The sequence below is a fragment of the Pollicipes pollicipes genome, unplaced genomic scaffold (assembly GCF_011947565.3).
Source record: "Pollicipes pollicipes isolate AB1234 unplaced genomic scaffold, Ppol_2.1 Scaffold_4002;HRSCAF=4701_pilon_pilon_pilon, whole genome shotgun sequence".
In the NCBI taxonomy this organism is placed as follows: Eukaryota; Metazoa; Arthropoda; class Thecostraca; order Pollicipedomorpha; family Pollicipedidae; genus Pollicipes; species Pollicipes pollicipes.
Window position 1 is genome coordinate 7,570,779 of NW_023596420.1, and position 71,247 is coordinate 7,642,025.

Genomic DNA, 71,247 nt, shown 5'->3' on the forward strand with positions numbered 1-71,247 from the left:
GGCGCGGGACACTGACGCTATCGGCGCGGGATGCTGATGCGCGATGCACACGATGAGTGATGCATTGTTCCTGGACCGTGGTCCACAGCCTCGGTAAACCGGCACACTGCCCTATGACACCAATGCACAGTCACGAGGCGCCGGAGCATGTGGATAACACGACCCTCCGTTTCCGCTGCTCACAGCTGATGGGAATAAGACACGCCGGACCGTGAACTAGCCGGAATTAGGGACAGAAAACCACTAACTAGGTACAGCAGACGCCGTGCCATCGCTTGCAGAGTGTCGGAATATGGAGATCCTGGCCAGAGCGAAAGATCGGATGGGAAACTCGAAAAAGGTGTGAGGACCATAACGCACCGTGGAAGATAAATGGGCAATCGCATGCCATCAAACCATAGAATAGGATCACCAGCGGACATTATCACTACTGTTTACTCCCAACCGTGAACAGCCAGAAAGCGCTTCTATCTTACTCGCCCCGTGCTCCGTTTCCCCGTTTCGGCGCCGTCTGCCACTCGCCCCCCCCCCCCTGCCCGTCCCCGCAGCGTCGGCCACAAGTGGCGCCAGAAGGGTTGGCCGCCGCTGCCGCGGCCGCGGCCGCCCGGCGCCGCACAAGTGTCGCAAACGATGCCATTTGCATTGGCCGTCCCAGGTGGACGGGATGGGCGGCGGCGGCGGCCGGCGGACGGGCGGCGGCCGCTAACAGCGCTATCATGCAAATTGACAAGTGTGGTGCGCGTCGGAGGCCGCCACGGTGCCGGCTCGCTGGCCGCAGCGGACGGCATATTGCATTCGAAAAGGATTGCAGCGAAGGGCGCCTCTGGAGCGGCGAACGAAGAGAGGGGTGCCTCTTGAGCGGCGGCGAGCGGAGAGAGGCGCAACCGGGCGAGGACGGTTGTGATGCGGCGCTGCTCTAGCGCACACGTGCTGACGATGATCGCCGAACAAGCTGTGCCGGGGCGCGCATTTGGATGTGATTTATACAAATAGGGCGTGCATCACCCTTTTCAGCTCGCAACGGATGGCAATAACAGTGGCGAAAACTTGGGAGGGGGGGGGAGGGAGGGGAGGAAGCCAATGTTATTACGTGCAAGTCCTAAGCCATTGTTATGACATCATCCTGTCTAAAATTCGCTATGAACACGAGGCTGAAGTCAGAGCCTCGCCATCCAACGGTGCAAATGAGAGCATGAGCTGGTGGCCCCTCGCCGCCACGAAAAACGAGGCGGTTTTCGAGGCCCTATCTCAGAGCACCACTCCATCATCAGGCAGTTATAAATGATCTGCAGATCTAACCAGCCAGCTACACAAAAAGGGTAGCGCTATGATAATTATGAAAGCTAACGATTACCGGGAACAAAGATCCACAAGGAAGGGTAGCGGGTGATTAGCTTAATTGTACCGTCAAAACTTCAAAGGCTGGATTTGGAAGCTTCATAGGTCATGGTCAGATATTTAAAGATCCGACAAGAATTTCAGGGAGGGTTAACAATACAAAAGGATTGGTAGGCCAATACCTTGTTTCAAGTCGGCGAAGAACGCATGACAGGGAGCAGATGTCATTGGGTGGAAACGAACGGACAATGCCAGAGCAAAATACTCTTCAAGTGATATGAAAATTGTTCGAGGTTAGATCACTCTGTATGACTTCGATCTCCGATCCTTTCGACACTCTAATCACTTCGACTAGTATGTTCGTAAGGCGGCCGGCGGTCCTGATTGTCACTTTTCTGAATATGGTTTGGTTTGGCGTGGTCTCGACTATATCCCTTTCATCCAATAACGACAATGTCAGGGCTACGGGACGAGGAAGAGATAACCAGCGGGGAAATACCATGGCCGTCGCGAAATGCCTCCGCTATACCACCCGGCATAGAGACCCTGCTTCGGGGTTTGTGCCAGCGTTCGGGCCTGGGCAAGCTAATGGATGACGGCCGCGACATGCCCAGTGAGACGGGATGTCCCGATGGTTGAAGATTAAGTGCTGGATAAGGATAGCATGCCGCATGGTGCACACAACTGTTGGGTGTAACAGTATCTCTAGTGCCTTGGTGCTTGCGAATGGATGCATATGTGAGAGTTCAGGAAGTTCAGCCGTGCCAGACCAAGTGGACGCCGCCGCGCCTTGCACCAACAAGTAGTCCGCGATGGTGACCTAATGGTGGTTTCATTAAACAGGCCCAACTGTTTCCGGATGTCTCAGCCAGCCGCTAATGCCACCTGTTGGCGGAATCAGCAACCAAGCCGCTGAGCCTCTCGGGCACGCCGGCACAGCATATCTCAAGCCTTTCAGGCGGCTGCTTCGGCAAGATTTGACACGGCAAGAGAACCGGTGGCATTTAAAATATTACATTGCTTCGAGCAACATCTGTGCAAAGTCGGAGTAGTTGGTATTTTATTTACCGTAGTTACGTAATAAGTAATAGCATGACTGCCAAACTAGATTATTCACGTTTACTCCACCACACCACAAATTTTCGCCACACCATGTATGCACATTTTATCAAAGGAGACACTTTGTTTAAAGGACTTTGATTTGACAGGGCCAGGGAGCAGGGACAGCACGAGGAACAGCGTCGAAAAATTTGACTTGCTCTGAACACAGTTCTGACAAAAATGGCACACCCACCACCGCCAGAGCCGTGCATATTCAGGGTTTTTCACAATCCGACCTTCGACAGGGCAAGAGACGTTGGCGCGAGTATCTAATGAATTACCTCAGGTCTCCGGGTGTGGGGCAGCACATTTCTCCCACCGTCACGACCACATTTCCATAAGCGTGCCGTACCTGGGAGATAGTGGTCGTACGTTCATAGGAATCATTAAAATGGAATCAGTTAATGATGAATGACTGACCCTGCCCAGTCGGCCCTGATGGTCACACAGGGTCAGCGCAGGTCATCAATCACAAACTAAATCGATATCCAGCTGTTTGGTAAAACGTCGAGACCTTGGTTCCTCCCATCCACGCGTCCAGCCCCGCGGCCAGCGGGTGGGGCCGCCGGACCCACCAGCGCGGCGCCTGTTCCACGTCCGCCGGCGCGTCCGGGGGGGGGGGGGGCGGGCCAGAGTTGCCGGCGCCGCAGGCCGGGTCAGACAGGTCAGGCGTCCCCAGCGTTCCCAGTGGTCGCATCAGCCTCGGCATCTGCAACGGCCTTCGCGGTCCAGCAGCCCAGTGGTCCCAGCGGTCCCGGCGGTCTCGTGGTCCGGGCGCCCCAGCCGCCCCAGCAGCCCGGCGGTCCCAGCGGCCCTAGCGGTCCGGTGGTCCGGGCGCCCCAGCCGCCCCAGCAGCCCGGCGGTCCCAGCGGTCCCAGCGGTCCGGTGGTCCGGGTGCCCCAGCCGCCCCAGTGGCCCTGCGACACTGTCATGCCGCTCGGCCAGCGTGAGCTGGCTTCTTACGGAGGCCGGGGCTACGGCGTAACCCACCGGTTGACCTCAGGCTGACGCCGCACGTGGGTATGGCGGTGGAAGGGGTGCAGGACGCACCTGAGTGCGGCACTGGGAGGGTGCAGGGCACGCGGTTGTCATGCTGGCGGGGCTGAGGGCAAATGGTGTGATTGCGGCGGCGGCGCGCACGCGACATCACTGCGGGCGCTGTGACGTGCACGCGACGGCCGGAACTACCGCGGGTAGGTCGATCGGACCATGCCACCGTTACCAGAGGAGCAGCGGATAACTCCATGGAACTTTATCGGTCTTACTTACTGGAGACACATAGGGGAGGAAGAGGGAGAGGAGAGAGAGAGAGAGAGAGAGAGAGAGAGAGAGAGAGAGAGAGAGAGAGAGAGAAGAGAGAGAGAGAGAGAGAGAGAGATAGAGAGAGAGAGAGAGAGGGAGAGAGAGAGAGAGAGGAGGAGAGAGAGAGAGAGGGGGGGGGGCACTGGCGGCTTCGTGTGGCTGAGCGCCGCGCGCCGACTGATGCCGGCGGCCGCCACGCACTTGGTCGTGGAACCAGGTCACAGTGCGATAGGCCGGCGGCGATGACGCGTCGAGCTCGGCCGGAAATCAGGCCATTAGGCGAGTGTGAAGTCGGGCCCGGTCACTTCCGACGCGTGGACTGGCGCCGGAACCGGCGCCATTAGAGCGCCAATATCCACTGACCACCGGCGGATGGGACGCTCAGTGGCGGAGTCAGGACGACCGGCGAGGGGGCGCCGATGACCGCTGACCACCGGCTGATGGGACGCTCAGTGGCGGAGTCAGGACGGCCGAGGGGCGGGGGCGAAGTCCTCTGACATGTCAGATGTGGTGACCTGGTGGACTGGTGGATGATGGTGAATGGTGGACTCCGGGTTGCTGGTGGGAGGCAACGATATCCGTTGCCTCATCAAATATGACGACCCCAGCAGAGGCATGACAGCGTCGGAAGAACACCTTTACTGCCCGAGCCGCCTCATAGCTGATAACACCCAATGATATTTTCTGGTCATGTACTGATCACTCGCTCTCCCTTCACGGCTCTTTTTGGTGCGGTTCCTCGCCTGACTCGGTTCAGCGCCGCCGCTCTCTCCGCGGGCTGGCGCCGTGGATTTATCCGTTTACGCCGCGGTCGCGCTGTGACGTGGCCCGACACGGTCATTGGGCGGGTGGACAATGCGTTTGAAGTGTAAAATTGCCTGCGTTCCGCCCGTTGATGCGCCATCCATCACCGGCCACGGCAGCAGAAGTTCACACGTGTCTGCGCTCGGCGCTGCGCCGGCGCCGCGCGCCAATTTCGCCTCAGCGGACTGTGAGGCTGCTGGCCGTGTCAGGTGTCAGGTGGCGCACAGGTGGCGGGTCAGGTCAGGGTCAGGTCGGGTGGTGCTACTTCTCAATCGCCCACTCCGCGTCCGCTCATCCGCACTGGGCAAAAGTCGTGCTAGATCCATCTCAAAACTGTGGTGGCGCTGGGTCCGTCTCGTCTGATTGAAAAACTACATCCCGAGATTCTTCGCCAATATGTTGCTCAAGATCCACGGCGTTCACAACACGCATGCTGAAAACAATGTCATTGGCGGTGCTTACCGGATTCGGTAGTGTTGGCACAGGCATCCACCAGGCGGCACTTGATCTTCGCCTCCTCCTCCTCCGTCCGCTTCGGCCGGTCGCCGTCCTCTCTCCTGCCGTCTGAGGACGTGCTCGACACCGACGGCGTCGGCGAGAGCCCGTTCAAATGTAGCTTCTCACGGTCGCCGATAGATGTCGCTATTCGGCGGGGAGCATTGCCGCTAGGCCGCCGGCGGCCGTTAAGGCCTGGTCCGTCGCGGTCGGGCCGGGCCCCCGGCGGCGTGTCGCGGCCGCCCTGATCGCCGGTGGCGGGCGGCGGCGGCGCGCACTGCAGCACCCGCTGGTGGATGAACCGGATCACGTCCGCCAGGTCGAAGTCGCGCTGACAGATGCGGCAGGTCATCGCGTCGCCCACCGGGTCGGCGTCTGCCGGAGAGAGGCGCCGGTGAGGCCGGGTGAAGGCTGCGGGTCGGTGGTGGCCGGACGGCGCGGCCCGACGCGGCCACCACCCCTGACCTCTCCCACACCAACTGGGTCAATTTGGCCGCGCGTTCCCCGGCCGGCTGTGCCGATCCCGCGCATTGCAACAGTCGGCGGCTGGGGTGGCCTGGTCGCCCGGCTGCTTGTACTGCGCTGGAGGGGCAGTACAAGCGCTTGTTCACAGAGGGACATCCCGACTTGGGAGCGCACGGATGCTGCGGCATGTGCTGTTCATAATACGGTTCCTGCACAAAGCAGCCGCAGTGTGTAGCGAATAAGAGTAACACAGACTCACGACCGATTGCCAGCAGTGTCTGAAGCCAAGATGATCACTAGTTAAGAAGCGAGGGACCTTTATCGACACTCAAATCACCGTCGCACTGACTTAAATCAATCGCTGAACGATTTTACAAGGACTTCCTCGAGAACACTGCCCGGAGCACCAGTGATGCCAGCAGGTCGACAACCGTTGTGATGGGCGGTCACATCATCGCGGGTGACGTCTGAAGCCTGTTTGACGTTCTGCTAACTGGTGCACTGACACTAATTCATGCACGATTACATAAGCCCTAATAATGTCTGACAACGAGCTCGACGCGGTGGACAGCTCCCTCGCCATCTCCCGCGCCACCCCGTGATTAAACACAAAAACTAATTTACATCTTAATCTAGAAATAAAATCTTGATTCAGGCCGTCACGCCAGCCGACCGCAGTAACATCAATAGCGGACCCGCTGACTTCCTGCCGGTCCGGCCGGCGCGGCGCGCGCGCGCCACAACCGCCGCCGGCGGCCAAAGTGGCGCATCCCATCTGCCGCCGCCGGCGGAGCTGGGCGTCACGGCTCCATCATCGGGACGGAGTGACGTTAATTAACCGAAAGCATCAGATCAGCCCCGATCACGCTCTCCGCGCCGGAGTGATACGGCCGACGCCCGCGCCAGGCCGGCCGCCCTGCCGCTGGCGTCCACCGAAGGCGCGATCTTTACCAGCGGATCAATGAGACGTGGGCCTGTTCTCCACCTAGCCGGCACGACACACGATATCTCCGCCACGTGACCACCGCCTCTGCTCGAGCCCGGCGCGCCGGGACCGCCGCCGGCCCATAATAATGCGCCACGAATGCAGGCGGACCGAAATGACGCGCCGCCGCTGCTGCCGGGTCAGAATACCGAATAACGCCGGGTGCTGGCGGCTCGCGGGTCAGCCAGCGGCATCACAACTGTCAACGCGCGGGTCAGAGCGCGGTGCCGGCGCCGCCACGAGGCGAGCGCGTCGGCGGCACAAACGACGCGTGCCGGGATGTGCCGCGACCGCCGCAGCGCAGAGAAGCGCGCCACGTCGGCCGCCCGCGCGGACCCCGGCCGCCGGTGGACCGGCGCCTAATTGCGTCCCATCGCGGCGATCGGGGGCGCGCAGGCATCGCGTGCCGCTGTGTCGATACGGGCGACACGTCCGCCGGGCCTGCCGGGGCACGCGGCGCGCGACCGGCCGGCGCGAGGCGAATCGATGTAGCGCATGCGGTCCGCGCGTCGCGCCCCGGGCCACGCTCCGCACACGAGCCGAGTGGCTTGAGGCCGCTCCCCGGCTCCGGCGGCCCCGGAGCCGCCTCCCACGGACCCGGTGCGGGGTCGTGTTCTCCACCCGCGTGGGCGGCGTCGGGTCCGGAGTTTCGAGTGACTTTCGCACGGGTCTGTAGGCGGGCCTCGCTGTGGAGCAGCTAGAGCAACGTCCCTTTCCCTCCGCCATCAGCCACCCGCACGGCAGAATCTCCCGGAGCCGACTCCTGCAGCGACGCTTCGCGGAGCCGGCTCCTGCCAGCGGCGCGACGGAGCGTGTCACGCAGACGGCCGCCAGATGACCCGCGCTTGCCGCGCAGACGGATGGCCCGGGCGTCTTTGATCTCGGACATCAGCACAAATCATCGGCCGCCGCCGTTGGCCATTTGCCGGCAGTCGCGGCCGTCCCACAAAAATAGCCGGCCGCGAGGCGAGCGGTCGGCGCGGAGCCGGCAGGCGGGGCGTCGGCGGCGACGTTGGTCACCTGTCACCGTCGGACTCGACGCCCCATTGGCGCCGTTATGGTGGGATGGCCGCAGCAGCGGCAGAGAGAGTCGCAGCCGGCCGCTGCTGGGAGAAATGAATAAGATGAAGGAAGTCACTTTGGCGAGGAGAAAATAAGAAGCGCGTTGCTCGGTCTAATTAGCGCATCTTCTGCAAGCCGGATTTAATAGCTTTTCGTCTTCCTTAACAGCTGCCCAGAAAAGAAAGAAGATGCCCGAATTCCCGTAGCCCCCAAATCAGCTAGCAAACAGCAAGTCCAACCATGCAGGTTTGGTTTGACCTACTGGGCTGTGTTTGTTTTCTCATACTGCTGGCTCATTCGCTTCGTATGAATCGTCCCGCATGGAATGCTCATTTCAGTCATGAAATTTTTCTGCTAGCTCCGGCCGCTCAAGCGTGACATTATTTTAATAGATTTGAGTGTCACGTGTTAACAAGCCTTTGATAAGCCAGTTTAAAAAACATTCCGTACAATGAATAACATGACTCATGTGTCGTTGATGAGGAAGCCGGCCAGCTACTGATACCAACTTCAGTTTGTTATTCCATTCCCTGCGGGAGGAATTTAGAATGTAACTAAAACCAACGAAAACATGGTCTTTTGACAGATTGATGAACGAAAAGGCCTAACGTATGATAAGTGTACGAGACCAAAATAATCCCAGCAGTTAAGTGGAGAATAGGTCAGCTTTTCTCCCAATGCAATCACCAAACTTGCCGGCTAAATCTGGACGCCGGAACGCAGGACCACAACCTGCCCAAAAACCCCACCCTCTGGACCACATCGAAAACCGTCAGCGTCAGTGACCAGACGGCGTAAATCGAGACAGCCTCCGGCTCCGGCAGCCCGCTGATCGTCCAGCGGGGCCGGGTCCGACCAGGGCATAGGTCACGGCAGCACCAGGGACCGGTAGGCGGTCGTGACCGGGCGAAACTGGCGGGCCCTGAACGCAGGCGCGCGCCGGCCAGTCGTGAAGCGATTAAGCGCGAACGGGGCTGCTGCTCGAAGGCCGCGTGCACATCCCCTGTGGTCGTGCGCAGGGAACCACTGAAAGCCGGACACGCACCGGACATAGACAGGCAGTTACCACCGGCCTGGCGCAACTCATGCACCGGTGGCGCGAAACAGACGTGTGGCCAGCGCGCACGACGAGCCGCATCAAATAATATGGCAGCCCGGTGAGGGCTAAGTAGATTGACTAATCCTGAAAATGGCAGCACGGCATGATACGGCAAAACTGACCAGCAACCATGAGAGTGACAACTAGTGATATGACAATGAAAAGGAGGTGGATACACACAGGTTGCACCTTTCAGTGAACGTGTCAGGTGGATCCAAAAGCGTGCGGTTTTTTTACTGTTGTTTTTCAAAATAGTTTAGTTCACATCGGTTGAAACGAACAATCCTCCTCGGGTCTCCAAATTAGTGGATAAGCCATGCACGTAGCGGCTTGTCGTTCTTTACGTCAAGAACAAAGCATTGAGCTCATCGCCCAGCTAGCCACGCCAATTGCAGATACGGTGTCAAACAACGAAACGTTAGCCACCAGGTGGCGAGCGTCTCGTCCGATTCAGCGCCACCGCTGAAGCGACGACAGGGAGGCGCCTCATGTCCCGCCGTTTCATCCCGCGCGCGGGCCGACCCAGCGGGCAGCAGGAACGGGCCCGGCCCCTCCCTGGGCCAGGTGGTCCGACACTCGCCAGAGTCGCGCGGGCCAGCCCGGGGCACGCAGCAGCCGTGCCAACACTGCGGGGACGCGCATTGTCTACCAGCAGGCCTTTGCTCGTTTTTGCGTAAAATAATCCCGATCCCATTGAAGCCGACAGTGCTCGGCTTTTTGGTGCGACTGACAAAGGTCGATGTCCGCAGAGGAGGAGGGGGCTGGGTCCCAGCCGCCTTCGGACCAGCACGCACTTCCAACGGTCATACGACCCTTAACCGGAGGAAAATCTGGGTCGCCAGCCCCATGAAGCCGCCCCAGAGGCGGGTGTACTGCCAGTGAACGTCCAATGCGGACAGCCGCTGTGACGTCAGCAGGGGACGGGCAGGGGGGAGGGGAGCTGGTGACGGCGGGTGGCGAGCCGTCAGCGCGCCACTGCGCTATGTTTACCATCCTGGGAAGCCCCCTCTCCCTCCGGTCCGCCACTGCCTCACCTCCGTCTGCTGTCAATGGCCCCGAATTTTACAACACACGCGCCACACGCACGCCAAAGCAGTGTGACGTTATTTTTGCCCACCCGCGACCACCAGTTACACAGAAAAGCCAGTGGTAATCCGTGTGTATCTCTCTCGTCAGCCATCCGTTTCGCGCCCCTAACAATGGGCCAGCTGCCGGTCGCCGGCGCGGGGCAATAACACGACTCACCAACATCGCACCGAGCTGATGCGTTTTTGATTCGTTTTCATCCGACCCCAGGCAGTGGGGCGCGCCATTTTGGAGAGCGGGTGCACGCGCTTTCGGCCTGATGGTCGCCAAGTGTCCCGGTGCAGCCCGCATTGGGTTACCAGTCAACCAAGCATGCAGCCGCTGTCCCCATGGAAACCATGCGAAAGATCTTGTGATCAGCTGTTCCAGCAGCAGAATTACCAGGACTCTTGGTAAATGACTGGCTTCGCACCTCGGGCACTCCTGAACATGGAGAAATGTGAGGATACAGACCAACAGCTTTCCAAGGCTTCCCCAAACGCAAGAAATAGGGACGAACTAAGCATTCGTGCGCTCGAAAGACCTCTGGCATCTCTTCGCCCCTGCCCTAAAAAGTCCGCCAAATCTCCCTGCTGCTACGATACCCTACCGGTCCCACATTCAAGCACGACACAGATGCGATCCAGCGTTTATCATGTCCAGTCGACGGCCAGTTCTCACCGCCACGGTCGCCACGGCGTCCCGCCATAGTGGTTTCCGCTGCGAGAGCCCGCATCCTGCAGTCCGTGAGTGGTTAAGCTCGCTCAACTCCGACAGCCCTTATCTCACGGCTGCGAGCCGCCGAGCCGCTCGGTGAAAATCAATTCGTCTGCGAGAGCGGTCATTCATTTCCGAGAATGACAAATCGGCGTGCTGCGAACGGCGGGGTCGTGCGGCGCCGCCGGCGGCCGCGCGCGGTGGACCGACCGGCGCTGACCGCGGGTCAACAGGTCAAGGCGGCCGCGCGCGCACGCCTGTGCGCTGCCCGGCCAGGTGATAAATGGCCGTATATTTACGGGAAGCGGCGCCGCGCGGGCGCCTCTGGCTCTGGTCAGCTGAGGGCGGCTGGCTCTGGCTCTGGTCAGATTCAGACTCCACGGCTCGTTACTGAGAGGCTGGGAGAGTAGTCGGCAGTTGGACTGCTCTGGCATTGGCAGAGGTCAGGCCAGCTCTGGCTCTGGTCAGCAGAGTCCAGCCGGTCCTGGCTTTGGTTGATGTGTATGCTTTTTAAAATGATCGCTAGATAACTAGCCACACGCAAGGTACATTACCAGAATAAGCAGCCTCTTGACCCACATAGCAAATAAGCGACGAGTACGTGGCCGTCACCGGCTCTGGGCAGCAGAAGCCCAGGCGGGCTATGACTGGTCAGCAGGAGTCCAGTTGTCAAAGTCCAGTCGGTTGTGGGTCTAGTCACAGACGGGAAAAGGCGGGGTGGGGGAGTGGGGGGGAGTTCATTCAGTGTCGTCTGTTCCGGCATGGCTTTTGGAATGGGGAATCCAGCCTCATGGCATAAACCATCTGTAACGGAAATTCCACCGGCTCTGAGAAAAGGTGTCACACAACACAAATTAGTGAAATCCAGCATCCTGACGGTAATTTTAATCGTGTTTGCTCTTTTCTTAAGACTAATGTTCAATGAAATATGGCGATTGCAAAAACTAGGTCGGATAAGCCAATCGGCAGCGTTTGATACAGACCAAACTACAAGTACGAAGGAGGTAACGGCTCGTTAACAATGGCGTTAGAATGCACCATCCCAACTCCAAAAAGCCATGCACACAGGCAAAACCACCACTTGACTTCTTGATTCCGCTCATGAGGAGATCATTGCCTGCGAGCAGCCAGCTTAGCCCGGCTGCTCGGGTCACACCGGGCAGGCCCTCCGCTCCTGGCCGACGGCCGCCGACGGACAACCGACCGGACGCAGCGACAACCCGAGAACACGCGTCGAGCTCTGCCGATGGCAGGCCGCACGAGGCTCAGGCGTGCCCCACATTCCAGCGCGCGAGCGCGTCACCGGCGCGTCAGCCTGCAACACCGATGGCCCGGGCAGCGACACTCAGTCTCGACTCGCCAGCCAGACGCCACTCGCGAAGCGCCTCGAAGCTCGCGCCGGACCGTCGGCGGCGCCTCCACGCCGGGGCGGTCAGCGCGGCCAGCACGCTTCATTCACAATTACGCGATTGCCCGATAATGGCAAGGCAGCGGCCGGGGTGTCAGGCGCAAGACAACGAGCGGCGTGATTAGTGGGACGGAGGCGCCGACCGGGCCGCGGCCCGCCATTCCCCGACGTGACCCGGGCCGTCGGCGTCGACGCCACCTGACCCTGTCGGTCGGCGCCGGCGGCGCGCGCGTCGACGACGCGGGACGCCAGGCGGGGCGACGGCGGAGCGGTCAGCCGGGTGATGCGGTTCGCGTGTTTGACGAAGATCGACGACGTCCGGGTGTTACGACGCCGACGACGGGTCGACTGAGCGTCAGTGATGAGGTCAGGTCTGACGTCCTCATCCCGCAAATACCGAATCAGCAGGCTTAATTGAACACGCTTGTAAGACTAGCGCCGCTTCGCCACCAACGAAAGCGCTAGGAGTTCATTGAATGGAAAGCGCTTACCCGGTATTATTTCAGTGTGACGCCGGCCCCCCTCTGCACTGACCGCAGTCCACCTGTGGCGTACACCAGCCACCTGTGCCGCTTCCTGCGCCGGTCGCGTCCACCTGTGTGCGTCCTCCCCTGGCCGTGGCTCCCCCAGCACTGACCAACCTGTGCTGCCGATAGGCGCGGGCCACTTCATACTGACCACCTGTGTCGCCGCCTGACCCGCCGCGCCCTTCACATTGGCCCAACCTGTTGGCGCCGGGCTGTCAGGGCTGGAGGGGCACCGGCCCGCCGGAACAATGACGGGGGTCCCGCTAGCGAGCGCCGCGGGCAGCGTGGGCAAGCGGGCAGCATAACAGGACACCGGGAGCGCCTCCCACCGGCCGCAGACGGTCGGCAGCCGCCCCGCGCCGCAAAAAGGCGACAGCAAACAACTGAGCGTGCCGGCGCCGCGGCCGGCCGGTCCGAAGGACGGGAAGCCTCGGCCGCCTGACCTTCGGTTGAACCCTCCCGAGCGGCCAGCGCTGGGCGCGGGTATCGCGCGGGGGGGCAGGGCGGGCCCGCGGGCGCGCGCACAAGCGCCGAAAAACGCCCAGAACGCTGGAAGGAAACGCCGTTCGCAGCGGCCCGCCCGGCGGGGGTCCGGCGGGCGGAGGCGGTCTGTACGCGCCGCAGCGCCGGCCGGCCGGCGCGGTGGCGGCGGCGCGGCCGCCTTGTGGCGGCGCCGGCGCCACGGTCGCCTCATCAGGGACGCGGGCGGCGGCGGTCGCCGGTCCATAGCGCGGTGATGGAACGGCGGCCGCGCCGCGCGCAGTAGGTGTATCCAATCGGCGCGGTATGGCAGATATGTTAAATGCCGCCGCGGCCGGTGTCCAGATAAAATCGGATGATGGAGCGGTGCCGGCCGGCGGCCGGGTCATTTGCGGCCAGTTGGTGTGGCTAATGTCGGCGGCGCTCCGTCAGGATCGGTCCGGGATGAAAGCGGCTCGTGGCTTGCCCAGGCCTTTCAGATGACTTTGGTGGGACGTCTGTGCGTTAAGCGACACGACGCTAGAATGCAGTTTTGGAGCCGACTTTGGGCTAACCGTGTGAGCGAGTAAATATTTCGGTGAGGTTATTGACCAGTCAGTTTACAAGCTTGTAATATTTAATACAATTACGTCACTGAAAATGACAGTTTCCGTCAAAACGTGACACCCAGCTGGAAACTGACATCTAATCACGGCAGTCCCCCATGTCTGTCCGGTTTGCTGGCATCTGTGGTGTTTTGGAACATGATTATGTCACTGGGCGTCATACCAAAGCCGCTTGAAATGTGTGACACAAAATAACTACGCCAGCGCCTGCAGTTACGTGACAATTTCCGAAATTAAACAATATCGGTGAAAATTGTGCCCCTGCCTGCACGTAGCGGGTGATAAAGGACTTCTCTTTCTCCCATTTCCCACAACAACTTGTGTTGTTGATGGAAATGCAATGGCTTATGAAAAATGCCCCTGTTCAGCATCGATGCTTGCGGAGACAACGCATCGGTACATCCCTCACAACATGTGCAACTTCCTTCTGTTACCAAAAACTGACAAACGAACCGCACAAACAAAGAATCTGTCCTAATTGACTCTGGTTTTGGGGACCGAGAGGTGTTCCAAAACAACCAAAGTTTCGTACGAATCGGAAAATCGTGCTGAGAGCAAATGCCACTGCATCCAGGAGCTGGAGACGGAGCCCGCCCGGTGGCACGAGACCGCCTCATCGGCGGGTCTCCACCGACGCAGACCGGCGTGAGCTGAGCTCACCCCCGGCGCGGTCCCGGACCACCGCCGTCCCTTAAGTCACGTGACGCGCGCGCCGCGCGCCGCCGTCGCGTCATTGATCAAAACTGCCCGTCCGACGGCGAGGGGCCCGGCCGCGCCACAATGGCCGGTAATTATGATATGACCACTTGGGCCGCAGCTGGCCGTCGCTCCCCGCCCGGCCGCGCGCGCGGTCGGCCCAAATAAAACACGGTCGGCAGCTGGGCCGCCTGTTTTGGTCGGCGACGGCGCGCCTCGGACGCTGCCCCCCCCCCCCCCCCTGATCCGCATTCAAATTTGCTCCGTTGTCCGCCGGTCATTTGATATTTTCACATCTGTAAACGCGGCGCCTGACAGCGGACCGGGCTGGGGGGGGGGGGGAGGGGCGATAGGGCAGTCCGTCCGCCAGTTTACAGCCTTGTCGGGCGCGCACAGCGCACATGCCGAGCATGTCTATGTGATTCCCACGCGGAAATTTATGCCGGCGCGGCGCGGCGAGCCTGCAGTAACTCATACCAGCGCGATCGCTTTCAAATCGTCAATGCGCGCGCTACGGGCATCAGCGCAGTGCGGTGGCGACGCGCGCCCCGGCCGCGCCACAAAAGCGCGCGACGCCGCCGCGCTGGCGCGACGCGAGCCAGGTGCGTGGTTTTTACCGGCCGCTCCTCCCCCCGCCTAATCCGGCGGGCTTTTTACTCAGCGGGCATTGAGGGCACCGTTCCCCATGCATCATCGCTGACCATCGGGGGCCAGGGTGCCGGCGCCAGCGGCCGCGATTTTTTGCACGGGATCGCCGTGGAGATAAGACGCCTCACAAAGCGGTGAATGACGCCGGCCGGGCGCGCCAGCCGCCGCGCTCCGGCCGGACCCCCGGTCGGCGCCGAGCCGCCAGAATGCGGCGCTAATTCTCATTGAATCGCCGCCTGTCCGGACGCCTGTCGGCTGCCTGTCCGGATGCTGTCCGGTCGGCGACCGGCGCTGGCCGCGCCTGCTCGAATCACTCTGGCGCCACCAGCGTAATTGGGACGAATAAAAAGGCGGCACGGCTCGCTGGACCGTACGTCCCGGTGCCATGGGAGCGAGGACGGGAGAGCCGCACGGCCTCAGCCGGGGCGGCGCTAGACCAGCCTACTGTGTCCCGGTGCCATGGGAGCGAGGATGGGAGAGCCGCACGGCACCAGCCGGTGCGGCGCTGGACCAGCCCGCGGTGTCCTGGTGCCATGGGAGCGAGGACGGAAGAGCCATACAGCACCGTGGCCGGGGCGGCGCTGGACCAGCCCGGTATGTGCCGGTGCCATGAGAGCGAGGATGGGAGAGCTATACAGCACCGTGGCCAGGGCGGCGCTGAACCAGCCCGTGTGCCGGCGCCATGGGAGCGAGGACGGGAGAGCCAGATAGCACCGGCCGGGGCGGCGCTGGACCAGCCCGCGGTGTCCCGGTGCCATGGGAGCGAGGACGGGAGAGCCAGATAGCACCGGCCGGAGCGGCGCTGGACCAGCCAGTTGCTGCCCGTCACAGGCAGCAGCTGGTCGGGCAGTGGCTCCGTACATTAGGGGACTGTCCCAATGAGTTCGAGCTTTTACGCTTTAACGTCAGCGTTTTAGTTTGACTTTTAAAGTTCTAACGAACTTAAAGCTAGGCTGACCTCTGGCACATTTGAACTGGGGCATGCAAAGTCGTTGCTGCAATATACAGTCGCAAGCAATCGTTAATGCACAGTTCCAAGTCGAAAGAATTGCGACGAAACGAAGACGGTACAAGAAATCCTGTCAGGTTTTCAAATATGTCTTCGGTCGAAACTTTCCCGGGACTTATCAATATCCCGACGCGTTCATAATCCGGCTATGGGGCCTGAGCTGATATCACGCAGAATCCGCATTCTCCGCCATCGTACGGCACACAGACTGCATCAGTCCCCCAACGAGATCCCAGGCAGCGAAAGGCAGGTCATTTCGCTTTCCGCTCCCATCATTCTGCTCATCTGACTCCAAATCCATCGAGTTTACATTCGGCTTCGCCAGAGCCTTTCGCCCTTAAGCATCGCCTCCAGCGCACGTCTGGAAGTGATTCGCACGGATGGGCCGTCGCCTGTTAGCGCTGGTGACGTCAGAACACAAATTCGGCGCGCGAGTGGCGCGCGACGCGCCGTCCGTCTTGGCGCCGCGCTCTGGTCAGGGTCTATTGTTCACGGCCGACTCCATTCGCCAGTAATTGATTGCCCTCCTTTCAAAGACGGACAGACGACGAATGAATTGTTGGCCAGTGCCCAGTCGCGGACACTGAACAGACGCCGACGAGACCATAACGTGTCCGATTGTCGGCCAATAGAGACGAACCGCGGGCGCCTGCGCCTCCGCAGCAGCCGACCATTTTCGGCATGATTTATTTTCAAGTGCTCCCAGCGTGCTCTGAGAGGACGCGGGATGAGCGCAGTCGGGCAGAAGTTCAGCTGCTTCTTGGGGTGGGTGCATTCCTTCCTAGGGGCACATTCCGCCATTTACACCGTGTCTTTTCATCCAACGCCTGCTGCAGACGCGTCGGGGGAAAATTCCCACCCGGCGCGGCCGGATCGCTTACAAATCGGACGTGGTCCCATCCGCTTTGTCCAGCCGGCGTGCGCTGAGCGTCTCCCGCTCCGGCCGGTGGCAGAACATGCCCAAACAGGCTTGTTATCCGCGCCCCACCCATTGTTGACCCGACATGACCCGAGCGGTGACTAACGATGTGCGCGCCCCTGTCGCGTCGCCTGGGTCACCGCCCGTCGGACCGAGTGTGCCCGCCCCGGCCGGCCGCATCATTACCATCAAACCGTGACCGGCCGCGACCGCCGGCCGGACAGCGGCGCGTACAGCAGGTATGGCTGGGTCGCCTGGCCGCGGGCAATCGCGCGCGCCCGTCCTGACTGACCGCCGCGCCGCCGCACCGCCGCGCCGGCCGCGCCGGCGGGGAGGGAGGGGAGTCCTCAAAGCCGGCCAATGATGGGTGATAAACGACCGTCGGAGAGCCGGCTAGATTAGCCGTGACCACGCTGATGAGCAGCGGTGATACCCGCGGCCGGGCGGCGCCAAACGACACGCCGGCGTCGTAACGGCCGTGTCGTACACGGCGTCGGAGCGCGCTGTGATAGCGCAGAAGACGTGTTGCCGCGCGCATTACAACTTGTTCGATCGGCGCCGAATGCGCTTAGCCGGGGGAGATGGGCCGTCGTCTGGTATTGTCTGATACTGTTGGGACCTTCATCAATGTTCTGGAAGATTTGGAGGGCAGCATCTCGCACATAGCTACACTGCGGTAGCCTCATAACACGGGAAACAGTGCGCACTCCCTGACAACAAAGTACGTTAAGTGATAAATCTGATAACAGCGCAGATCGTCTGTAAATTTGACCTTGTCGAAGCCGCCTGGACCGGGGTGCGTCCCCGAATCAACAGCTCGGCGGGGGCGGGGAGGGGAGGGGAGGTGGGGTGGGGGGTCGCGTGCGTGAGGCCGGGACCGCAGCATCTCTTCCGAGGTCAGGTCATTAGAGCACGCGGCCCCACGCCACAGCCACACGCAGCCACACAAATATCCGGCCGAGAAGACAAACGGCAGCAACGCGAACCGACCGGTAATGACAGCCCCGCAACGTCGCTGCGATTGTCCTCTAATGAAGCAGTATTGCAAATGGTTCCCCGATGATAATCTGAGACGGATTCGCCGCGCACAGTGGAACAAAGACGACATTGTGCGGCGGTAATAGTTCTGTTTTGTGGGCTTCGCAGGCAGCGGTGGAACCTGAGGCGCCGCGACAGGCTGGCCCACGTAACCACCGGCACCACCTGAGGAGCGCCGCCGACACTGCGGAGCGGGCCGGAAAGTTTTGCAACAGACGCCCGTTGTGGGCGGCCCGTCTCGCAAAGGAACGCACTGCCGTGATCAATCTCTGCACGCAACGCTTCGCGATTTGCCTACGCGCCGTCTCCGCCGCCTGTGTGCACCCCGCCGCCGGGTGCAGGTGTCGGCGGGGGTCAGTGTCAGTGGGAGGGGAGGGGGCCCGGCCGGCGCGTCGGGGCGCCGCGCGCCGGACCTTCCGACCGTGCGCTGGCCGCGCCGTCTGCGCCAAATCCCCATAAATCCTGATATTGATAAGACAGCGTGCTGCTGGCTGGCGGCGCGGAGTTGGAGTGCTGAATTTACGACTGTTTGCCTGGTCAGGGCGACCGCGTATCGAAGGCCGGTGCCGGGCGCGTTGCCTTGCTACCGCCTGGCTCGGCGGCCCGGGGAGGCAGGGGACGGAACGGGGGCGGCGCCAGGGCGAGGGCCGGGAGCACGCGAGGTGTCATGGAGCGCGGGCACAGGCGGCAGCGAGCCAGGACACACAGGGCCGGGATCATATGACGGACTGGCAGCGGCGGCTCGCTGTCCGGCCGATACGCATACGTTGAGACGGGCGCTCAGGTGTCCGCTTCGGGCCGCGTGGTCTGTTCGCTTTTAAACTGTCAGCGCTGTTGTGGCCGCCGAAAGCCATGAGCAGCGCTGCTGTGGCTTGTCTCATCTACTAGACAGCGCACAAAAAAACGTAGCCGCTTAGTGGGAGGGTCGGAGTGACGTGTGGGTGAGATAACAGGTCGGGATTTGAGCGGAGCAGGAGAAGTATCTGATCCGTCCCACACGTGAGTTGACATGGGAAGGCACCAGACAGCAGAACGGTCGAGAGGGCTGAGCGTCTCCTGGCTGACGGGCCACACACCATCGGGTGGCCTTCGCTGAGGATGGAGACAGCCCACACGCAGGACGCGCAAGACCGAGAGCACACAGGACGCTGACAGCAGCAGCGGCAGCGCGCACCATCTCCCTCTCGGCATCTCTCCGCCGTCCACTGCCCCCCCCCCCCCCCCCCCCCCGTCATCATGTCTACGCTGTGGGTGGCCCCAGTCTAGACCTTGGCCGACACCTGCGTCGCGTGCGCGTTGCATGGCCAGCCGCTACATATTTATCGGCCATTTGATATCGGCCCCAGTCCGACGACTCTAAATCAGACCACGGCCTCCAATTAGGCTAGGGTCACGAAACACGGAGCCCCGTCGAGTTCATTTCAGTCTCGACTGGTCGCCGCTCTGCCAATTAATAAGTTTATTTGACCGTAAACCTACGTTGTGACCGCCACGAAAGACTTTGTTTCTTGTTAGTCCCGCTTATTTGTTTATAATCACAACAATGAAATACTGCTGGTCTTTGAGATTCCGGAATGTTTCCATTCGCCCTCCGGTAATTGAACATAACTTCCCAGGCTTTGAAGCCTGATCATGGATCCCCGAAATTTATCACCACGAAGGCAAACAAGCAGATACGAGCACGCTTGCCCATCTTCAATTCATTCTTATCAATTCATGAATTGAAAGTTTGGACTCCACAGGAAAGTTTAGCTATGAGAAAGTCTGCATGGAAATCGGAACGAAACAAAACCCCATTCGCACAGTCGATCCAGTTGATCGGTGTGGGTCAAGCGATGATCCCCAGAGAAGAGCATCGCACCGCTGTTGTTGTGTTGCCTCTGAGCCAGCTGACGGCGGGCTCAAGGGCACTCGGCGGGGTCATGACCTTCGGCCAGGGTCAGCCGGAGCAAAAACTGACCGGCGCCGGCCACAACATGCGGCGGCGACCGGCCGTCTGCCCGCACCCCTCAGTCACGAACGTCTCGTGAGGCGTGTGCCAGCCGTGATATATGTCTGGTAAGTTCATGGGTTGATCATGAGCTATATTCAGCAAGCTTGTTGGTGATTCGCTCATCGCATTATCCAAATGATTTGCCACTGATGCAAACAGGCAAATGGGGAGCATTCCTAGTTTGTATGCCGATCCGTGTCATTAAGACTTGATGGCGCAATCAGCTGCTAAGGCTTCATGGCGCAGCCTGCTTCTCATTCTGGCAGGGAGGGCGGGCACTGCGGGGAATCGAACCCGTACCTCTGGCTTCCAAACACGCAGCTTACCTCACTTTCGAAGCCATTTGCATAGCTAATGAAAGCGTCGAGTTTTACGATGCGTTGAATCGCGAATCGTTGGCTGGTTTACATTCCTCTCCGGACTTACTCTGTCAGGATTTGCGGTTCTCTTTTGGGCCACGTCGTAACATTTCATTGGAAGTATTTGAACCTCATTTTCACTGAGTCGCGCACTAGCAACCGAAGTCGCCTCTCATCGGCCAGCAGTCGGACGTCGCTGACGTCGGATGTCGTCATCAGGCGTCGATGTGCGCCCGTCGGACAGTCGTGGTCAATCATTGTGGTTAAGTATACGACTGCCGTTCGTTTGTGATGTACTACAGTGTGCCATTCGAAGTGTAGGACGTCACTGGTCAAGTGTCGGATGCCAGCGGCGGAGTGTTGGGCGTCAGCGGCGGAGTGTCGGGCGTCAGCGGCGGAGTGCCGGGCGTCAGCGGCGGAGTGTCGGGTGTCAGTGGCGGAGTGTCGGGCGTCAGCGGTCCAGCGTCAGCCGAACCAGCAACACGGCAGCAGCGGCGGCGGCGGCGGCGGCGGCCGACGACGCCGGTTCGACGCATTGTTCGTCCGCCATTGGCTTGGCGCGGCTGCGGCTCGGGCGGGCCCCGCTTTGTCACGGCCGTCACGAAGGTCAACAGAGGTGTAAGGGCGGCCAATCGCCGTCGACCGGCCCTCGGACGCCTTTTTAGCCGACCGCGTGGCCCGCGGCGCCGGTCGGGACGCGGCACGGCCGTGTCGACTTCAAAGGCCGCTCCACCAACGTCCCGCGGCGGCAGCCAGGGGTGGCCGACGGCCGACCGGGAAACTGCGGGGGAGGCCCTGTTTGGATCCATCGCCAAACACGCCGGTGGGAAGGCTCTTTCTGAGGTCATGTCGTCCACCAGGGTAGTATGTTTCCGGGTCAGCTTAACGTCGTCCATGTATCAGTTATAATGTTATAAAGCTATTGCAATATTACCGTTATCGTGTCATCAAAGGTTCGCCCAGCGCTCGCCTCAAGCCGTCGCTGCGACCATTTGATAGGATCTAGCGAATCCGTCATGCGAGTTGGCACGCCTCCAGTTCGTCGGACCCTTTTCTCAGCACGTTCTCAGAAGCGCTTACGACATCGGCGCGTCGGCGCATCGGCGGCGGCGGCGGAGGCGGCGGGACGCTCGGCTACTCACCCGCGCTGCCCTGGCAGCAGATCTCCCGGTGCAGCAGCAGCATCCCTGCGAAGAGCACGGAGCGGCCGTCAGATAGGGTCACACGCGCCAGGGTCGTGGTGGTGACGCCGGCCGCCCGCTGGGAGCGGCGCCGCGCCGCCCGCAGGTCGACCCGTACACGCTCGGCGGCGGCGCTGAGACTGCGACGCCTGGTCATGCGCGTCACGGCTGTGAAGCTAAATAATCCGAAACAAACCCGGTGTTTACTAAACACGGGTCTCGCCAGCATGCCGCGGCGCGACGTGAGTCATCCGACGGGGGAGGGGGAGGAGGGGGAGGGGCACTCGGTCCACGCGGGGTTGGGAATTGACGGAGGTCAACCGCCACGGCAGGGGTACCGCCACGGGATACACACTGCAGACACGTGCTAAGGCAAGCTGACACCACACTGTCTCCGTGCTTTTTAAGAGATTGCAGATGTGTAGCGCTACGCGACCCCGACCGACCACGGCGACCCGGCTACACCGGCTTACTCGGCGTCCACAGCCCAGCCCCTCAGAGCTCCAGTTTCACCGTCCCCGAAATGCGTCACCGGAGTGGCGAGGCCGTCGTCGACCGGACGGGCCGGCCGGCCGGCCGGCAACCGGCCGTTCTGGCCTGAAATTAGCGCCGAGGAAAGCCGCGCGCCGGATGCGGTGCCGCTGCACGGCGGCCGGCGGCGGCGGCCGGGTCCCGACCCCGCCCGTGGCCCGGCGCCGCCGCCGCCGCCGCGCCCGCCGCCACGCTCAGGCCGGGTCAGCTCGGCACCCGTCGGCCGGCAGGGTCACGAGGTCCGCCGCCGGCGACGACCGGACGGCGGTGCGTGAAAGCGGCCGAATGGCGGCGCGGGCCGACCTCCTCAGCGCGCATGGTGCGCCTCCTTAAGCGTATTTGCAGTACACCAAGAAAGTTCTCTTCTACGTGACATCACGTAAATTATTTGCCGGGCGTGTTTGCAGCGCGACTCGGTTTGTGTTTACATCTTCGTGACTGTCGGAGTAAAATAATTGCGCATGCGGGTACACATTATTTTCATTCCCAGAAACTCCCAGCGCTTCTACGAATAGAAACTACAAATTGTGATATTTGTAACGTATAAAACACATTTTCTCACTCGTGGTCGGCCCTGAGCATGAAATTTACATATCTTTAATTGAATTTGTTTTAAGCCATTTCTGTCTCACTCCGATCGAGTGGTAGAAGATGATTCCGCGTACACGGCAAAGGTTCTACGTGACGCCACGTAGAGTCGTTGTCGTCCGGGTCGCTGCGAACACCAAACGGGCGGAATCTACGGGGCATGATGTCATGAGTGACGTCGACAGTATAGATTCTGCGTCGCCCAGGTCACTGCGGGTGCGTCCCTAACCTCCTTGCTCTGACAGCTCAAGCGGTCAGTGCGAGAGGTGAGGGGAGGGGGGGGGGCGGCACTAGTCGCGGACGGGTGGGGAATGCAGCGCGGAAAGACCAGGCGCTCTGGACAAACAACAAAATGACAAGCTGCCTGGCTTATCCACGCACGTACGGCAATGGCGGACCGACCTCCACCACGAACGGACCGGACTCCGCCACAAACGGGCAGGATCCACCACGAACGGACCAGATAACGCCACGAACGGACCGAGCACCCGTCAGCAACGGACCGGACTCCGCCACGAATGGACCGGATTCCGCCACAAACGGACCAGACAACGCCATGGATGAACCGAGCACCCGTCAGCAACGGACCGGACTCCGCCACGAACGGACCGGACTCCACCACAAACGGACCGAGTGCCCCTCAACAATGGACCGGGCACCCGTCAACAACGGACGGGCCGGCAAGGCCGCACCGCTCGTCGCTAGCCCGGCGGTCCAGCACGTCGGTAAAAGCGCGGCCGAGAGAGCGGCCGCCGGTCCGGCGGCGGAAGAGACGACCGTGTCGGCGAGCGGCGATCGACCGCCGGCCATGTGTGGAGAGCTTGTTATGGAAAAACTCGGCCCGGCTAAACAATCCAATTGTGATGCGGCCGTTACACAATGGCGCCGGCTATGCCATTCAGCGGGTCCGGCCAGTACGGGCCTCGGTTCCGGCCGGTGCCCGGTACGCGACCGGCGTGGCCATGTGACGTGACGTCACAGCGTGTCAGTCTGACCTCGTCACGGCATGTGAGGAGGTGGCCCGACTCTGACACGGAGCACCAGGAGGGTGGGAAGTGCCTTGGCCATGGCATGGGACGTCAAGGTGCGCTCTGACCAGGGGCCCGGCGTCATGTCAGCGGGGCGTCGAGACATACCGCTGCAGTGCTCGCGTCACACGCGAGACCATGATGAGCTGCACTGCATTCCCCTGAGCCCGTGTCGGCTGCAGTGGTGGTGGTACATCGCCGATGCCGCCCGGCTGTGAGAAGGTCCTGGAGTCGCTCCCCACCAGCCGGTGGCGAGGTCTGCCCGGCCTCCATTAGACCACGGGATCGACCGATTTCCAGGTGATCGGAGCGCGGCGTCGGGTCACCCGACCGGCATTACGGGTCACCTCAAGGTCACCACAATTCACCACTTATATCCATTATCACTTTCGGCGTGGGCCAACGCGGCGGCTGGCCGGACGGACAATCCGACATTAGCGGCCGCGTCCCCGGCCGACCGCAGCGCCCGCTGCCGCCCCTGACGTCACAAAGGCGGCGGAAGTGTCCTGCCGCCGCCGCCGACGGCGAAATTGCCGGTGTTTCGCAGCGGTGGCGTATGGAAATCGGCACACCTCGGCGAGACGCGAGACAGCCTGCCGACGGCGGCGGCGGCGGCGGCGGCGGCGGCGGCAGTGGCCGCGGCGACTTGGCTCCCGGCCAGATATCATTGTTTTCCGACATTGGCGGGTGGCGGCAGGCCGACGGTCAGTACAATGGATGCCGGCCATGGATCATACATACATGGCCCGGCACGTCCGTGGCGCCGGCAGCGCGCCGGGCCTCGGGCGCACGAGGGCCCTGAGGGCGTGCTGGGCAGGCGGGGTGGTCACGGGACGGACAGACCGGGACCGGGCCGGAGCAGGCCGAGGTGGGACGAGGCTGACGGCTGGGAAGTCTGAGGTGGACTGGAGCAGGTCAGGGTGTAAATACGGCAGACTGTTGGCCCACGCTGGTATAAGGGAAGCGGTGTGGACCAAGGGAGATCGGACGCCTCTAACGCTGGCCGAGCGCCGCTGAGCTGTTGAAAAATCACCTTTCAAGTGTCGGCGCTGTAAATCTAAGCACGCGGCCCGGTACCGTAAATCAGCCGGGCCTTGATTCAGTGCACGATGCTGCCAGCACCAGACGTAAATACCGGCGCCGGCGGCTGGACCGGCGGCCCCGGGGGCGCCGGGCATCGCCGGAGGGCGCAGGCGCCGCACCTGGCCTGCGATCGAGCCGAGGAGGGGCCAGCCACCGCCGGCGCGGGCGCAACAGGCGCACCAGATGGGAGCGCAGCCACCGGGGGCACCGGGGTCGGAACAGAGCGAGCTGAACCTGAGCAGGACACTGGAACCGGCACATAGACGTACCAGCTGACCACATTGGAGCGTACAGCATCAGGACAACACGAGAGGTGCCCAGGGGATATGGAGTACGCATGCAGGTAAATTTTGCGTCTCAGAAGACAAAATTATAAACATGAAAAAACAGGATACATGGCAGCGTACCATAAGCCTATCGTGTAACTAAAAAGGCTTAAAAACATCTTTTCGCCATAAAAAACACGCAACGCAGAAAGCCGACCACACATTCCGATTACACACACCAAACTTGAATTCGATCTCAGAGCATATCGACGTCCACACACCAACCAACAGCATCCGGGATGAATCCAGACCTTCAATCCTTCCAAAGCCGCCTTGAGCTCGCTTCCGTGGCGCCCCCCGGTGACCGACCTGGGCGCGCCGCCCACAGGCAGTGCCGTCCGGAAACGGGCACCCACTCGAGCTACCTCGGGCTCTGCGCCAAACAATCACAACAAATACGCCAAGGCCGGCTTCGGGTGCCGGGGACGCACACTATTCACATGTGAGGCGTCGGATGTCGGGACGGTGGCGGGCGGCGACAGAGGCGGTGCTAGGAGGCCGGTCAAGGGAGTCGCCGTCCGGCCGTCAGCAGTGGCGGACCCAGGCACAAGACTAGGGAGGCAGGGCAACGTGAGATCATCTCGAACCAGGGTAGACCCCGAGCGGCCAGCCAGGATCTTTTGGTATTGTCAGACAGACATCGTGTAAAGAAGGAAAACGACTCCCGCATCAATCCGCTGCGTCTCAGACAGTGACCAAGCACACAAACCTCGTACGCCGTGTTAACACGACAAGACATCTTGCAAACCGCTCCGCACAATCACCGCCTGTTACGAATATTCTTAACGGCGTATCCATCCCCTCACCCGCTCGGCAAGATGAGGCGCCAAACCAACGTTCGAGAGCGGCGACACTCGCCAGCCGTTCGGCCGAGCGCCAGCGCTGGCCGTGAGGTCCGTCCGGCGGCAGCGGGGCCGCCGGACGGAGTGGCAGGTGAAGCCTATCAAAATAAGTCCGCGCGTCGCCCCACCGGCCAGGTCCGAGCACAAACAGCAGCCTGTTTGCTCTAGAGTCGCGCGGCCGGCGCGGAGCCGGCGCGGAGCCGGCGCGCCGCAGCCGCCACACACCGCCGCCGCGCCAAACGCGCCACAAGCGTCGCCACCGGCAGGCGCAGCGCGCGGCGACAGTAACGGCCGCGCCGGCATGGGAGCCGAACGTCCCCTGACCCGACGCGTGACCTCTGACCCGGCCCGTGACCTCTGACCTGCGCCTGACCATTGTCCGGCGGAGGGCGTGCGGCCCTGGGAGCGTAAACGGTGCTGTCGTCGAGGGCGAAAGACCGGACGGGAGAGCGGTCACAGCGCTGGCAGCAGGTCGCTCGTCTCATCGCTCGTCGCGGCCGGTCTCGGCACGGGTCACGTGGTTGGTCACAGCAACGGCCAGTGGCAGTCGCAGCATCGGCCATGTCTCGGGGCTCAACATAGGCTGCAGGTCGCAACACTGGGTACAACAGCACGGGGCGCCCGTATCTAAGCCGACAACAGCAGGGGCAGTCCTAATCGGCGCCGTGTTGATAGGCCTACCGCAGACTCGGTGCAGGATTCACGGAACACTGGGCCCATTGCTCGTCAACCATGCAGTGCAATCCGAGGGAGTAAGACCGGATATGCGAGAGGAGTGGCATCCACGGCTGTTGCAAATGAGATGCAGGACCGTGCATGCGTTCAGACATCGGCATTGAGGCTCGAAGATCTTCAGAGGTTCTCGGCGTCTACACCTTTTTGGGCCACAGGATTTAGCTCAATGTAATATCTCATACCATTCAAGGGGAGGACAAATGCGCGTGCAAAGGATTACAAGAGCGCGCTGCTCCCAACTGATACTGGTCCCAAGGACACGTGCGTGCAGGAAGGTCCAAGTAGCTGAAGCCCCCACATCAGCTCCGCATAAAAACATAGTTATGAAAAATAACACGGGACATTGATGGCTATTTCGGGGATTTGACTGAAAAGGCCACTCATTGCAAACGTGGCCTGTGGCAAGTCCCAGCGCTTCTCATCAGTAAGGGTCAGCTCTGGTCACGTCAGGTCATGTCAGGTCAGCTCCGTTCACGTCAGGGTGGGAAGGACCAGGTCAGGCTGGCTTTTATCAGGACATAGTTTAGTAGAAGTAGATCGGCTCATTTCAGTGTAGATTAAGTTAGGTTGTCAATCGTGCGATGCCGGTTTTTAGCTCGACCCCCAAAGGTAAGGTTACATCAGGCGGCCCCGACCATCCCCGTGCCGGTGGCGTCAACACGTGGCCGCCCTCACGTCCCGAACAGGTCCGTCCCGTCCTCCCAATCGCGGGGATCCCGTCCTTCCCAACCGCGAGGATCATCCTCTCGCCTGCAAGGACCTCGTCCTCCCGCCTACAAGGACCTCCTCACCCCACCCGCGATGGCCCCGTCCTCCCCGCGCGAGGACCCCGTCCTCCGCCGCGAGGACCGCTGCCGCGGACCGTGGGCGTCACCGGGAGCGGGCGGGGCGGGCCGAGCGCGCTTACACAATGGTCAGCCGGTGACCCCGACCGCCGCACCAAAAGCACGCCGTCACGCACATGACAGCCCCTCCCTGCCTGCCCGGCTCGTCCGTCCATAGCGCGGGCCGGAAGTGACGCGCGCCCAGCCCGGCCGATAACGAAGGACACTGCGTCCGCCAGCGGTGTCCACGGCGTCCGCGGCCGGATCCCGCTGCGGATCCGCCAGGGCGGAGCTCCAGGAGTCGGTAATTAACCCTCACTGCACAGTGGTAAACACGAGTGTAAAATAACCAAACGAGGCACGGCGGCCTTCCCGCCCAGCGTCTCGGCGGGGCCTCGGCGCACCTGAGGCCGCACGTGGTGGAGGCCCGGCGGTGCTGTGGCTCACATGCGGCGAAAACTTTCTGGCCACGTGACGGGTTCAAACGTGTCGGGTTCTGGCACGAACTATCCAACAGCTGCATACCGAAACCGATCAGGAAGTGTTTCGGCGTTGTTTAATGCTGTTGGCAGCTCCCACGGTTTCCCAGCAGGCCGATATGGACCAAGCCTGGACAAGGTCTGCAGCGGAGGCGGACAAAAGCTGGACCTAAGCTGGACCAGAGGTTGACAGGACCGGAGCCGGACCGGAGCCACATTGGAGTATGAGTGCATGTGAATCAGATCTGGACCAGAGCTGGGCCGGAGCTACACCGCAGTTGGACCGCGGGTGGGCCACAGTTGGACCCCACTTGAGGCGAGGTGCTCCAAACCTCGCCGGAACGGGACAGCATCTGAGCGGCTGCTGGGCGGTTCTGGACGGATCTGGCCGGCGCTTCGGCCGGGCCGGAGCGCAGCTTGACGCGCGCCACCGCCCGGGCCGGCGACCGTGACCTCCGGCCTCATCTGACCTCGCTCTGACGTATGACCGGCCGGACCCGCCGCCGCCGGGCGCGCCTGATGGATGGTGGCGACCGCACGCCGCCGCGCACCCCTGACACCGCGCCCAGCTCCGCATCGGGAACTCCGGGCACGGCGCCGGGACCCCTGCCAGGCGCCGCCTCGTGCCGGCCCGAGACGGCGTCGGGGCGGCGGATGCGAACGGCCGTAAACACCGTGTGGGTGCGTGTGCGTGTGTCAGTGGTTTCGTAAGTGTCTGTGCGTGAGTTCGCCTGCATACTCACAGATGATGTGTTTAGATGTACCCGTTTGCCGGAGCAGATTAGCAGAGTAGGCTCCTAGCCTTTGGGCCAATGCGATACCTGTACCAGACTTCACTATTTATCGCTGTTTACAGCACACACTCAGGGAGAAGCAGATGCTTGCCAACTTGACCCAGCTTGTCGCGTAGCTCAAGTGCAGTCGATGCATCTGGCCAAGCTCCAGAATAAACTAATGTGAGGTAGTATATGAGCGCATCTGCCTGGATGAACGCACATTTTGCGGGATCTTGACAGGGGGCTGCAGTCGGGCTGTCTGCACAGGCGACCGCGACGGGCCTCCTCTGGATGCTGCCGACAGCAGCACCCCGTCAGACACCGGCGCCGCTGCCGTCGCAGGCGGTCGGTGGCACGCTGGTCAGGTGTGCTGGGTCACGGGTCGGACCCACGCCCGCTGACCCGCGCCTGACCCGCCGGTGACCCGAGCCGTCGGCCGCCCGGTTCAAGGCGGGGCTCAGTGAAAGTCGCGCCGCCGCACATGATTTACCGCAAACCGTGTCCGGAGAAGCCTTGAATCTAGCCGTATGGTTTCCATCGGGTAAACACCGTAAACGCGCCGCTCTCGGCAGCGCATCGCCAACAACTCGTAAAGCACGCGGCGCGCGCGGCCGCAGCCGCGGCTCGCGCCTGTTTACGGCCCCGGCTGGGTCAGATGCGCCTGACCTGGGAGCGGCCGCCCGTCTGACCACGATTTATCGGCGCCCGACGCGTCCGCCTGTCGGGCCGCCGCCGCTTCTGATGACGTCACGTGCGGCACGCCGCTGCTTAGCCCGACGCACGGTCGTCCTCCGCGCATGAAGCCCGATGAAAATACAAAAACAGGACGGGCGTTATTCGCCGCCGCGGCTGGTGGCGTTTTTTGCGGCGGCGCCGCTCAACGCGGCGACGCGCCGGCCGAAAAACGGCCGCGGCCAATAGCTGACCTTCCGCAAGGCTCGCGGCGCGGCGTGACATCGGGTTTGTCCGATTCATCATTAGGTTACATTATTCACTTGAAGCGGCCGGCGCCAAGGCAAAAACTCTTGAGCGGGAAAGGCCGCACCGCGCGGGCGGCGGCTGCCCCTGCGGCTGTGTGCTCGCCGCGGTGGCGAGCCGCCCAGCGGCCGCGGACGGGCCGCGAACTGACGCGAGGCCCACTCGAGAAATGGCTTGTCTGGTGCGACGTTGGACTGGTCAGAGGTGCAGGTGGAACCGTCAGTATTTTGGGGGGCTTGGCTGTCATGGAGTGTGTGATTCCCAACACGGGGTCCATGGGCGCTGCGTGGACAGAGTTGGCATCGGATCCCACGTGCCTCCCAACCGAGCAACGACTTTGGGAAGTCCCGCCCCTGCTCAGCCGACCACGCCAGCTGACATGGAAGGAATCTGGGTAAACTGCAGGTTACGTAAAAATGAGCCGACGCCTGACTCCGCATCATGCCCTTCCCCGCCCCACGCTGGATGAATCGAGCATGCAACACACCGCGTCGAGCCCATGCCGGGGAGAGACACGAATTCGGACGAACGGGCTCTGCCCAGGGTCGTGCGTGACTATTGCGTATGCAGCTGCTGCCGCAGACTGTGTAATGGCACTGCCTTGCTGGTATTTTAATGCAGGTTAAACAGAGCACCGAGCGCTGTGACCCCAACATGCATGAACGACTCCCAGACTTTCATCGCCGGCCTTATGGAACAAACGAGCAGTGCCAAGAGAAAAGCACAGCACGCTGGCAGCCAGTCCAGCCCTTCCTGCTCAAGAGTTCCCATCTCACGGACTTGCAGTAACTTAGACGCGTCGTTTGATTCGGTGATCCATGCGCTTCCATGCCTGTGAAGCATATGCAAGGGTGGATCTAAATCACGAGAAACCCGGCGCGGCAAACGCTGAGGGCAGCAGTCGGCGGCAGTCAGATCTGACTGACGACTGAATACCGACTGCCACTGACCACCCCTCCGGCGCAGGTCACGTGACTAATGAAGTCCTCGACCGGCAGCTGCCAGTGCCCTCCGATGACCGTAATTGACTGAAACGAGCAATCTGGCCAATTGGCGTCAGGCCGGCGGGCGCGCTGCTGCCGCCGTCGCCGCCGCCACCGCCGCTGCCGCCGCGGCCGGAGCCAGCGGCGGCGGTTCTCCGCCGGACCGCCGACCGCCCGCTCCGGTCGGTCAGCTGCTGACCCGACCCGGCGTACCTCCCACCCGCGTCCGTCCTGTCCGCCCGGCCACGCGGGTCGGTCAGCTGCTGACCCGACCCGGCGTACCTCCCACCCGCGTCCGTCCTGTCCGCCCGGCCGGCGACCGGCATCCATATTCAGTGGCCGGGACTCATCTCCATAGAGAAAAATTACCGGCGCGCCGGCCGTCTTCGAAACGCGCGGCTATTTTTAATTTGTAATGGCATCTTAAGGTGGTGGGCGCCATGTAAATTCGCACAGGCGCTGAATTAAAATCCACTCGGGCATTGTGGCGGCGTGATGGATTCTGTCCGGCTGCGCCCCGGTGTGTCACACGGGTCACCAGCACTCGTGACAGCCCGCCCGCCCGCCGCCCGCCGGCCGGATCAGTTATTCAGACGGTCGGTGCGGCCGGGAGGGGGGGGGGGGATCGGCCACCGACAGGGCGACCGGCCCTGGTCCGGGGTCCGGGGTCCGGGGTCCGGGGTCCGCGGTCAGCGGCAGGTTTGTGGCCCACGGTACATGGCGATGATCTGCTGGGACGCTGTGCGCGTGACGGCAGACTGTGGTTCGGTTTGTGATCTGCGGTCTTATACGAGGCGGTTTAGGGTTGATGGCAGCGGCCTGTGGTGCTTGGCCCATGGCCCATGGTCTGTAGTTTCAAACAACAGCACCGGTCCGCGTAAGCAGTCCTTGGTCCACAGCAGCCGTCCGTGGCGACGTGTCGCGGTCCGCGGCGCCGCCGCTCGGTCCGCCGGTCCGCCGCGGACCGACCTCCCCGGCTGGCGCGGCTCCGGAGAGCGCCATGGTCCACCAGCGCCGGCAAAGCCGGCGGCCGCGGCGCCGGGGCGCCGGACCTCGCACAAAGCCAGCTAAACGGCCGCATTCAGAACGGCCGGCGATCGGCCGGACCGTCGCGGCGGCGGGGCGACCGAGCGTGAGTTGTGTATGTTTTTGCCCGGCCGGGGGACGCTGGCCGGCGACGCTTTTTGTTCGCGGGTCACAGGCGCGCATTGAGCCCCGACAGCCCCGCGAGCGGAGAATCGCCGATGATCTATGGGGCCAACGCCTTATCGCGTCGCGGCCCACAATGTGCCCGAGTCAAAATACGGCCGGCAGCCCCAGATTCAGCGCGTCGCCGGCCGCCGCCGCCGCTGGACCGAGCGACGACGAAGCGGCCGTTTCAAAAGGAGACGCTCTAAGCTGAGCAAATAGCCGGCCGGGCGCCGCGGCGGGCGGGGGCGGACCTTGGTCGGGCCGCGGCGGCCGCGGCGGGTCGGACGGTGCGGCCCCGACACCCGATCACCACACAATGCTCGCCACCGGCGCCGGCGTTCATAAATTGGCCGGCGCTGGCCTAATTGAGCATTCCATGGCGCTCTCCGACCATTGTTTGGCCGCGGGTCAGGCCGGCGGCCATCCGGGCGGCGGCGGCAGCTGACCTGGTCGGTGACGGTGACCGGTCCGTCCCGGCAGCTCTGGCCACGCCGGCCTGCTCTCCGGCTCCAGCTTCGAGCACCCCGCTCGCCTTTCAGGAGTCGATGGAACTGGGCCATCCGTACAATGGCGTGTTGCGAGTGGTGACCTGCCCCCTGGTCGCCCCCGAAATCCCTTTTCACCGCAACTGTGGTAGGCTCTCTGAGTATTTGACTCGACTGGGCAGTACACCGCTTCATCAGCTCATCTAGCAACATGTCGGGTTCCTCCCGCTCTCCACCCGGGCGTCTCCAGCCCTCCGATCGGCACGGCGGCCCCTCCCGCATCTCGTCCGGTCGGTCGCGGTCTCCGGTCGGGAGGCCCCAGTCCTCCGCTCGGCCAGGCGGGCCCAGTCCTCCGCTCGGCCCGGCGGCCCCTCCCGCTCGCCGCCCGCCGGTACGTCGCTCAGCCCGGCTGACATTGGGCCGCCGGACACTCTGGCCGTGTCGCGACATAATCGATGCCGAGATTGATTGGGGCCGGGCCGGCGACAGGTGACGCCCCCCCCCCTCCTCCGACCGCGGCCAGGGGGGTCTCACCGCGGAGGTAGCCGGCCACTTGTTGCGGCCATTGTGCGGTGCCGGTCGCTGGCCGCTGCCCACTCCCGCCTGATTTATGCCCGGCGGTCGGTCCGCGACATAACGAGTGCTAAAGGTGCTGATAATGAGCTCCGGTTGGCCTGCTCCCTGTCCCTCCCGCTACCGAGGGAGGGGAGAAGGAGGGGCGGCAGCGGGACGGCGGCAGCAACAACGCCGGCAGCAGCGCCAGCAGCAGCAGCAGCAGCAGCAGCGGCGGCAGCGACAGCAGCGGCGGCGGCGGCGGCCGGGCGTGTCCGGGGCGGCCACGCCCGGCGCGTCTGCTGGCTCGCAGAGCGGCACCGCCCTCAGCAGGCGCTGACCCCACCGGCGCCGGGACGAATGGTCGAAAACCGTTCCGCGCGCTCATCAGATGCACCAGGTGCCGCTGCCAATGGGATCATGCACGGACGCGTCGGCCGCCGAGCCGTTGGCCGCGCGGCGCCAGCCGTGAGCTCGTTTCGCGCCAGCCGCGACTGCCGTGCGCGCCCCTCGCCTTTCTAATTACCTATCTATTTTGGTGCGACCCTCCCCCAGTGCCGGGAAAAACGGTCACCAACCCTTTCGCCATTCAAAGAGTTTTTACCCATTGAAAAACCAACAAAGCGGCCGACTAGGAGGACGGAAGGGGGTGAGATCTGACCGTGGGCACGTCTACCGCGGACGCGCTCCCCACTCGCAGGGGAGCAGGGGAGGGACATCCGGATAAATAGAATAACAGGCCGGTCAGTGACGGATCCGCGATGGTGACGCCGCCCTGGCGGCGGGAACTGGAGCGGGTCGGCGCCGGCTTGAGAACGGATTACGGGGCGACGGGGCCGGCCGAAACGCACACCTGTCCGGCTCCTATCAGTCAGGATAAGACACCGGGCTGGGAGGGTGCGCAGCGTCCACTGCCCCCGCCCCCTCCCGTCACTCTCCCCGCCGCTGCGGCGCGCGCGTGCGACACGATCTGCCGCACTCTGACCTGGCGGCGGTGTCACGTGACCTGGGCGCCCCGGGGCGGTGAGCCCGCTTACGTGCTGCGAGGCCCAGCCAGTCAGCCAGGCCCAGCCAGCCAGCTAGCCAGTCCAACTAGAGTCTCTGCAAGCAGGCTGACTGGCCTGGCGCCCAACAACGCAGCATGGCAGGGTGGGGACTCAAAGACGACGAACGCTCGACCCGTCACGAGGCGGCTTTTTGTCTCGTCGCCTTCTCGACGGCTCGTCGAGAAGGTGACGGGCCAAAACAGAACAAGAAAAATGACCGAGACGCCGCTGCGCCCCCTGCAGGCTACACGCCGTTCCAGAACGTGCCCTTCACGGTCTGCGTTCCTTGAGGTTCCAGTCGTGCTCCCTGCCGCCAGCCTCCAAGGCGCTCTGCGTCACTCCACTTCCGAAGGCGAAACAAACGCCTGCGCGCCGCGTCTGCCTCAGAAACACCAGCAGGACCAAGAACACCGGAAAGGTTGACACGTCGCCTAATTAAGACGTCCGCTTGTAGATGGGACGCGATAGGCAGCCGTCGTGACTCTGTTGACAGGCGGCGCCGCCGCTTCTCGCGAGCGCCGCGCGCCCGGCCACACCTCGGCGCGGCGGCGCGGCGCGTCCGACGGCTTGACCAGATGGCCGCCCGGCGGCGTCCCCCGAGGCAAAAACGGCCCGACAAAGCAGCGGGCCGCGCGCCGGACACGGACGGCCCCGCCCCCTATCGGCCAGCGCGGGGGAGGCTAATGGCGATAATTGAATGTAATGGCTCGGCTCACACACAAAATAAATAGGCCCCTTCCCGGGGGCAGGCCGTGTTTAGAGCTAATGGCCCTGTTTGAAGGGGTTAAATCCACAGGTACGGGCGGGCTATTGAGCTGCAGCTGACACCGGTGCCCGACGGCTGCCCCCTCCCAGGGATGACTGTCGTGAGCTCCCCCCCCCCCCTCTCTCTCTCTCTCGGCGATGACTTGGCAGTCCGGTGAAGGATTGTGGTCATCTCTCAACCAAACGGGCCAGATTGTTTCATGCGATATTGACATCACATCCAATGAATACCCGTGTATTTGTAATTAGTTGCGATGCATCATCGCCCCTTACAATGGAGCTGCTTTCAGATCGCTCCTCTCCACTCGTGAGGCTGCAGCCGGCACCGGCTCTGCGGGGCGCCAGGTGCTGCAGCGCTGTCGGAGCGCGTCACCGCTACCGTGCGGTATTGGTCAGAGGGCCTGCAGCCGCCGCCGTCCGTGGTCGGGTGCCTGCACGTCCAGGCACCGGGAGCCGCGCGGTGAAGAGGTGTGGAGCGAGACATCACACGTTTCTTCCTCTCAAGCAGGCATAAATTCAGAGACGACAGTCTGCATGACGTTGAGATTTAACCGGGGCAGTGTCGCGGAGAGCTGCGTGGGGCTCCTGCTGTTGCGTCTCATTGACGCACGCCTGCGGGGCATTACCGGCAGGTCACGGTCCAGACTCGCCGCCGCCAGATGACGCTGTTTTCCGCCACGCGCTCCGGCGGGGCTAATTTGCGATCAAGGTTATGGTCGCCTGCAACAGACCGCCAGCCGCAAACAATAATTTCGGGAGTATCTGCGTGTGCCCGGGCCGATCGGCAGATCCAGCGGGTGAGGCCCTCCGCCGCTGTGGCTCACCGCAGCGGAGCGCGAGCGGCCGGGGACGCGGGGAGGCAGGCGGGGAGGCAGGGGAGAGAGCGGGGAGGCCGGACCCGCGGTGGGCGCCGCACGAAAAGGAGCGGGTGAGCGAGCGAGGGCGCCGGCCGTCAGACCCAGCGGCAGGGCACGGGGTGACGGCACCCTCGCCTTAGTCGACACGGGGCACGCACAAGCAGCGCCGGCCCTTGGGCGCCACGGACATTGCAGGGCGATTTTTGTCACCGGTCGCGCCGTTAAACAGGCAATGAATACGAAACGAGCGGGGGCCGCCAAGGCGCGTTCACATGTAAATTGGAGATGATTGAAAGGCGCGCAGCGGGGATGGCTGGCGACCCTTGGCCAGCCGGTTTTCATAGGGCGACCGCCGACAAAACAGCCATCAAAATATGCAAAACAAGTCGACAATGCCTGCGCACTGACCATATCTGGCCAGCCAGCGCTCAATGCCACCTTTGATGTCGCGTGTTTATCTAGATCGGGCATGTACTGCTCTGAATCGGCGGCCTATTTCTGGCGCACCGGCCGGCCGCGCACAAAAGGCGCACCAGAATCGCCGCGCGCGCTCCTTCCGCGCCGAAAACACGCTCAGTGCCGGGCAGGAAGCGGGGCAGCGTTTGCCAAGTGTCCGGAGCGCACGTGCCCCGGTACCCCGCGCCCCCCCCCCCCCCTCGCCCGCACCCCTGACCGGCGAAGGACCCGCTCTCGGCGGGGGGCGATAAACGGCCGCTCCCCACTCTCCCCCGCAGCCTTGGACCCGCACGGCGCGCGGCCAGCTGCCGCCCGCCTGTAACTAGATCGGAGCGGGATGACCGGCGGGGTCAGTCGGGGTCAGCGGGGTCACGCGGCCGAGAGGGGCCGACAGGTGGAATTCGACTCCGCGCCGCGCCGACGGCCCGTCGGCGCGACGGCTGAAGCTAACCGCACGACCCCTCGTGCCCGGACCGAGAGCGCGCGAGTGCGCGCGGCGAATGTGGAGCGAACTGTCACGTAGCGGACGCCGACAAGGCCGCGGCGACGCCAGCACTGCGGCGCTGAGCGACGGCCGAGTGGACGAGGTGAGGTCTCTCCCCTGAGTGGCGGGGGACGCCAGATCGTGGAATGGAAACGCGGGAGAATCTCGCAGGCGGTTGGAGATACATCGCCGGCGTAGCGCGGCGCGGTACACACCTACATAAAGAAAAACTGCTAAAACAGGCTGACAGCGCTCCAAACTATAAAGTTCATGAGAGTTTAACTATGCAGTTTGTCATGTCAGCTGTGTTTCGCCCAACTTCTGAGATCACCAGCCTTTGCCGAATCTAAGCATGTTTTCCAGCAGACATGGGAACAGACATGATACCGGGCACCGGGCGACTGCGATTGTCAACTGGTGCTTGCAAATTACGCGTTCCAACAAAGCGAAATACGGGGCACCCCTAACGCTTGCAGAAGCGAGTTACGTTAAAGCGTTTGATCTTGCAGTTATGCTCATATTTGCACTTTTGATATATTGCACGAATTGTCATCCTGTTTGCTTCACTATGCATTAGACAACTTTATTGCCGTTTGTTCTTTTTTGTCTCAAGTATTTTGCTTTAAAACAATTGCTACAAATATTCCAGCATTACGTTAAGACATAGCCAAATTGAGTATAAGAGCTATGTTCGACGTATTGCACCTATTTTTTCCTTCTAGATCCATGTCTACTGCTAACGCATGGTGTGCGTTCTACTAAAAATGTTCCATCAACAGCATAATAACATGCGAGTGCATCTGGCGGGAAGGCCTTAACTTGGGTAATGTCTTAGAAACGGTATGATGCTTGTGACACCGCCAGTTACTCACAGGCTACCAAATTGCTAATAAAACAACGCGTTACAAAGTATCTGACCCCCAGGAGCGCCACCCCCTCCACCCGTGCGTGGGTCATCTAAACTAGGCGTAACGTAGCTAATTGTCAGGCGGCCGTAGCCTTTGCCATCAGCATTGCTGCGTGCCATGGCGGAAGCTCCTCTGGTGGAAACATTTGATTGGTCCGCGTTCCGGCAGTCCGGCTGACCGGCTTCCCTGCCATTCACGCCCAGGCAGCAATGATTCGCAGGCTCATGTGCGCTATCAGAATTTCAAGCATAGCTTTCCTAGCACATCGTATACTCTTCAACCTCACATACACTAAGTGTTCCATTTTGAAAGTTGTGCGTGGTTTTTAAAAAGGGCGTCTTCTGCGTGCTTGGGATGTGTTATTCATAGTCACACCAAGATGTCCAAACCTTACATTCCATCGGTTTGTGAATAATAAAAAGAATGCAGCAACGAAGGCTTCAGGTTTCCCCAACAGCGCTCAAGTTTTGTCGTTAATGTCACAGTTTTCATAACAAAGTCGTAGTAAAACTCTACGGCCCTTCCCAGCCCCGACCACACTGGCCGTCTGATGCCACCTAGTCCCGTGTCTGGCAAAGCACGAATGCGTGCTATTTCTTATCTTGCGTGGTCAACCCAATGTGCTATTTTTGAAGTAAGGATTTCGCAAACTTTCTGTAATCCACAGCTAAATCGGCCACGCACCATGTAACTTGCTTAAAAGTCAAGATCAAGCCTGCCTCAAGAGAGGCACTCGTGTGCTGTCCTGTCGGTTATCTGAACACCGAAACTGAGCGATGGTATTCATTTGCGTTCGCATTCACAATCAAGTCTGCGAAATAACAGCGGGCTATGGGGAATGCAAGAATATCTGGGTCGCAGACAAATAATTATTACCAAAACTACCAGGCTCTGAAGGGTTGACGCGAAAATGGCCGCTGGTATCCTGTTAGCTTTAGAACTGCGCAAAAGTATGAGAATTCTGAGCAAAAATTAAACATCTTTGAACGAAGGTGAACGCTAACCTAACCAACAAAAGCGAGCGACAATGGACCAGGAATGGTCTGTAAAGTGCAAATGCTTCTTAAATTGGAGCTAGTTGTTCAACCGCAGCAATCCAACGACAAAAATATCGTTTCAGAAATTGTGCATATCTATGAAAAACAAAAATATCAAATTTCCGTAAGGAACGTAAAAACAAAAAGGGAAACGGCTGCTTTTGAACTGTTAAATATAACACTACGAAAAGGCGGCCTGTCAAAATTACAAGCGTCCACAATGATTTCGAATAAAAGCGGGCCATTCACAACATATAAGTACCGACAAAAGCTCACAAATGCTTCCAGATAGCAAGCTAACTCAAACACAGTCTAATAATTCAAGTTCGGAATGCGCGGCACTCTGTGTTGTATGTCATCGTCGCTCTTCATCGGCGCTTCGCGCGGGAGCGGGATTTATCGTGAGTAAGTATTGGAACCACGTATCATCGGTCACGCAGGATTACCTTTGAGTTGTAAGCGAACCCCACCCCGTGCGCAAAACACATCAGCTCACTCTGTACTCACCCTGGTCCGCCTGGCTATCCTGCAGAATCCGCATGGAAGGAGGCATTTTCACCCTCATCTTGTCGGCCCCTCAAGCGTCCCGTGGCGCACCGTGTGGGCGCGGCACACTGCGCGGCCCAGCTGAGCCGTGACCTAGGGTCAGTCAGCTGTCGCCATCACCGGCCGGCGGGCAGCAGCGTCAGCGGCGGCGGCGGCGGCGGCGGCGGCGGCGGCAGCGGGCCGGCGCGTCTGGCCGGCCGGGCGGCGGCGAGTCGACTGTCCGACGGCCGGCGGCCGCCGCGCGTCGACCGCTGGCCGCCGTGGCCGGCGCGGCGCGGGCATGGCCGGCGGGGGCGGCCCGAGCGGCGGCCGGCTGACCTGCGCCCGCCGCCGACAGGTGGGGCGCCGCCGACGACGGCCGCCGCCGACCGCTGCGGCGGCGAACCACTGGCGCCGGAGGCGGCTGCACGGCGCCGCCGGCGCGGCACGACCGACCCCCACCCACCCGCCCCCGCCCCGCCCCCGCCCCCGCTCCTGTCCGCGCCCGCGCTCGCGCCCCCGCCTGCGGTAAGTCGGGCATTGAAAGCGGATGAGAGCTGGCTTCGTTGCGTCCCGGGACTTTCGATATGGCATATTTTAAGGAGAGAGATGAAATTTGAACGGTTTTAGCCTAAGCCTGCAGCTATTTGCCGGTCGAAATTTCTGTCGAAATCGCATAAGCTTCATATCCCACCGTTATGATAATTGTAATTTCTGGTCATATATGTCAACTTTTGATCCGGGTCCACCTGGAATTAACGGCATGAGCATCTCCCTGATTTTCTGAAAGCCTTCACGTGTGTTCCAGGTGGATCCCCAGATTTTCATCATCTTTGAAGTTATCAAACTTGCATGCGCATCATAACAATACATCAACAATTTGTTAATGTCCAATTTGCGCTGAATTATTATGATGCTAGGTTTTGGGTTGTTTTTACCGAAAAAATCGGCATTTTTTCACAGTTTTCTGAACTTGGTCCAGCACCCAGGATTGGGAAATAACAAACCCGGAACAGGAAAACACAACCGAACTATTGATTCTCTCCTTTTCTGTGGGGAGGTGGGGGGCACCAACTCCAGTTTGCAATGAATAATGTTGGGGCAGAATGGCACGACCAGACCAGTCATTTAGTCACAGAAAGAAAGTTAAGGTTGAGTAGCGTTTTCCCGATACCCCCACTCTAACCCAATCAACGACTGACGTCAGTTCCGGAAGGCTGTTCGGCAACGGCACAAAGTGAGCCCTGAGCAAAAGTAGTCTTGTAGAAGCATTGAAGGCAAATCAGTTCGTGCATGTTATGCCGGGACCTTCTATCGAGATACATGCGACTTGCAATCACGGGTATCGAATTCCATCGTTTTGGTTGGACCACTGCCGCCCCGCCCCCCCCCCCCCCTTTCCAAGTTACCTCGTTCTCCCGTAATGGTGACTGCACACACCTCCAACCTTTCATGGCCTCGGTACAAGCAGAGCATTAAATACAGAACCTTAAAATCACATCAAGTTTAATGAAGGCTGTTAACAGACATTTAAAAGGTCAAAAGAACAAACGAAATGCAAACTGCGGTGTCATGTAAGGGTAAGTGCAGCTAAGCTAGTCACACTTTTAGAACTTTGCGTTTGTACCGTGTTTATTTCTGTATTTTCTCTCTTTGTTGCATGCTGCACGTATTTTTATTACACGATGCATACGCATTATTGGCTCTGGTCTAGTTTTTTGGCATTGCCTCGGTGTTTTGCCAGTATTCAGTAATACTTCAGCTTCTACAGACTGCAATGAGTTACGTTATTCTGCTGTAACGCCTGATCAGAGAATGAAAGAGTGAATGAAAAAGTCAAAGCTAAGTTGTTGAACCACCTGCGGTGACAAGAGATCATGTTGTGTCAATGAGGGCTCCTGCAACGACCTGGGGCCAACTTACTGGGTCAAAGGGCCTCCCGCGTCGAGAAGGGGACCAATGTATGAAACAGTCCTCTTAAGGCCTTCGAATCAACCAGGGGACCCCGCTTCCGTATCGCCAAAATGGCAGCCGGTAGGCACCCCGAGGGGGAACGGAATGGCCCTTCAGTCCATGATTGGGAACGCTAATGCGTCCCTAGTGTTTTACCTGCAAAACACCTTGCCCGGTAAGGTCTTTCATTAGTGCTCAACAGAGCGAATGAAAATCAGATAAAAAGCGAAAAAGACCAGCTGATGTTCACGCAAGAGCGTTGATCCTTTTGCAGCATCGACTTGTGAAACAACTCACATAAAAGTTGTGTGTCTGCGCGCTCACAATCGTAGGAGCAGGAGCAGCCATGCCCAGCGCTGTATTCTCCGTAAAACTGGGAGCAGGAGCAGCCATGCCCAGCGCTGTATTCTCCGTAAAACTGGGAGCAGGAGCAGCCATGCCCAACGCTGTATTCTCCGTAAAACTGGGAGCAGGAGCAGCCATGCCCAGCGCTGCATTCTCCGTAAAACTGGGAGCAGGAGCAGCCATACCCAGCGCTGTATTCTCCGTAATGCTGGGAGCAGGAGCAACCATGCCCAGCGCTGTATTCTCCGTAAAACTGAACGGTGTTGGCCACTGTGGTCAACACCAGGTATGGGGCGCCGATTGTGAACGACCGTCGGAGAATAATGCTTCCGAAAGTCCTTCAAAATTAGTTCGCGTTGTTGAAAGGTTATGCTGGAGCGAGTTTTTCACATCTATAACTTTTAAGCCGGCCTTTGAATATGCGTGCGTAATTGCAATATGCGTGTCAATATATGTCGTCGTTATCGAACGCCAAAGAGCCTCATGCGAGAAACAGAGCACCTATCAATGCAGCCGAACGTGCTCATCCGCATCGCTGCTGTAGGCGCAGCGAGGACCGCATGTGGGTGCGGTGTTTGAAGCGCGTTTTCGGCCAGAGTGATAGCGAACCGTCAAAAGTACGATCATTGCCAATGCCAACCAGGGGTATTAAGGCTGGCTGGGCGTCGGTGAGCTCATTCAGCGCCGGGTATGTGGGCATAAGTATAATCGCATGACTACTGAGGAGTCAGCTCAACTAGCAACGCTGTTACAATCAACCCGTGTTGCGCATGACATTGACATGGGCGTTTCGTTTGGCACACGTAAGAAGTGGAACGGGTTATGGCTGCTTTTCGTTCAAAGGCACAACAGCTTAGAACGGTGTCCCACAGATGTAACGCGGGCTCTTAACGCGTATTCATTGAAACGAACGGGGAAAAATATGTCTCAAGAGGAGGGCATCTGCCTAGGCGTTTTTGGGGAAAGTGTGAGGACAACTTTGTTTAAGGCTGCGTGGAGGAGGACTTATGTTTTCTTTTACGTTACTGAGATGCATTTGCTCTGTTGACAAAATGTTTGCGTGTTGAGAACGTATGTCTAAACGGGTTGGGATAGCTGCATATATTGTGAACACCCCGCTCTTGAACATTTTTTCTCTCCAGTTTTCAAGTGCATGATGGTGAATCATACGTCAATTTCTCCTTTCAGCGGGCAAAAGAGTGTGCACAGCTGCACACCCTCTACTTCACATAAGCTCTGCGTATGTATTAGAGTTTGATGCGAACTGCCAACCATTCATATGTGATTGCTATGGATATGCACATGAAACTTAAAAAAAACGCATGGAAAATGTGATGTTTATATGTCTATCTTTATATGTATATATATATATATATATATATATATTCATTTATCATGCATATATATATATATATATATATATATATATGTATTATGTAAGTAAACAACCAGAACATAAACGGACGAAATCCAAGAAGTTTTCCGTACTTGTAACTTTTCGACGACATTCATGAATCTAGCCCCCCAATTATTTTGAGAAATTGACCATCATGCATGGTAGAGAGTGCAGATAATTTTTTTCGTTTACTGGTGTTCCGGCTGTAACGTGGGTGCAATGCTATTCTAAATGTGAACTCCAAATTCAGCACCGTGAGATCATTACATATGCAACACTCCGCCAACTCATGTCGTTACTTCAGCCATATAAAATAATTTTGTGCATTATTTGATGCTGCAAATATAAAAAATTGTCGAAATTTCCATTAGTGGCGCAACTAGGGAACGATACCTACAAGCACACTTTCACCTGGTGCAGATTTTTGGCATACGTCCTGGAGGCATTTTCATGTATGGGAACGAGGTCAACTGTTGTCATTCTTGACAAAGTTGTCACACTGTTCCGTATCTAAAGAAGTTGAGTCAATGGGAAGCAAACAGCTGCCTTCCAAGAACCAGAGCTTTTGGTGCAACGTGTTGGTGTGGTTTTCTTAACCCGGCGGTTTGAAGTTCCCTCTCTCGTCTTGGACCGCTGTAACAAACTACTTCACTTGTTTGAATTGGGCCAGCGAATACCGTGAGTCGGATCCGGGCGGCAGCAACAGCCATGTCAGATCAACTTATAAGTGGCTAAGCCAAATTATTGGCCCTTTCGGGCCGTGAGAAATTAGTCTCTAAGTCAGCACCAGCATATTTTCAAGACTAATTGTCATATGATGTCTCATGTTAAATGCAAAGCACCCTCAGTTTAGAGGCCAGCTCCCCACGTCGCCATTGTACCTTGTGCGCCACCATTGTACCTTGGCGCAATTATGCTGAATTCTGTTGTGAAGTTCAAATACATACGCCGACTATGAGGCGTCGTGCGTGTGATCCGGAACTGAGAAGGCTTGAATGAACCGATAACAGGGCACTTACGACTGCTGAGCAGGTCATTGTGGGCCACAATGGGCCACGTAACTTAGGGAGCTAGAAAATTCAGAAAAATTGCCAAACATAGCCTTGGCCTGCTTGACCTGTCTGATCTTCACATTGACCTGACTTCCACGCAAACAGCATTCGCGGATCATTATCACATCATCACATCGTCATCACGAAAACATTTGCTCATTCATTACACAAAAATAATGCACACTCGAGTGCTGGGAGAACCTCGAGTGCTGGGAGCCCTTTAGGCGTTGCGCGTAAACGAGTCGATCCTTCCTCATGACCATTGAGCAGCAGGATCTGTCGCTCTCCTCTGGCGCTCAGGCGGTGGCGAATGCCCCCCCCCCCTCCCCCCTGTGAGGTAGATGTGGCGTCAGGCGTCCAGTCACCACACGAACCCAAGCGCCTCCTCATGGTTCAGGTAGTGGTGGTGGACACCCTTCCTGATGGACCCCTTCTCATGGCCCAGGCGACGGTGGACACCCTTCCTGCCCGGCCTCTCCTCATGACTCAGGCGGCGGTGGACAAGGCGCCCGCGGCTCCGGGCGGGGTCGGGTCCCTCGCCCTGCTGGCTGAGGCCGAGCGCCTCCTCATGGCTCAGGCGGCGGTGGACACCCTTCCTGCTGGGCCCCTCCTCATGGCTCAGGCGGCGGTGGACACCCTCCCTGCTGGCCCCTCCTCATGACTCAGGCGACGGTGGACACCCTTCCTGCTGGCCCCTCCTCATGACTCAGGCGACGGTGGACACCCTCCCTGCTGGCCCCTCCTCATGACTCAGGCGACGGTGGACACCCTCCCTGCTGGCCCCTCCTCATGACTCAGGCGACGGTGGACACCCTCCCTGCTGGCCCCTCCTCATGACTCAGGCGACGGTGGACACCCTCCCTGCTGGGCCCCTCCTCATGACTCAGGCGACGGTGGACACCCTCCCTGCTGGCCCCTCCTCATGACTCAGGCGACGGTGGACACCCTCCCTGCTGGCCCCTCCTCATGACTCAGGCGGCGGTGGACACCCTTCCTGCTGGACCTCTCCTCATGACTCAGGCGGCGGTGGACACCCTTCCTGCTGGCCCCTTCTCATGGCCCAGGCGACGGTGGACACCCTTCCTGCTGGCCCCTCCTCATGACTCAGGCGACGGTGGACACCCTCCCTGCTGGCCCCTCCTCATGACTCAGGCGACGGTGGACACCCTTCCTGCTGGACCTCTCCTCATGACTCAGGCGGCGGTGGACACCCTCCCTGCTGGGCCCCTCCTCATGACTCAGGCGACGGTGGACACCCTTCCTGCTGGACCTCTCCTCATGACTCAGGCGACGGTGGACACCCTTCCTGCCCGGCCTCTCCTCATGACTCAGGCGACGGTGGACACCCTTCCTGCCTGGCCCCTCCTCATGACTCAGGCGACGGTGGACACCCTTCCTGCTGGACCTCTCCTCATGACTCAGGCGGCGGTGGACACCCTTCCTGCCCGGCCTCTCCTCATGACTCAGGCGACGGTGGACACCCTTCCTGCCCGGCCTCTCCTCATGACTCAGGCGACGGTGGACACCCTTCCTGCCCGGCCTCTCCTCATGACTCAGGCGACGGTGGACACCCTTCCTGCCTGGCCCCTCCTCATGACTCAGGCGGCGGTGGACACCCTTCCTGCTGGACCTCTCCTCATGACTCAGGCGGCGGTGGACACCCTTCCTGCTGGGCCCCTTCTCATGGCCCAGGCGACGGTGGACACCCTTCCTGCCCGGCCTCTCCTCATGACTCAGGCGACGGTGGACACCCTCCCTGCTGGCCCCTCCTCTTGACTCAGGCGGCGGTGGACACCCTTCCTGCTGGACCTCTCCTCATGACTCAGGCGACGGTGGACACCCTTCCTGCCCGGCCTCTCCTCATGACTCAGGCGACGGTGGACACCCTTCCTGCCCGGCCTCTCCTCATGACTCAGGCGACGGTGGACACCCTTCCTGCCTGGCCCCTCCTCATGACTCAGGCGACGGTGGACACCCTTCCTGCCCGGCCTCTCCTCATGACTCAGGCGACGGTGGACACCCTTCCTGCCCGGCCTCTCCTCATGACTCAGGCGACGGTGGACACCCTTCCTGCCCGGCCTCTCCTCATGACTCAGGCGACGGTGGACACCCTTCCTGCCCGGCCTCTCCTCATGACTCAGGCGACGGTGGACACCCTTCCTGCCCGGCCTCTCCTCATGACTCAGGCGACGGTGGACACCCTCCCTGCTGGGCCCCTCCTCATGACTCAGGCGACGGTGGACACCCTTCCTGCTGGCCCCTCCTCATGACTCAGGCGGCGGTGGACACGGCGCCCGCAGCGCCGGGCGAGGTCGGGTCCCTCGCCCGGCGCTCAGGTGGTGCGCGGACAATGAGGCCACTCGCTGCCGGCCACAGGTGTTCGTCGCCTATGGCGGCGCCTGTCACTCGTCCGGGCACCACTTGTCCGTGCACAAAGGCGTACATGTACAACAGTGACGGCCAGCTGTAGCAGCGACACGGCCCAGCCCGACCCCGCGCGGCGCACCGACCGGCCCGGCGCCGGCCGCGCGCCAGACGCGCGGCGCTGCGGGCGAGTTAGGAGATGGCGGCGGACCTCGTGTGAGGTGCGCCGCGCTAGCCTGGGTCGACGCTGCGGGCGTTGGGGGACGAGAGGTCAAGGGCGGGTCGAGGGGAGGATGGGTGGGAGGGAGGGAAGGGAGGGTGGGAGAGGACAGGCGGGTCCTCTCCTAAGGTGATGGAAAACGCATCAATTTGCATGTAGCTCTGTTTCATTGTATCGTCATGGTACGGAGTTTGGACCTGCAACCAAATGAGCAATGACCCTTCGCAAGACCCAGAGCTAGTTACGCCTCAGGGGGAGGTGGACAAGAACTCCAGTCAGTCATCGAGAACTACATACATTCATAGTAAACAATTTATAAAAGCTAACAACTCCTATTTCAAATCTAACCCCTCTCTGACAGCCACGAATGTAAAACCTTAAATCAATGGAAAGCGTCTGAAAGCATAAAAACAGCATGCAATGCCATGTCTTGAGGGAATCTGGTTTTACATTTCTGTGAATTTCGTGGAGTTGTGCCCCTGGTTCACTGAGGTATCCACATGTCGTAGTTTGCTTCGCTCAAAGCATGGTAGCGTGGCGATGCGCGTTATTTTTAAAGGATTCGTCAGTTTCGTATAGCGTCCGTTACACGAGACTAAAAGACATTTCTGAAAGATGTGCTGCGCACAACACTTGCGCGACTTGTAATGCATAAGTGCTTTTCAATAAGACAATACTTTGCAAAAAAAATACGCACAGGTGAAGCATTCTCGTCACGACAAAACACACTGCAGGCTTATCAGACCGAGGATGTGATTGCAGAGCGGTAAGCCCCAGTGTGAGGCCGATGGCCGGTTCCGGTGCCCCCCTCCCCCCCCCCCCCCCCCGCCTGTGCCGGTGACACACGTGAGACTGACCGTGTGGCCTGCAGCCATGCCGGCGACTGCGACACCGAGCCGTGGGGAACAGCCGGCGACTGCGGCATGGAGCCGTGGGGGACAGCCGGCGACTGCGGCATGGAGCCGTGGGGGACAGCCGGCGACTGCAGCATGGAGCCGCGGGGGACAGCCGGCGACTGCGACACCGAGCCGTGGGGGACAGCCGGCGACTGCGACACCGAGCAGTGGGGGACAGCCGGCGACTGCGGCATGGAGCCGTGGGGGACAGCCGGCGACTGCGGCATGGAGCCGTGGGGGACAGCCGGCGACTGCGGCATGGAGCCGCGGGGGACAGCCGGCGACTGCGGCATGGAGCCGCGGGGGACAGCCGGCGACTGCGGCATGGAGCCGCGGGGGACAGCCGGCGACTGCGGCATGGAGCCGTGGGGAACAGCCGGCGACTGCGGCATGGAGCCGCGGGGGACAGCCGGCGACTGCGGCATGGAGCCGTGGGGGACAGCCGGCGACTGCGGCATGGAGCCGTGGGGGACAGCCGGCGACTGCGGCATGGAGCCGTGGGGGACAGCCGGCGACTGCGGCATGGAGCCGTGGGGGACAGCCGGCGACTGCGACACCGAGCCGTGGGGGACAGCCGGTGACTGCGACACCGAGCCGTGGGGGACAGCCGGCGACTGCGACACCGAGCCGTGGGGGACAGCCGGCGACTGCGGCATGGAGCCGCGGGGGACAGCCGGCGACTGCGACACCGAGCCGTGGGGGACAGCCGGCGACTGCGACACCGAGCCGCGGGGGACAGCCGGCGACTGCGGCATGGAGCCGCGGGGTACAGCTGGCGACTGCGACATGGAGCCGTGGGGAACAGCCGGCGACTGCGGCATGGAGCCGCGGGGGACAGCCGGCGACTGCGGCATGGAGCCGTGGGGGACAGCCGGCGGCCGTGACACGGAGCCCTGGGGGACAGCCGGCGACTCCGGTGCTCAGCGACTGCGACACCGAGCCGTGGGGGACAGCCGGCGACTACGACACGGGGCCGTGGGGGACAGCCGGCGACTGCGACACCGAGCCGTGGGGGACAGCCGGCGACTGCGACACCGAGCCATGGCGGACAGCCGGCGACTCCGGTGCTCAGCGACTGCGACACGAAGCCGTGGCGGACAGCCGGCGGCCCGGACACATCTGGCTCCGGCCTGGCCGCTCCCGCCGCACTATGAAGTTGGCTTTTACCGCGGAATGACTGTTTGCTCAGGGGGGAGTTATGTCGGACACGTGGCGGACACCGCTGAGGCGCTGATGAGCGCTGGAGCGTCGTATGACCAAACTCGCAGGCAAACTATTGGAAACGCCAAGGACTCCGTGTGAAGCACAGTCATGAGGCATTCTTATGCCTAGGAAGTGACAAGGGACGTCATTATCAGCAATCGTAAGTAAAGAGTTCAACAGCAATACATGGTGCTAATGATTAGCAGCACCGCCATCCCCCTCTCCCCCCCCCCCCCCCCTCCCGGCCCCCGCCCGACTCCTTGCCTTTAGTCTCTCTGTACGCGAATTGGCGGACGGTGGGCCACAGCAGGATTGCGCGTCCATATTGCAAGCCATGATTCAGAGTTTGCAACTGCAGCGCGACCGTCAGTGTCTCAACGTACAACGCTACTCAACGGAAAGGCGTGAATGCTGCAAGATAGCCACATCGTCCATTCGGCGCATCTCGACGTACCGTTATCTGAACGGCGGGTGCGTGTGAACGGAGCAGGTGACAATGCGTTGCAGTCTGACTGTGGAGCCCTCGGGAAGGTGAGATGGCCGACTCTCAGGCTGGTCGTAGCCAGTGCACACGCACTGGAGAGGCCCAGACTTGCGGCGCCACGGCAGCGACATCCGGTGCTCGACTGCCATCGGCGGTGCTGGAGCGATGCTTGGACTGTTCCAGCGTCCGGTGCTCGACTGCCATCAGCGATACTGGAGCGATGCTTGGACTGTTCCAGCGTCCGGTGCTCGACTGCCATCGGCGATGCTGGAGCGATGCTTGGACTGTTCCAGCGTCCGGTGCTCGACTGCCATCAGCGATACTGGAGCGATGCTTGGACTGTTCCAGCGTCCGGTGCTCGACTGCCATCAGCGATGCTGGAGCGATGCTTGGACTGTTCCAGCGTCGATACCAGCTGCTCGGTGCTGGAGACAGAAGCTCATTATGACGCATGGTAAATCATGATTGCACATGCATTGCCTTTTTGAAGGCATGGGACTGAACGTAGACGATTGCTAAATTCACAGTGCCAGTAAATATTATTGGCTGTAAGCCGGCGCTAACGCACTCAGTCTGGTGCTTGAGCGGTGTCGGAATGCCTATGCACATAAAGCGTGGCATGTTACTTGCTCGCTCGTAGCTCTTGTGCACTCCACACATGAGTGCAGTATCGTGACGGTAGGCGGGCATTTGGCTGGTGTCTATGTTATCCTAAAATATGAACATAATTCGCCGTAAAGGGAGCGTTAATTGCATCTTACGACCACGCCGCTCTGTGTACGAATGTCTACTCACGAAACTGGCCCACCATACTCAGCTCGATTCCAGCAGAATAGGGTCTTATTCCGGGTTTGATCCTGTGTTGTACAGATTCGGATTTAAGTTCTGTTTCATTAGCTGTTCGGCTGAATCGTAATAAAAAATCGTATGCTGCGCAACAGAGTTCAACAACTCCGGTTTGAAAAGCCAACTTACAAGATCGTTTTAATCCAATCTCACTACTTCAATTACCCAAACTTAAAAGCGTGAATGGGAAATCACATTGACAAGTCTTCTTGAGCTTCCTAACCCGGTCACGCATAAGAAGGTGCCAATTTCCTGGTGCTTGACTGGTCTTTGCGTGGGAGAAGGAAACGAGGCTTCTTTTCATGAAGGCCATAGAGCTGGATGTCAATAATGGATGCCCCAGAAAATTAAAAAGAACTGATCACCAACTAAATGCCGCATTACTACCACCTGGCCTCGAGAGCTGGACATCTATCCCTGGGACATAACCACCTGGCCTCGAGAGCTAAGCCATCTGTCCCTGAAACATTACCATCTGGTCTCGAGAGCTGGCCATCTCCCACCCACCCCACCTCCCAAGGTTGTTATGTACCCCTGAGACCGGTACATATGCTCACAAGATGTCGGATTACCAGGCAGCTGGTTACCTCTGCCTGACAGGCTGACAGCCGGTCACGTGACCCTGACAGGCCCGTCATTTGTACCGCCGGCGACGGCAATATCCCCGAGACACTCTGCTGCCATTGAGCTCATCTTCCACCATTGACAGCCCATCATTGGTCCCGAAGAAGACATGCTGCCAGATAGCCGTCACCTGCCCATGACAGTCCGTCATTTGTCCCTGAGATATTGGTGGTTGTCAGATGGATGTTTTTTTGTCGATATGAGCTGGTCGTTTGCAGAGGCAGGCAGTGCAGTAAGCCTGAGATCCCGTGTTGCCAGATGGGGATTAATCTGTCCTTGAAGAGCTGTGCGGGCAAGTGCTCAGTCATCTTTACTAAAACAAACGTACCCCGAATCTATTGAGTGAATAAATTTGTGAGGTCAGACCTCACGCTAAGCAGTGCCTGTCGGCGTGAACCCTTGCCGCCACCATCCGATCCTGAAATTTCAGGTCAACGACAAAATTTGGCGGTAAAAGTTTAACGTGCCGCAATGCTAAGCCCAGCCCGTCCTGCCCTCTGGCGTCATCTGACCTTTGGCGCGGCCGCTGCCAACGGCCACAGGCAATCCCCTCCAAGGCTAAATGGCGAACGCCCAAAACCGACTCGAATCCATCCCGCCAAAGGTGGGCGGGCTGGAAGGCAGTTTCTCTAACCAGCTGAGCTATCGTTATGGGTATTTGTCGGCTGATGAAAAGTAGGCGTCCATCCGCGGGCACCGGCATCTATCTCTGAGATGCTGTGCCGCAAAAGATCCAGTCATCCGTCGCTGGGAGCCGGTCATCTGTCCCTGAGAGCCGGTCATCTGCCCTGAGACGCCATGCTGCCAGCGAACTTATCACCTGTCCCTGAGGAGCGGTCATCTGTCCCTGAAAGCCGGTCATCCGACGGCCGGGCCGCAGTCGGCAGTAATTGGTGTATAATGATGGAGGCAGGGCGCCGACCATTACCGTCGCCGCCACCGGCCACCCCGCAGACAAATTGTCGGCGAATAGTCTCTCAGCGCCCTGGCATATCTTCCTCTCGGCCCATCCGGCCGATTATGCTGCCGACTCCCGCGCCTTTCTCTTCGGCTGCCGGCTTGGCTGTCCGCTGGCCCGATTTCTTTTGTTTTGTGGGTTTTTCTTGGCTTGGTGTATTGTGGCATAACGTCCTTCATGTGGTGTCCATACAAGCGTGCCTAAGCCGCTCGATGGATGAGGAACGCGTGTGGGACTTAGTATGGTGCTATGAATGAACGGTTCAGGGCAATTAATGTAGTGATTTTTGTGTGGCAAGCATTTCCCCACTGATCTGCAGCTTCTACGCAATTGCCAATTCGAACTCATTCGTTGCACACTGCAAGTTAGCTGTCGGTTATTGAAAACACTGGCAATGCCTATGTTATGATAGTGACAAAATAATATTGATGTTATGAAGACTAGCACAACTCTGGCTGACAATCTTTCCCGCGAGATCTGATTAGCGTGCCCCGAGTTGGCTTTACCTGCGTCGTGTAGCATGACGCATAGAACGCGCCATCTCTCCCCTTTCCTCAGTGCAATTAAAACGTCTCGGGGGCAATTACGCTTTGAAATAAAGTCGTAATTCCCGCGCCGGGATAGCATGCTAGAAATGAGCGGCTCGGGGTCACCTGGCCACAGCACGGCCCTATCAGTGCCAGGTCGCGGGTCAAGCTGGGGTCACCGCTGCGAGATGAGCGGGACGATTAAGGCCGCGCGCGGGCCATTCACGGGCTATTACAGCGGCTGCTGGCCCTCCTGCCCGCCCCAGCACTGAGCCATTTCGGACCAGACGCTGACAGGTGCCGATCCGCACGCACAGCACCGACGGTTAGTGGTGCCCTCCCTGAGAGAGGCTCAGGAAAACACGACCTGTATGATAGCAAGCCTCTTGACCTTTCCGCCCGGCCTCAGTTTAGCTTTCCGTACAAATGCTTTAAATGTGCATTTTAGAAGGAAAGTGTGGTACACCAGCAGACAACGGGACAACAGGCAGCACTACGAACTGATGCAGACCACAGGCAGTTGCATTACAGCAGGTGCAGTTTCAGACAGAAGTCCCCAGACAGTGCCGAGTGAACTACACATTTGACCTTCCTATAACATTGCAAGGTATATAGGTTAACGTATGAGCAACAGTAAGTGCTCTTGCGTCAGAATGCGAGCTGACGGACGTAACTACGGCATAATTTGCATTTTTGCTGTTACGCCGATCTTCATGTTTTAACATATGCTGATCGGCATGAACGTCCAAAATGGACGAGTCGAAATACAACTACATGTCGGAAACTGAAGCATGCACCACACAAATTCCTTCCGACAACTCCAGTCTCAGCATCTCCCCCCAGTGAGCCACCAGACAACGCCAGAGCCTGCACTGTCAGACACCGCGCCCCCGGACAGCGCAGCTGGTGCGTTCGCTGTCCTGTCAGCACCATCAGTCGGTACGCCGCTCGGGCCGGCTCCCGGGCGATCTCGGCAAGATAGCGGCTGTTCCCGCCCACAGTCATCCGAGTAATTACCTCATCGCAGTATGCAACAGGTGACTTATCTGCAGATCGGATGACCTTGGTGCATACTCCATTTAACAAAGAAAAACGGCGCACAATGCAGACCGTGAATGGTTAATTGCATGTCTCAGCTCCTATTATAAAAATTACCGCCTACGCATCAAGCGACAACTGTAGCGTTACGGGAAAAATATCCCGCAAAAATACACAAACACGCCGAGGCGAACAAGAAGATGTGGGAAAAATACGGCCGAGACATGTGACTTTCGCACCCTGTCACTGGGTTCGGCGCGAAAGCCATTGTCGGCGGAGTTTTTCAGAGTTTGCCGGCCCGTGCCGCGAGTGCACCGAAGGCCGGGACGGCGCCCGTAAATACCCCGTATCAGCTCGACTGGCGGCTGTGTGCAGAGCTGATCCGTGACAGACTCGAGGCTGCCAGACTCGGACTGCTGCCTGAGAAAGTGCGGGAACGCGGCAGAACACCAAGGGGATGCGGCAGTGAGGTGGTGTCCCGGTCTGTGCTCTTCTGGTGTTCTTGGCAGTGAGTTGCAACATCGAACTGGAGCAGTGCGCATGCGTGATCGTGGTTCTGCGCATGTTTGACCTTTTTAACATGGGGAGCATCCGGATCACGGACACATGCTGTCCCAGCACCAATGCCCTGTGGGCTCCTCAACTGGAATGGCATCATCTCCATCTTCCATCGTGTCGACTACACATGCCGCAAATTTTCAGGATGTCAAGACCTGTGTCAACTTACAAATGTTATCACCTTCAGCGCGATGAACATTGTCTTGACTCAGTAATGACGACACTAGTAAGAAGTCCAAACAAAGTGCACGCGTTGACAGCTGCAGATGGCCACTGCGGCAGTGTCGTGCCGGATGACGTGACGATAAACTACGGCGTGCAGGCCTGGTAAACGCTTTAGTTACTACAGAGCCTATTGCGTCAAAATGATGCCACGCACTCTGATGCAGAATGCCATGACCAACTTTACCCAGTCCAGATTCCGACCTTCCCCACATTCGTGATCCGAACGTTCCCAAACGTTCCTCGGCTTGGAACCGGTAGCGTTACCGTGACCTCGTGACCTCACGGTGCTTCGGGTGGGAGCCGCGAGTCGGGGGAGGCCTCCCGGCCCATCCCATGGCGGGAGCCGGGAGCTCCTCCGCCGCGGGCCGGGCGGTGCTGGTCGCACATCACCGCTCGCAGCGCTCGTGCGCCCCGTCCCTCCGCCTCGCGGAGGCTGGTAATGAAACGATCGGTAATGAGCCCGGACGGCAGCGCCGCCCGCTTCGCGGCGTGACCCATATGGGGCGGTTGGCGCTGACCCGGAGGTGACCCGCATGGTCAGGCCAGTCCGCCGTCCGCGGAGCGCTGCCGGTTTGGCGCCAAACTGACCACGGTCGCGCTGTGACCATGCAGGCTGGACTGGTGATGGTGGCGTGGTGGCCGATGTTGGCGGAACTTCGCCGCGGTCAGGGGCGGCCAGTGCCATTGGCTGGACTGGGCAGAGCGAAACAAAAAACAAAAACGAAACTGGAATTTGTGGTCTGAAAATGGTGAATGGTCGTCCTGAATGGGTTAAGCGGGATAACATTTGGTAATTTAGATATCAAGCTATCTGCAATTTGGTTTATTTCTTGTTCTGATACTCTCGGAGCGCAGGTAAAAGACTTGTTACTAACTTAGACGAAATAAAACGATAGTACGCATCAATGCTGACGCCAAGGCGCCTATATCGCTCCCATTCGGCAATCTTGCCGACCTTTCTGGTCACGGAAGAATCTTTCCTCGGGACCTTTGCGGTCGGGCGGCAGCAACTGTGTGGAGCACACCGTACACCATACTACTGTGACCCATGTGGAGTCACGTCAGAGTTTGGTATGCCGGTATCAGTTTGATGTTAAGTGTTGATTGTGGCATATTACAGTCACCAAGAGCGCAAGCTAAGTGCTGCGGAAAGTCAAATCGCCGGTGGCCCGAGTTACTCACAATGAAAGGCCTTGCATTTTTATAACTTATACAATATTGCATCCAATCACTCAATAATTTAGCATTCGTACCATGAAAGAACTTCTGGTCCAAGCGTCAGTGGCATCGAGCCACAGCCGCCAGCCGGCCCGATTGGCCACCTGGCGACTTACAGCCGATGTGGCTCACCCTCCTAAACAAGACCTGCCCTCTAAGCCTCTCAATCACGCTGGCTGACGAGCGGGGCGGCCGCCTGCCGCCAGCGCTGAACAGCGGCGGCGATCGGCGCTGAACAGCGGGGCGATCGACGCTGAACAGCGGCGGCGATCGGTGCTGAACAGCGGCGACGATGAACAGCGCTGAACAGCGGCGGCGATCGGCCCTGAACAGCGGCGACGATCGGTGCTGAACAGCGGCGGCGATCGGCGCTGAACAGCGGCGACGATCGGCGCTGAACAGCGGCGGCGATCAGCGATGAACAGCGGCGGCGATCGGTGCTGAACAGCGGCGGCGATCGGCGCTGAACAGCGGCGGCGATGAACAGCGCTGAACAGCGGGAGCGATCGGCGCTGAACAGCGGCGACGATGAACAGCGCTGAACAGCGGCGTCGATCAGCGCTGAACAGCGGCGGCGATCAGCGATGAACAGCGGCGGCGTTAGGCGCTGAACAGCGGTGGCGATGAACAGCGCTGAACAGCGGCGGCGATCGGCGCTGAACAGCGGCGGCGATCGGCGCTGAACAGCGGCGGCGATCAGCGATGAACAGGGGCGACGATCGGCGCTGAACAGCGGCGGCGATCGGCGCTGAACAGCGGCGACGATGAGCAGCGTTGAACAGCGGCAGCGGCAGCGATCAGCGCTGAACAGTGGCGGCGATCGGCGCTGAACAGCGGCAGCGGTGAACAGCGCTGAACAGCGGCGACGATGAACAGTGCTGAACAGCGGCGGCGATCGGCGCTGAACAGCGGCAGCGATCAGCGCTGAACAGCGGCGGCGATCAGCGCTGAACAGCGGCGGCGATCGGCGTTGAATAGCGGCGGCGATCAGCTATCGCGCCGGCATCCGATCAGACGCCGGCATTACCATGACAACGGCGACATTGACGTCGCCATGTCGCCGGATGATGGATGGGAGCCGCTCGCGTGCCGCCCGAGGGCATGTCCGCTAAAAAAGCCCAGCGACCCCCGCGCGGGGGGAGGCCCCTGGGGGAGACGCCCGGCCGCGGCCCAGGACTGCAGCGTGCTCTGTTAGGAGCCACGCGAGGGAGACAGCATGCTGGCAGGCAGGCAGGCAGGCCTGGGCTCGTTATGGGGGCTTGTGGCGACCTACGCTCTAGATGTCAGCCTGTAAATGCTGTGCACTTGTGATGTCATGGTCGCGGGATTATTGCTTCACCGGTTTGTACCGGTTTGGACTGCATCATTTTGGGTTTGATTGGGCTGTACTGCTACGTAACAATCCGACACTTACCCTCCCCCCCCCCCAACCATTCACATTCATAAGGTGCTGCACGCAACGCAAAAAAAACTAACGTGAGACCTTGCATATGCCGGTGCGTCTGTCCTGTGATTCTGGACCTTAAAATACATACCTGCACTGCTGCACTGGTCAACGCGATATTTTACATTCCAATGATGTGAATATAAAGTACACTCGATTTAATATGGATCCATATTTCGGTTCGCGTTATCTCAGAACGAGCCAAAGCACGAGTCAGAATGGGCGTACACCATGCCACCGAAGTTCACAATCGGAGCTTGAATCGTGACGTTGTGAGCCCGAGTCGGAGTCGTGTTTTGATCCCAGGCCTGGGTCACGAGTGAACTGTTCACACATCATGACTCCCCCAGGGGCCATGACAGTCTCGGGTGGACAACTGTCTTCAAAAGCGGCCTCCTAGTTTGTGTTACCGCAGTCAGGAAACGCGCGTGCATGGACGCATTCAAGGGGACACTGCGGTCACGTGCCTCCTACCCCTATCAGTTTTTACATGCATGATTATGCATGTGAATGGCGGCGTCAAAACATTAGAGGTCGCCATGTAAAACTTACTGGACTGAAAACTTACAAAGCTGCTAGAATAGAGCAATCAATTTCGGCGTGCTAGAATGCTTGTCGGTAAGAAATGTTGAGCTGTGCCCCATCGCCAAATTTCGCGCACAATCATGCGTGCATGCGTTAATGATTTCACTGTTTTTGTGTGCTTTTTTCTTTGTTTATAATTCCAGACGTGGCGATTAAGCGATTGCGCATAAGTAAACAAACGAACAAATCCACTCCAGCGACCACATTTTGACTTGTCAATCTTGTTTTGAATATTTAGACTAATTAGCACGCAGGCTGCCACAAGTAATACGCGAAAATCGTACCACGTGAACGTGTATCCTCAGCACAGGATATTATGTATAGTCACGAATTAGACAACACTTGCATCTCGCGGCAGTTTCTCATCATTTCAGACTTCCCGGTTTCACCTGCTACTCTGCATGCATTCGTCCCTTGTCCAGATCTCGCCGACGGCCCGGCCAGCGAGCCGCTGGCGCCGAGCGGCGGCCGGCTGTCTGTCCGCCCACCAGGCTCCGATCGACCATGTGGCCAGGTCACCGGGTCGCCGCCGGCCGCGCCAGGTCACGATAAATACTTGCCGTACACCGCAGCCCATGACAATGTATTATGCAAAGCAGACCGTCGGACGGGCCGGTCGCCGTTTACGAGAGACCCGCTCGACCAGAGGGCATAAATATCGGACCGGCGCCGTAAAAAACGACGAGCGACCGGCGACGGCGGCACGGGCGCCGGCGCTGGCGACACTTGTGGAGTCGGCTCCCTCCCGGCCAGCGACACGTGTGGCACCGATGGTCTGGTCGCGGCGCCCAGCACGGATCGCTGGGCCGGCCGGGTGTCGTGGGTGGGGCTGGCGTTCCTGCCGGCTACGTTCTGAAACTCGGGACAAGCGTCCGGCTCCGCAACTGAATAAAGCTTTTCGCATTTTATCACGCATGACGGGACCAGTATCGCCACTCCTGCTCCATGCCATGGGGGTTATCTTCTGTTGGTGCAGAGTCATCGATTTCAGTTCCCTTCCTGAGCGGGTGCCGAGTATAGGTGCCGACTGGATCCAACATTTTTTGGAATTCCAGACATTTGCAGAGTTCAATTTGGAAATTTGGGATTTGGGACACACAGGGGCAAAACCTTAGGAGTATTTTGGACAACCGATGTGATGCTGTCCTGCCACTTATCGTAGCTCAGTTTATTTAGTGCTGCTCGTTTTCAAATTTATTTGATTCTGGACCACCAACAAGTTGTTGGTAGCGCACACTAAAAAGTGCAACTTTTGAAACATGAAATACAAACACTAACACACAAATAGAAACACACAAAATAGAAACACATTGCGTACACCGCCGCTCCTTAGGCTATGGGACTCAATACGTTACCACTCTCACTATCCGGACGAGCCGGACCACTCACCATCCTACCTAGTTGCCGTTGTCGAGCATAGTGACAGTTAAGCTTAAAGGACATCGATGTGAATTGTAAAGTATGGATATCTTCACGGAAACCTTCGATTCACATAACTTACCCACGATCATGTTTTTTTTCATTCGTTTCGAGTAAAAGAATGCCATGGCGTAAGTAGCGATTGGGTTGATTTATTATGGGTAGCAGCCTGATATTTTAAATAAACTGGAAATGCCTTGACAACTTAGTTTTTTGGACAGTTTTTGGACAGGCAGCTGGTCCATCTTTGAACTTTAGATTTGACTTTGGAAGACAACTTTCTAAGATCGGCACCGAGGCCGCCGAGGCTCCTACCAGATTTAGAGTCATTTAAATCTTAGCTGATTCGAATGCCAAAACAATCCGCTTTAAAATCACCACGCGTCGCGTTGAGACACGCTTAACACTGAGCCCAAAAATTTCACAACATATCACAAGCTAGCGAGTACGTTAGGTTATCGATGCATCCCTCTCCGAGAAATGCCTATAGTTGTTATGCCAAGTTCTGCTTCTGATTTGGAGGGCCTTTGCCTCCCCTCCACGGGCTGTAACGGTGCCCCTCCCTCGTGACCCGCACTTGGGCGCGGGTGCCCGCCGGGGACGCGCCGTGGGGCCTCGCCGGCCCAATTAGCGGCCCGTGATGGCCGCTGGTCGGCCTGAGTGCCGGCGACAAGTGGCGGCGGCGCTCCGAGGTGGTGCAGACGCCACTGTTGTGACGCCGACGACAGGCGACACGCCTCCCCAGCCGGCGGCGTCCGGCGGTCCGCCGCGGCGCGGAGCAGGCCCGCGCCACGGCGGAAGAGGTCCGCGCTGGCGGATGGGGGCATGCGCATGCGGCTCGTACTCCTGCTGCCGCCGTGGGGTCGTCACAGGCCATGTTTCAGGCGGTGGATGTTTGTTGAGGGTGCAGATTCGCCGCCACCGGAGCGGGCCAGCAGCAGGTGGTGTTGCAGACGCGTCGTCATCTGGTGGGACGTGCAGGCCCGCCGACGGCGACGCTTCCTGCCCCTCCCCGATTCCCCCGCCGACAGAGGAACGACAACGGAAGCCCGCGGACGCGCGGCGCGACTTTCCCGCGATCTCACAGGAAGCAGGGCCGTGCAGCGACGGCCGGGACGGCGCGGAGGTGCGCCGCAGCTGTCGCCGGCGCGCCGGAACATGGCGGCGTCACGCCGGCGGCCCGGCGCGGCCGGAATGCCTCCACGGCGTGCTTTGAGCCCCGCCGCCGGCACTTTATCCTACGGCGCCGGCGCTAGCCGACGACTTAACGCCGCATGCCCAGCGGGCCGAACGGCTGGATGGACGTTGGCAGGCGGCGATGACCCCACGAGCCGTTTTTTTGTGTGTGTGCAGGTACTGTGGGTGCAAGTTGTACACGTTCCCCGTTTTTCGTTGTTAGTGTGGTGGGACTCCGGCCCACCACCGCATACGTTGAAGTACATCACTTTGGCTTCGACGTGAACGCTTGTCCGCCTGCGCGAGAGTATGTAGGCATGAGCTCGCGTTTATCGTTAATGCGTGCCAGCCCGGTAAATTACCCGCGTGGAATATGGAAATGGGGCGCCAAGCCAGAGCGCAGCTCACTAGAGAGCCGGGTGCCAAAGTTCAGGCCAATGTCCACGGGCGGACTCGGACACCAAGGCAATTAAAATCGATATCCTATGCTAATCCACCAACAAAGTGGTGATTGTTTTTTCATCGGATTTGACTTGCTAATAATCGGTACCTAATTATAATAAAAGACCGATTAGCTGACCCAAGGTTAATATAGATTACAGCGCGAGGTGGACAAAAACCCCTAATGACCATTTGATTCTTTTCACCTTGCCAATGGTGTGACTTTTTATCGCGCACTTTTTCCGGGGAGTACGTGTGGTTCGATTCCACGCTTACTTTCCAGAACTAAACAAAGACTGTGAGCGTTGAACACTCGGCCGCCCGCAGACTCATTCATCAGCGCTCAGTTATCGATAGGCTTGGTGGAGTCGGGTTTTACGACGCTTTTTAGATGGAGACACCGATCACCCGCGGGCGGCTCCAAAGGTCACCGCCAGGGTTCCGGATGCAGCCATGCGTCACGGCTCCTTCCCCAAGCCTCGACCTAGCCCCGATCATTTCCACGTTGCGGGTTGGGTATATTTCTTGACAGGTCCTGCGTGGCTTACCTATATGCTGTTCCATTCAGCTGTGCTGTTGCAAGGGCTATTCGCTAACTGATGCCACGGTGGTTCGACAGCCATTATCGGCTCTGGGATACTGAGACAATCGATGAGTAGCTCTGGCCACGATAGCGGCTCCCATGCCGAGCCAACGCAGTGTTGTTTTCTTGTCGGCATTTAATGTGATCGTTCGGAAAAACACACCGATGCTCATCAATGAGCACTTACGTTCCTGTCGCCATGAAATGCTTCCACGTCGCCCACCCACGCAATGACATGCTTTTGGATCCTCCCACAGCGATTTCGCCATCGCCTGCCCGATCATGTGTCCACCTGCCACCACCCTCTAGTCTGTGTCTCCTGGCATGTCAACCATCCAACGCCCTCCACATTACGTGTCGAATGTGTCCACCCCTCCCCCTCTGCCCCATGCCCACTGGCGTGCCCAGCTGTCTATCCTCCGTCATGTGTCCACTGACAGCGTCCACCCTCACCATCTTCTTCGCTGCCCCATCTCCGATCACGGAGCCGCCGCCGCCGCCGCCATGCTGTCGCCGCGTCGATGTTTTTGCCGAGGCCCGGTTAGCTGCGGTCGTCGTCGGCAGCCGCCTGTCGGAGGGTCTCGGTGATGGATAGAGACTCACAGCCAAAGGCTGGGAGTGTGACCTGCGCGGCGGCGGGCACCGACTGCGCGGCCTTCGGGAGGATGCCGAGACCGGCGCGCACCAGGACGATGGACGCCGAGACGGTGGCTGTCAGGGCAGGGCGGATACCGAGACCGGCGCGCACCAGGACGATGGACGCCGAGACGGTGGCTGTCAGGGCAGGGCGGATACCGAGACCGGCGCGCACCAGGACGATGGACACCGAGACGGTGGCTGTCAGGGCAGGGCGGATACCGAGACCGGCGCGCACCAGGACGATGGACGCCGAGACGGTGGCTGTCAGGGCAGGGCGGATACCGAGACCGGCGCGCACCAGGACGATGGACGCCGAGACGGTGGCTGTCAGGACAGGGCGGATACTGAGACCGGCGCGCACCAGGACGATGGACGCCGAGACGGTGGCTGTCAGGGCAGGGCGGATACCGAGACCGGCGCGCACCAGGACGATGGACGCCGAGACGGTGGCTGTCAAGGCAGGGCGGATACTGAGACCGGCGCGCACCAGGACGTCCCTCCACCGGGGTGGCGGACGTCCTGGGCCTCTGGAGCAGCTCTGCACACAACAGCAGCTCACATCTCGCCAGTCCGCCAGCTGAGTGGGGACGGCATGCCGCACATACATAACCCATCGCACTTCATTGTGTATAACGCCGGCATATTGGATCATCGAGGGTTGCCCACTCTGGGCGCCAACCTCATGCATTGGTGGTGCGTGTATTTAAACATGCATGTAAACGTTGACGAATTACCAAATATTGTCAAACCTTCAAACACAACAGTTTGTTTATCATCGACAAATTATCAAAAACATAATATTATCAAGATGACACATTTTTTACCTTGATAGATCACCAAGCATCGGCGAATCATTGGACATTCAACATTACCTGAAACATTACCACACATAATATCCATCTATGCACACCTCACCATGTGTTACCATATATTAAGTTTATAAATTACCGCAGATCACATTCGTGGTACCACAGGTACAAATTACCACAGATCACATTCACATAAATCATCATGCATTGCATTTGTACATTACCACGCATTACATTCGCATATTACCATAGATTAAATGCGCACATTGATAACAACAAATCCATGCATTACCATACCCTACACCCGTACGTGATATCCACCCATCTACACATTGTCACACATTACCCTACATTAAATCTGTGCATGCAAACATTGCCATGCAACGAACATTTTCTCTACATTAAGCAAAACGACTCATTAAACATCGGCATGCATTTCAAAGCAACTGTGAGATATCATGCATTTAAACATAATATCTGAATTATGTACACTGGCATGCTTGGATTCAAAGCGTAGGTCGGTAATCAAACTGGCCCTTATTTAGCATCTCCATGTCAGCAGATAGCAAAACACCCATTGGAAATGGGCTTTTATAACCCGCATGCGTATAAATAAGTTTGATAATCCACCGTACGTCTCACGGCACGGAAACATCATGCAATATGCATACTGTATGTCTGTCACCTTTTTGGGCTTCCTGGGTGCACCACTGGTGCCTTGAAATGGAGTTTTTTTCGTAAAAGCCTCTGTTATAACTACGATTATTTTTGGCAGAGCAAGGTCAGTAGGCATTGATACCCATTTAGCGAATATCATTCAAGCCAAAGTCACCCGTATAAGATCTCAATGCGTCGCTCATCGTGCTGTTTAATCCAACATGCCGTCTTTAGACATCACACGCATGCCGACATAACGTGTGGCCAGTATCGTAACGCTTAGGCACCGTAATATGGCACCGCTCCAGCCGCCCAGCTCCGAGGCGGGGGGCGGGCTGCTGTTTGTTCAAATGCTCTGGGGTCCTTTTTGGATGGTCTTTTCCCACCCAGCCTTTCTACTCTTCAGTTGTGACCCTTACGAAAACAATATGCACCTGTACAATCATCACAGCCAAGCATTCCCACTCAAGAGAATCACAAGTGTCCATGTTTGCAGCGCGCGACAGCGTTGGGCGACCCCAGTCAATGAGCTGATGCAGTGCAGCACGGGTACACAGCCCCTGCAGTTCCCTATCGTGCGTCACATTCCTTTTATACATTTATTTTGTATCTTTCCGTGTACCAATAGAATAAAGACGCCTCACAATGGCGTGAACAAAGAAAAACATAAGAAACAGTGCCGGTTTTCTAGCATTGCTGAAGCCTTGGGAAACGATGTATTTTGAAATCACCCAGAAAACGCATTTTGCTCTCGTCACAACGGCACCGAAACCGAAAAGCGACCACCACGTCTTTCGCAAGGTTCGACGGGGTGTCCAGTTCCGAATTGGCGCCCATTATGAAGAGCGTGGATCATCCGGGCCCCATTCAGACCCCTCAGGGTCGTGGCCGACTATCCAGAGCACCACGCACCCCAAAAATGCTGACTCCCCGTAAGCCTGAAAGCGTCCGATGTCCAAAGGGTTTCATATAAAATCGGCGGGAGCTCTGAATCCGGCGGTCCGCTCTTCAGGCCTGCTGCCGAGCCGGGGACAAAACCAACAAATAATCGGCCCGAGCCTGAATGCCGACAAATTATGTCTGGTGACGGCCGGTGACGGCCGAGCCAGCCGGCGCCATCGGGCGTCGGGGGCCCGCTGGGGGCCTTTGGACGAATCTGATGGGCCGCCCAGCTGCGGGCCGCCGGTGAGACGGCGGACGCGCGGCGGGAGCTGGCTGGGGCACGCGACTGGGGCTCGTCTGGCGGCTGAGGCTCGTCTGGCGACTGAGGCTTGTCTGGGGGCTGAGGCTCGTCTGGCGACTGAGGCTCGTCTGGCGACTGAGACTCGTCTGGCGACTGAGGCCCGTCTGGCGGCTGAGGCTTGTCTGGTGGCTGAGGCTCGTCTGGCGACTGAGGCTCGTCTGGCGGCTGAGGCTCGTCTGGCGACTGAGGCTCGTCTGGCGACTGAGGCTCGTCTGGCGGCTAAGACTCGACTGGCAACTGAGACTCGTCTGGCGTGTGAGACTCTCGCACGGGTGAAGGCATTTGGCGGAACTGACAGGCGTGGGTGGAGATGGTGTTTTTGGACAACTTATGCTCGCACTGGCATTGAATGTTTCACTGTCGTGTTGTAACGATACGCCACATCCTTTCGTCACTGTCCATGCGGATACAAATCACAATTTTATTGATAACCACAAAGTGTCAACCTGTCAAGACATGTTGAACATAGTCATTTCCATCCGTGAGAAGTATAACGGCAAAGACGCTTCAAAAACAGAGGCAAAAGAGCCCGCCATTGACATGGGCGTGTTGAGAACTGTCACAACCAATCCATCATACCCACTCTTTTCTACGCCGGCCGTACTCTCAATATTCATTACGTGACATCTTGCAAAATGACATGTAACGTGAGCATACTTTTGACGCGGCATCTCTCCCATGTCAACCCAACGAGAGCATCTTTCTCCCAAGCCACTCCAGCCGCCAGCAGTACAAAAACAACGCGTGATTTAATCAAACGAGTGCATCCGCATCGTGTACGCATCGCACCTTCAGTAGCCAGAAGTGGCTGGCGCCCGCATTCCGGGCCGACCCGGAGCACAAAAACGTCCGGGGGCCGCCACTCGGCCGGCCGTTACGCCGGCCATTACGTCCGATTAGCCGGCGGACGCTGTTGGCGGCCGGCCGCCGGCTGTCCGTGGTGTCGCCTCCCGGAGTGCCGCGCCTGAGCCCGCGCCTGCCGCCGCGGCTTGCAGCACCGGCCGCGCCCCAGCTCAGTTGGGGCAGGTCAGCGCCGCAGGGGCGGGTCCAGGGACTGCGGCAGAGGTGTCGTCCTGCGCGTCGCGCAGAGCCAGCGTTCTTCCGACAGCTGGCTGCGGAGAAACGGCAGCTGACGCGTGCGAGCCGTCAAAGAAGCCACGACTGCGGGGATAGAGGGGGCTAATAACTGTTCGAGCGCACGCAAGGTCGAGCTCATTCATTGGCTGGTTTCAGGCATTGAGGAGTGCTCCTGAAAAGCGGGGCCAACTGGCGAGAGAAGAAAACTGAGCTGGTCAGATATTCTTGTCTCAAGTTGTCCGGAATCCGCACTTGAGGCCAGCTTTTGAAATTGGCCTGACGGTGAAGTATACATTTATACATGCAGCTTAAAGAGACATGGGTATTATGAACAGACGGTGCACTCAACACGGCACGAGGCCGCCCTCCCCCCCCCCCGCACTCTGCCTCAGACCGAGACTTGCATCACTCCTCTCTCTTACGTTCAGGCTCGCAGGCGGATACTTTTTTACAGGCTCGCAGCGCCCCTGCAACTGCTCCGCTTTCTGATTATGGCAGGCTTTGCCAGTGTCGTTTCCATGCAGCCTCGAGCAGCTGGCTGTGCCTCTCTTACGTATTCACGGCCAGTGTTTGCCGACCCCTGACTGGACCTGGCGACGCCCCTGCTCTTTGAAGTGACAACACCGGGGCTGATGGCGGTTCAGTATTCAGCTCGTGCCGAGCTCCAAATCCAGAAAACACACGAATGACAAATGACGGCACGATAGCACCGCCTGAAGCTCAATGACTGTCCACGTTTGTCACCAACGGGCACGCCGGCTATGTGGCGGCGTGGACCGCCCAGTTATGGACGTTTGCCACTTCTTCCCACCGGTTGCGACACCATGATGACCAATGGGCTCGTACATACTCAGGTGCACGTCTGGCGCTAAGTAACATTGAAAAGTGTTCAGAATGTGGTGTTACCAGCAGCGAGAGCTATCTCAAGATGAGTATGCATGTGCACAGATGTGCTTGAGACTAAACTGGCGGACTGGACCAAGGACTGAGCCAGGGACTGAATTGGACCGGATCGGTCTCATGTTGAATGCCTGACTATCGCCGGCGGCACAGCCCCGTATGGCAGCCACACGTTTATTAGTGTTGCACTGTCAGCTAACCATCCCGATTAGACAGCCGAAACATCATAGATAATCCACGCCGGGCCGGACAACACCCTGTGAAGGCTTTATACTGGCCATCGGTCCATGGCCCATGGTCGCCGTGCATCACACACGGCAGCTCCACATCAACCGACAGACCACGCCGACCACCCCACCCTCCCGCAGCAGTCCTAAACCCTCAGGCGTCTCAAGACCCGCCGTGCATCACACACGGCAGCTCCACATCAACCGACAGACCACGCCGACCACCCCACCCTCACACAGCAGTCCTAAACCCTCAGGCGTCTCACGATCGGCCGTGAAGGTTTGATATCCCACCGCCGCATCAGCTGATATCCCACCGCCGCATCAGCTGATATCTCACCGCCGCATCAGCTGATATCCCACCGCCGCATCAGCTGATATCCCACCGCCGCATCAGCTGATATCCCACCGCCGCATCAGCTGATATCCCACCGCTGCATCAGCTGACGCAACTCGGCCCGCTCGCTGGGGCCGGCCCGGGTCAGACGGCCGCGCCGTCCGGCCGCTGTGTCGGCGGTCGTCCGACAGGCGCGGTAAGAATGCCCCCCCGCCGCGCCGCCCGCCGTCGCTCGCGCCACTATTTATGTCCATGTTTTCCCTGAAGTCGTCATAACTCGGCGCGCCGGTCCCCGCTCGGCGATGCCTCTTTGAGATAGGTGCGGCGGCCGTTTTTGCGCGTGGCGCGCCTTGGCGACGTGCGACGCGTCGCTCCACCGATGGTATCGGCGAGCGACGAGCGTCGATGCGGCCTGGCGCGAGCTCGCGACGGCCGCACAGATGCGCGGCCGTACAGAGGATAGGTGTGCGGGAGTGGTGTTACTCATGTTGGGGATGAAGGCGGTGATGGTGCGGACTGTGGTGCAGAATGGTGTGGCGGCACAGGCGAGTGGTGCTTACTCGCAGGGCAGGCTTGTGGTGTATATTGCATGGTGTTTACAAACTGGTTGAACAGACAGACGGTGACATGGGTCGTTGCAACAAACTGTCAGCAGAAATTAAGGCATTATCGACATTTTTGGTTCGCAAGATTTTGACATGCAAATGCCGGATGTCTCCGTGTGTGTCTGTGCAGATTCGGTGGAAATTTTACCTTGAAGGCTTCAGCAATTCCAGTACGTTCATTCCCTGTCTGTTTTCATCCGGAATTAGAGAAACGTCCGCATCCGTACAAAGGCGGATGCAACGGAAACGCAGCCTGCTGGCGTAGCCCGACGAAACAAAGCAGTGACGCAGCTCTGGCAGTGATGAGCGGCCAGTTCGCAGCTGGCGCTCGGTGGCGCCCGGCCGGCCGGCGGGCCTGCGCCGAGCTCAGCTGGCGTCCCCCTGAGTCACCGGACGGCCCCACGCAGCGGTCAGCGTCGAGGCGTCCGCCGGCGCCGCCGGGGCCGCCGCCGGCGCCGCTGTATACACGGACGAACACTAACATTTGGAGCTGCCCGCCGGCCGGGGCGGCTGACCGCCCAGACGCCGAGGCCTGCTGGGGCCCGCTGGGGACTGGGACCAGGGCGGCTGACCGCCCAGACACCCGCCGACCAGGGCGACTGACCGCCCAGATGCCTGAGGCCTGCTGAGGCCTGCTGGGGTCTGGGACCAGGGCGGCTTACCGCCCAGACGCCCGAGGCCTGCTGGGGCCTGCTGGAGGCTGGGACCAGGGCGGCTGACCGCCCAGACGCCGAGGCCTGCTGGGGCCTGCTGGAGGCTGGGACCAGGGCGGCTGACCGCCCAGACGCCCGAGGCCTGCTGGGGCCTGCTGGAGGCTGGTCAGGCGTTTTCTGATCTGGTCAGATGTGAGGCCTGCTGAGGTCTATTGAGGTCTGTCCAGGTTTGCTGAGGTTAAGGTCCGTCGAAAGGCGCTGAGGTGGGCTAGGACGATAATTTGTTAGTTTTGTCGGTCTCCTGATGTTTGCTAAGGCTCGCTGAAGCTCTCTGAACCTGCTGATTTTGATGTTGGCTGATGACAGGTAAATTACGGAGGGATCTGATGATACCTTTTGTTGTCTGCCAGGCTCTGTTGGGGTCTGCTGAATTTTCGGGGGTTTGCTGTGGCGTCATGAGGTCAGGCAAGGCTCGGTGAGACCTGCTGAGGCCTGCTGAAGCTTGCAGAGGCCCAGTGAGGCCTGCTGAAATCTGCTGAGCTCTGATGCAGTCTTCTGAGGTCTTGTACGGTCTGCTGAGTTCTGCCAATGCCGGAGCGTTGGCAGCGCTTGGAACGGACGCGGGCCCCAGGACACCTCCAAGCTCGGTAAACAGCAGACAGCTCACAGAATACGCCGAGGCTGGGGGCGGAGGAGGAGCTCAACGTCGAACGTCTAGTCACAGCCCACGGCGTTTGGAGTGTAACGATGACTAATGGCGTCAGCGTAGGCAATCAGATGCATTGATTTCTGTATAAGGTGACCGGCAAAAAGACTCTCAATCGAACTGCACGTCAGGTGCCAACAAAAACTTAGTTTTTGTTAAGGATTCAAGGCAAGCTTGGCCACGAGGACCCTGAAAAAGCATAATCTTCAACCTTTACAGTGACCGAAGAGAAACCCAGCGTACTTTCCCCAGACTGCATATGTCGATTGACCAAAGGTCAGTCAGTCACGGGTGAGGTCAAAGGTCAGTCACTAAAATGTTCCGGAGATGCCTCTTGCACGAGCCAGGTCGAGGTTTAGCTGTTCACGGGTGGTCCGCGCAGGCCTGCGCCGTTGCCAAGAACGCTGCCTTCAATCTCATGCTGTATGTCTAGATGACTGCTGAACGACTGTGAGTGCATGCCTCACCATGTGAGACAAAGTGCCTCTGGTCCCCACGGACCATCCTTGCGTGAATCCTGTATCTTACTGCCCTCAACAGGATGACTTTTGAAGATACCAATCCCACTGTCCGAGCACGGGGAACAGTAGCCTAGTGTGGGTGCACCCCTGTCCGAGCATGGGAAACAACAGTCTATTGTGGGCGCACCCCTGTTCGAGCACGGGAAACAGCAGTCTAGTGTGGGTGCACCTCTGTCCGAGCACGGGAAACAGCAGTCTAGTGTGGGCGCACACCTGTCCGAGCACGGGAAACAGCAGTCTAGTGTGGGTGCACCTCTGTCCAAGCACGAGAAACAGCAGTCTGTCCACTCGCTCTTACATGTGCGCGTCCAAACCCTTCATGCGGACTGCAGAGTCTCCATGAAGCCCCGTCGCGTTCTTTGTCCTGGCTCAGCTGCCCGTCGTTGTCCGTGCCCAAGCCGTCGCGAGGCGGCCGCGCCCCCGTCCCGGGCCCAACGACGCCGGCGGCTGCCGCGTCGTCGCCGACACCCGCCGTCGCCGTCGGGGCCGTCCTCGTTCCAGGAGGCGCGGCGGCTGACCTCAATGGCCGGGGGCAGTCGGCCAGCGGCGGCGGCGCCGGTAAATACCGTCGTTATCCGCCGGATCGGGCGCTGCCTGCCGCCGTCCGCTGGCCGACGCGGCCCTGTTGGCTTTGGCAGGAGCGCCGCTCGTCGAAGGAGACGACCGGCCGCCGCGAAAACAGGAAGCCCGCCGTGATTTCGCCGGTTCGTGAGTCGTTACGGGCGGTGGACCCCACGGGACGTTGCGGCCGGGGCAGTGACGGAGGTGGGGATGGGTGCGCTGCATTGCACGTGGCGTCACGGATGAGGGAGAGTTTGTACTGGCAGTTGCGAGCCGGGGGTTCAGTGGCGGTGTGAGGAGTGCCGAGTTTGAGCGGAACCTCGCACTTCGTCGCAGAGAGAGAGAGAGAGAGAGAGAGAGAGAGAGAGAGAGAGAGAGAGAGAGAGAGAGAGAGAGAGAGAGAGAGAGAGAGAGAGAGGAGAAGAGAGAGAGAGAGAGAGAGAGAGAGAAGGAGAGAGAGATGAGGGGGGAGCGGCGCCAGCTGTGGGCTGGACCTCGACTGTCGCTTCAGGCGGCGCGTCAGGACGAGGTCACGTCTCGCAGGTGCGTCTGACGTGTCGCTACAATGGCACGTCAGGCCCCTGCTGGACTTGGCGCCGGCCGGGCGTGGGTGGTGCGAACGGATGAGTTGGGACGTGTCCAGGGTTATAAGGGACACGCGATCCGTCCGGTGCGCTGCTCCACAAAGGCCGCGGCGCGCCAGAACTGAACCCGGCCCTCATCTCAAACGGACGGTCGGGTACCGCAGATCTCAGACGTCCGCCTCCCTCTCTCTCTTGGAAAACGACGCCCCGAGGGCAATGTGAGAGTGACGCAGCTACAGGTAGTTACGTCGCACGCGAACATCCGTCTGTCCAAATCATTCAAAATATTTAATATACATGTAACGTCACAGGTTAGTAACATTTGGACGGTGTTTGTCAATAAGGAACGGGTCTCTTGTTGAGATATGGCCAAACGTCAAGCACTATCAGCTACCATCTGAAAATCGGACGTATGTACAGCGGAGTTTGTGAGAAGGCCTACTCCAGAGGCACAAGAAGCCACATCCCGTCCGTCGTGTTTGAATCCAGTTGGCTCGCAAGCTATTTGGCATCCGCACAACAAACCAAGAAAAAAATGGTTCTGACAGCTTCTCAAAATCCCCACCTGCCAGTGCAACGCTTAATGCTATGCATTAGAAACGGGGCAACAGCTGCGCCCCAGTTGTCAAATATCCTTCAAGTAGAGCTATGAGGACATCCCAGCCGAAGAATGGATGCTGCTTAGCGTGGAATGCCCCTTGAAGCCGAGACGCCCGAAAACCACAAACAGCGTCATTGGCATCAGGATAGAAGCTGGTCCACTAACGAATGCTGCCTTTGTCAGTGGCATGTCACCTCGCTGTCGCTTGGGGAGGCCCCGCTGCATTACAGCTGCTATATTTATGTACGAGTGGTGCAGACTAGAGAAGTTTTCACATCCAAATCTAAGCCAAACTTATCTTACATGTACTTTGGACCCATTACCCAATGAGGCTCAAGTAGCCGGTTCCAGTTTAACGAATGGTTTTGTATTTCCCCGTGTTGGCTAGCCACGACCGCAGACGTATGCTTGCGGTGCGGTATAATGTCCTTAGCCGGAACGCGTGGGCCCGCAGATAGGCAGGCTAGGATCGCCATCTTAACTGTGGCAGTGTTTGATCATTGTGTTACCCCGAGTGGCCCAATGTTGATGAGATTTGCGTGGTGGATGAATATTTTTCGCACCATGCAACAGAACTAACAGCGAAAACATTAGGAACGTCCTTTCACGGGTGCTTATCCCAGCATCGCCGGATTACATTCCGTTCCCCGCCCGATGCCGACCCGGCTCGACTTTCCCGCCGCGGCACATCATGGGCAACATGACTCCCGTGCATCAGAGCGCGTGTCGTCACACCTGTGCGCAACGCACACCGCGGTCAGACGTCTTCACTTTCATTCCTCCTCACGCTCCCATCC

The 71,247-nt window shown here is 59.3% G+C and overlaps 1 protein-coding gene across 1 annotated transcript; it reads right to left on the reverse strand.

The window, feature by feature from the left end:
* Nucleotides 1-4,892: 4,892 nt before the first annotated feature.
* LOC119094038 (uncharacterized) lies at nt 4,893-38,941 on the reverse strand. Its single transcript, XM_037217101.1, has 3 exons — nt 38,758-38,941; nt 21,258-21,302; nt 4,893-5,415 (listed from the first exon to the last, which is right to left on the reverse strand). The coding sequence occupies exons 1-3, from the start codon at nt 38,813-38,815 to the stop codon at nt 4,991-4,993; spliced, it is 528 nt and encodes a 175-aa protein (XP_037072996.1). The 5' UTR covers nt 38,816-38,941; the 3' UTR covers nt 4,893-4,990.
* Nucleotides 38,942-71,247: the final 32,306 nt, after the last annotated feature.

What these genes read in the sequence shown, in the direction of transcription:
- LOC119094038 (XM_037217101.1), bottom strand. Translation starts at nt 38,815, where the DNA reads ATGAGGGTGAAAATGCCTCCTTCCATGCGGATTCTGCAGGATAGCCAG. An exon ending in GGATAGCCAGGCGGACCAGG is followed by an intron (nt 21,303 to 38,757) that starts GTGAGTACAGAG and finishes TGCTCTTCGCAG; the next exon opens with GGATGCTGCTGCTGCACCGG. An exon ending in CTGCTGCCAGGGCAGCGCGG is followed by an intron (nt 5,416 to 21,257) that starts GTGAGTAGCCGA and finishes TCTCTCCGGCAG; the next exon opens with ACGCCGACCCGGTGGGCGAC.